The sequence below is a fragment of the Sinohyriopsis cumingii genome, chromosome 18 (genome assembly GCF_028554795.1).
Source record: "Sinohyriopsis cumingii isolate HCF-2022 chromosome 18, ASM2855479v2, whole genome shotgun sequence".
In the NCBI taxonomy this organism is placed as follows: domain Eukaryota; kingdom Metazoa; phylum Mollusca; class Bivalvia; order Unionida; family Unionidae; genus Sinohyriopsis; species Sinohyriopsis cumingii.
Window position 1 is genome coordinate 17,322,489 of NC_142978.1, and position 72,089 is coordinate 17,394,577.

At 37.5% G+C, this 72,089-nt stretch overlaps 2 protein-coding genes across 5 annotated transcripts; one reads left to right on the forward strand and one right to left on the reverse strand.

The window, feature by feature from the left end:
• Nucleotides 1–6,186: 6,186 nt before the first annotated feature.
• Nucleotides 6,187–26,091, reverse strand: LOC149776160 (uncharacterized). 4 transcript variants are annotated; one of them, XR_016416230.1, is made up of 4 exons: nt 25,657–26,091; nt 24,068–24,139; nt 20,025–20,197; nt 6,187–8,176 (listed from the first exon to the last, which is right to left on the reverse strand). XR_016416230.1 is itself a non-coding variant. In XM_089942453.1 (3 exons), exons 1-3 carry the CDS (start codon nt 25,916–25,918, stop codon nt 8,151–8,153), a joined length of 360 nt encoding a protein of 119 aa, XP_089798579.1. In that variant the 5' UTR covers nt 25,919–26,091; the 3' UTR covers nt 6,187–8,150. The 4 variants fall into 4 exon arrangements, 3 of the variants coding, with proteins under 3 accessions (XP_089798579.1, XP_089798578.1, XP_089798577.1); XM_089942453.1 differs by lacking the exon at nt 20,025–20,197; XM_089942452.1 differs by lacking the exon at nt 6,187–8,176 and having other exon boundaries at nt 19,735–20,197; nt 25,657–26,090.
• Nucleotides 26,092–60,897: 34,806 nt separating this feature from the next.
• LOC149776161 (uncharacterized) lies at nt 60,898–68,783 on the forward strand. The gene is made up of 3 exons (XM_089941755.1): nt 60,898–63,937; nt 67,068–67,139; nt 67,554–68,783. Exons 1-3 carry the CDS (start codon nt 63,691–63,693, stop codon nt 68,024–68,026), a joined length of 792 nt encoding a protein of 263 aa, XP_089797881.1. The 5' UTR covers nt 60,898–63,690; the 3' UTR covers nt 68,027–68,783.
• The last annotated feature ends 3,306 nt before the right edge of the window (nt 68,784–72,089 follow it).

Below are 72,089 nucleotides of genomic sequence, written 5' to 3' on the forward strand. Positions count from 1 at the left end.
GGGATAGATTACGATTCTATAATAAGATAAAAAAAACTGTCGGAGTCGTCAATACTTGATAGATTATTTGAACCTTTAGAAATGGAAGCTTTCTCATAACGGCAAATATAGGTAGGTATAAAAATATCCCTATTATTGAAAGATTGTGACCTTTTTGTACAGATATAGAACTGAGTTTCACTTTGCTGTCAAATGTCCCACACATGAATATTTGAGAAAGGTCTATATGCTTTCATATATTCACTGTAATGCAAATCACATCAAGTTTGATAACTTAATCCAAAGAATCAATAACTATATTAATATCCTATATCATTTTTCTGCTTATCTAAAAAAATATTTAAAAGTGAGTGAATCGGTTTGTTAAGCAAATAATCGTTATGTTTCGTGGTTGTACCATAACTTTAATACATGAATTTAATTTTGGCCTATGATGCAAGTTATTATTATTATTATTATTATTATTATTATTATTTGTCCATTATCCCGATATTAAAATAAGTGTCAGACACTCGATGTTCACAGAGTCGATGGAAAGCTAGATGATCTTTATGAAAAATGTCGCACGTGTGAACAGTGACAGTAACACTGTAATAAAAGTAAAAATCAAGCTGCTGTTGGTGGCAAATTTGTGAGAATTCCATTGTATCCTACTAAATTCATCACGACATGTTATTTACAGTTAACAAATACGGTAGCACGATTATGGGTGAGGTAGACACCTAAAAATCTCCCAAAAGCACTGCAGGTAAAGACACACTTGCCAATACAGATTATGGATCACAATACGCTAATCCAAATTTTCAGTCTTACAGAAGGGTCAGCTGTAAAACTAAATCACTAATGGCTAAACTCTTGTACATAATCCAATTAAGACGATCATGGTTATCAACCGTTATCGTATCGTGATGACGTCATTCCTTGAAGAGAAAAACAAAGAGCTGGGCGGAAATAGCTATACCTGTGGTCTTGCTTATGATTATGTATTGACGGAGGACTACACCAGAGTTTTCAGAAGTAATTTACGTTGTTAAGGTAATTATTCAGTACATGTTAAGAACACGGATATATTTTTACAGAAGCACACAAAGACACACAAACATACAACACACACACACTTATCACGACGTTTGGGTTCTTACAAAAGATGGAATGACAGTTAACGGAAGAAATAGAGGAAGTAATTTTCATACTGCTGTCTCTTATACAAAAATATCCACTTCTGACCATGCAAAGCAGACATTATAAAAGAAAACCACAATACATGTAAAATATCAGAAGAAACATGATATGACCCAGAGACTAACACTTCGAGCGTTCATATTATATATATATATATATATATATATATATATATATATATATATATATATATATATATATATATATATATATATATATATATTGCTAAAAAAACATCAGGTTATGAGTCCAAGTGTGCGGATCTAACATCCACCGGTTACTCCATCAAAATGTTCCCCCGCCACTCTCGCGGACGTGGAATTGCTGTCATCACAAAGAACTCCATGACCAAATGTCTTAATCACACCAGAATTTTCAGTTTATACCACACATCGTTTGAACTAGTCCAAACCACGCTTACACTGGAACAAAGGTCAGTCCATTTTTTCTGCCTATATTGCCCTCCTAGCAGAAAAAAACAAGCTGACTGAATCTCTCTTTTTGGAGCAGGTTCCGAATCTCCCGGAGTATGAACATTCAATAGGTGTCAACCTGATTATTCTTAGAGATTTCAACTTTCACTTTGACTGTCCGGGAAACCCAAGCACATCAAAACCCCTAGATTCCATTGATGTTTTCAACCTCAAACAGTCAGTTAACCAAGCCACCCATAAACATCGTCACATTTTAGACTGGATTTTTCATAGACATGATGGTATTGTTCAACTGTCCTCCCTGGTATCCCACGAACTGGCATCAGATCTTCTCTGCATTTTAAGCATTTTGACGTATTAGTCCCTAACCCTCCACCTGTATTTGCTACCAAGAGAAACCTCCGTATGATAAATATAACCAAATTAATGCATGAGATCCAAGCAAACCTAACAACTTCCTTAAGTCTTACAGCAGAACAAGTCGATAACTGCCTGTGTTCATTGCTCTACAAACATGCCCCAGCCACCAAGTGCAGAGTATAAATTCAAAAGTGTTCTCCATGGTATGGCAGTGTTAGTGACCAGATTCGCACTGCTAAAAGAGACCGTCGTAAAGCTAAGAGGCTTTGGCTTTCCACCAGACTCACTGTTCATAAGTAAATATGTGAAGCCGCTAAGAAGAACGTCACATTGTCCGTGCAGCGAAATCAGCCCACTACAGTACGAAGATTATGAGACGTTCCAGCTGCAAAGAGCTCTTCGAGATTACTAACAAGCTGATGTCAAGGAACAAATGTACACCACCTCCAACTACCATATCTTCAGTCGACCTTCCGGATCTGTTAGCTAATTTCCTCCGTGAAAACGTACCGACCATTAGAGATGAGCTTGACAAAATAATTTCAATTGACTCGTTATTACCTAACATTTGGGATACAGAATTTCAGCGGCGACCATTAGCAGAATTTGAACCTGTCTCTATGGATTTAATAAGTACAATCGTGATGAAGAGTGCACCAAAGGCATGTGAACTTGATTCAATTCCAAAATTACTGCTGCCTGAGTGCTTAGATCCATTATTGCTTTCAGAAACTGATGTTATTAATACCTCTCTTTCATTCGGGGAATTCCCATCTTTTTTCAAAACCGCCATTGTAAAGTCTCTGTTGAAGAAACCAACACTCGACCATAACGATTTAAAGAACTACCGCCCATTTTCTAATCTCAGATTCATATAAAAAATCTTAGTAAAAGTTGTTCTATCCAACTTGTATCTCATCTAAATTCAAACAGTCATTTTAGCAATGTACAATCTGCATATCACCCTTGCCACATTACTGAAACTACTCTTCTAAAAGTAGTTAATGAAATTCTCTCTGCACTGGATGGCGGAAAGATTACAGTCCTCACCCTACTTGATTTGTCTGCAGCATTTGACACAATATACCATGAAATATTACTTCACCGTCTCCAGCATGTATTTGGCATTCCTGATACAGCCTTACTGTTGTTCAAGTCCTACTTGGTCAACAGGACACAAATTGTATCCACAAATTGAATACACTCCAGCCCAGTTGATCTATGTTGTGATGTTCCATTGGGGTCTGTTATTGGATCTGTTCTCTTCATTATATACACTCAGCCGCTCTCAAGTGTCATAGATCATCATTCAGTGTCTCACCAATTGTACGCTGACGACACCCAAATATACAAATCTAGCCACCCAACTGAAGTTGATGCTACCATCCAAGGTGTAGAGAGGTGCATTTCTGATGTGAAATCATGGATGACATGTAACTAACTGCAGATGAATGATGATAGAACTGAGACCATTCTGATCACAGCACAAACACTTTCGCATTCACATCATTTACCTCAACCAATAAATATCAGCAACACCAACATTAAATTCACACAATCAGTACGAAACCTAGGTATTATTCTGGACAGTACTCTCACATTGCACCAAAATGTCACGAACATATGCAAGGCTGCATATCTTGAGCTGAGACGCATCAGCTCCATTCGCAAATATCTTTCAGTTGATGCCAGTGTTTTCATTATTACTTTCAAGATGGACGATTGTAACTCAGTTCTATCTGGTTCATCTCAATATTTACTCCAGAAACTTCAAAAAGTTCAAAACACAATTGCTTCGATCCTCCTTAGGGTACCATAATCAGAGCACACGTCCCAGCTGCTCTGTACCCTACACTGTCTATCCATTTGATCTAGAATCAAACACAAAATTTGTTCTCTGTGCTACGTTTCACTGACGGACTCCAGTCCAACATACCTATCCGACTTCAACCTTGTATACACACCAGAAAGATACTTACGCTCATCTTCTGACAATCGTATACTCATTATTTCCACTATGAAAACGTAGTCATATTGACAAGGAGTTTTTGCATGCCAGGGTCCAGCAACATGGACTGAATTGCCCACTGAACCTAGACGCAAAGACACAGTGATCCCATTCAAGAGTGCTCTTAAAACTCACCTATTTCGACTGCAAGAACAAACTTAAAGACCTAATATTGTATCCTACCTTAAATATTTTCAGTATGTTTTTTGTGTTTTCTAACGTCATGTGTTTGTTTTTTGTTACCATATGACGATATATGATTTTGTATGTTATAGGAGTTGTCTAATGTTGTACAGCGCTTAGAACTTCTAAAGATTAGGCGCTAAACAATGCCCTCATTATATATATATATATATATATATATATATATATATATATATATATATATATATATATATAATATAGTTTGTGCAAATGACCAATTGCTCGTATAATATGATGTTAAATGATTGTTTATGTATACATTGTATGCGCGCCATAAGACAGGGGTTACATTTTATGATGTTGCGGTATCGTTCGTCCATCAATTCATTCTTCCATCTACTAATGTTGTTTCCGTACAATAACTCTAGTACTCCACAAGTGGATTAAACGCTGATTTACCTTGCACGCAAGACAAGGGATAAGGCCTTTATTTGATGTGAAAAGGTCAAAGGTCAAAGTCATTGTGACAGAGCGTGAACAATACATTCCCTAAGCCAAGGTAATATGTCTTTCTCACATACCAGGACGATATGTTGGGAATAGCTTCCACAAGGAGTAGTAGCTTCGACTATTGACTTCGAGGTCAAAGGTGAAAGGTCAAGGTTACGACCGACGGAGTAAAATAATTGATTTAGGTATAATAATATTAGCTTAGTACGCCATACCATGGTGAAACTTTGAGGAGAGCCTGTGTATGACGTAAGATGAAAACCTATTGTTGTTGGTATCAAGGGAACAGGTCAATGTCACTACAAGTGAGATGCTGAGAAATTGGTTTAGCATAATGCACATGTGAAGAATAGACACAAACTTAGGTGTCAGAATGTCAAGGATCAATGTCATTGTGACTGCTATAATAAATTTTGTTTTGCATAATATCGTTAATATTTACATCATCCACATAAATGAAACATTGTGAACGGCCTGTATTTCAAGGTCACGATAGGCTTTGCACATTAACACTAAATTGTCATCGCACACATTTAGAAGTTGTTATGAATGACTTGTCATTACTCAATTGTAAAGAAACACCATGTCGATTTATGGGTGAAAATATCAAAAATCAAGGTCACGGTGACTGGACGATATAAAGGTTTTCACACAATAATACAAACTTTGCACTACATAACTGCTCCAGCTTGGTTGACAGTTGCATTTAGAGCATTAATGAACCTTCAGAATTGGAGATCAAAAGATAAAAGAACAATGCCATTTTAACTGAAAGAAGAAATTAGCTTTCTCATAATATGTCATATACATCGACAAAAACGTTGTGAATTACTTGCAATAAGGGAACGAAAACGGTATCGTATTTTGGGATATACAGTCCAAAAGTGAATTAGACTGTGCCATAAATAACTAAACTGTTACTGTAAAATGACGTTAGACGTTAGATTTACACCACCTTTCAAAACTTTTTAGTTTGTTTGTAGATAACCCTTGAAACAACCCTTTGAATTTGGGGGAAAATATCATTGACCATGAACACAATATTCATGCAATATTACCAAGCTGACCAAACGTTGTGGATATCGTGCATTTAGGATAATGATGAGCTTATTTTGAGTTGGGTTTATTTTGCCATCCTGAATGAAAGACGACACGTGATTTCCTCACAGTAACATTCGTTCAGTAGCAAATGCATGGATGAAATGTATCGACAGCTTGCACATTTGGTAAGATGAATCATTGATTTGGGGTTCAAACGTTCATACATCAAATAAACGGCGATCACATACAAGATATAGGTCACACAAAATTAAAGGAAGTTATTCAAAGTATGAAAATGGTATAATTTTAAATTTGATACAAGTACATATTTTAATTCTTCTACCTCTTTAAATTTGTATCATGTGTAACATATGACTTGTGTAAGTCTATTATTACTGAATATGTATTATAATAAAGAACGTTGAGGAAATTCATGTATATCATATTACTTTGAACGGTTGTATGCGCTATAATACAAGAACTGAAGAATGTGTAATCTCTTCCCAATGTTTTTATTTGCATCAATCATTTTCTAGTATACGTTGATGAATTACAATGATATAAAATACTTAACCTTAAAGAATCATATGAAAACTTAAAACATTTAGCATTGTTATTTTGTTTCATGCGTTTGTACCATTTACCGTGAGATTGTTATTTTCGGAGTTAAACCCAAATGGCCTAGGATGGTGAGTCAGAATTTCTGAAAACAGATAAGAACCAAATGATCTAGAGCCAGGTGGGTGAGCTGTTACATAAAAGACGAGTGATTGTTGAAGAAAAGAAAAACACGTTTCCGAGGTAGAGCTGTGGCGTTTCATCATACATATAGTTCTAAAGAGTAGCTTGTACTAAACCATTCGCAAGCCGAAAAACTCGCATTATGTTCATTCTATACAACAAATACTGATAATATCCTACTGGAACTGTTTATTATTGGATTCTTTTACTTTTTTATATCTAGTATATTACCAGCAGCAGCCACATTACTTCGTTTATTCTTGCGGTCTCTCAAGGCTGTTTACATTTACCTCCATTTCGGTTCGTAGCCAATCGAGCTTTCATTCAGGTATATTCTGTTCTTTCCGTGAGTACTATGTTATCAAAAGCGAGATTCAAATGAATTTTGGATCGCTTGTTTTCCGGACGTTTAGCTTCTATCAGTATAAAAGGACGCGTAATATCGTCTGCATACCAGGGATGTAAACCCGATTACAATCGTATTTACACCGAAGTTGTAATTGCAATTTCTCCCCTGTTCTATTGATATAAAGAGTATAGAATGTATGCGTTTCCATTAATTTGATTAATTTAAATTTGATGTCAATCATAATTGGAGCTTAATTTACAATTTTTCCATATTACCATCTACTTGCTCTTATTTGTGAATCCCCAAAGCGACGAGCCTAGAGATTGTTGTGCATCTAGCTGATGTCGAGGACAGGATCCGATTTTATACATTTAATGCCGATGTGTCGCTTCGATTAATTCAACTACACGTTGGACTATAACCCCATTGGAAATCTTCTGCAAGATGAAATACTATGATCTTCAGAAGTTATCCAAGCTATATTGATTTAGAACAACCCTTACGGATTATGATCCACCAAATGTTCCCATGAATACATATATTAAATAACCATATATTTTTATAATCTATATTTTTCATACTAATATCCAAAAAAGAGTAAGACCTAGATACCATCTGAGTTTGTGCACCACATTACGCATGCAAAAGGAAAACACATATAGACGGGTACAACAACATTATTCCCACATTTTCTATGAAAAGGGCGGAGATAGTAAAGTTTAAACCATTCTGAATGATAGTCAAATGAAACTTAACATATTCTGAAGCAAACGCTTGCGCTTGTAGGGAGAATGATGCAACCATTAGCTTTATTAGTCCTACTCATAATTGTTGGGTGAAAGACACCGATGTTGACCGTTTCACTACTACTGAAGGTTATTTTCATTTTCACTGAAAAAATAGTTACGCTTAGCTAATTTATGGAAAAACATTTATACCGCAAGTTCGATTTGTTTAATAAAGTTAAATTCGTCTTCTTTTACATAACTGTTTCTCTCGATCTGACCCAGGAAGCCACTTTAACACAATCAGTTTTAATGGCATATGAACATGTAGTTAATAGTGCATGTCGTCCTTTCATTAATATATGTCAGATGAACGATTACACTGACTGAATACTATGTCTTTATCAGAGTGTTTTTCTTTATTTGCCAATAGGGGACTCGGGTCGCTGGGTCTAAGGTTCTAGACTTTACTCATAACCGCCATTTGACCTTTGTCCTCGTGGGTTTGAGTCTCGGACTTGGCCAATGTCGCCATGTAACAAATACTTGCAGTAGCTTCCTTTAGGTTGATGGTTCTTCCTGGTGTGTTCCTAGGTCTCCCTGGTGTTTGATGGGATCCTCCTGCACCAGCTACACTGGCCGCCACGTGTACCCTATTATGTGCTGAAAAATGGCGTTATACCTACAAAACAAACAAATATTTGTCAAGTATATTTGATACAAAATTAAATATGCGTACATTCTCTAACTAATTATAATATTACTTTGATGTATGCGGCTTTTCTTGAGTTTGAGGAATGTCCATAGTATGTATCTTGCAGATTAATGTTTGAATACGGCATACAAAAATATATACAATTCCTGAAAAGGAAAACAACGATATATATATATATATATATATATATATATATATATATATATATATATATATATATATATATATATATATATATATATATATATATATATATACATATATATATATATATATATATATATATATATATATATATATATATATATATATATTATTTTAAACAAATTTCAAAAGGTTCTTATGCCAGTGTATAATTGAACGAGATTTAGCGAATTAAATAGGGTCTTCTAATTATTTAAATTCTACGTACTTCAAAAGTTTTCTAAATTTAAGTCTTTTTAGAGCATTTGTGTCCAGAATTAGTGTACAATGCTTCATTAGTTTATCATGCTTATATGTTTACTTTAGGTTTTGCAGAACAATTTGTAACCTGTCAAGGATATGGACGTTAAATGAAACTCATCAACAGTCATCAATATGCCATCCTGGTACCTGATATTTGAACAAGACGACTGTACTGGATATATCGATGCTGAAAATAAATGAAACATTTGAAGAAGGATGGAGTCGATTATTAATTTTAAATGATTTTAAAATATTTTCCTTGTGATTACTCCATATTTTGATGCTGGAATATTATTTTATTCCATCTATTAGAAACAATAATAAAATGAATCGCGACGGACAAGTATTACAAATGCCGTTTTCCTAACAAGAAATTATTTGGTGAAAGTAAGCATCTTCTAACCAATGCATTATGAAATATAAACAATCTTTATTAATTTCTACTTGCTAATAGTTATCCAATATGTTCTTATTGTTTCGATTTAACGCCATTTCTTAGCTATGCATGGCGGCCACCATAATTCGTGGACAAGAACCCGGTAACTTCAGGCAAGAACCATCAATCCAAAGGAAACTGCTGGCAGCCTTTTCACATGTCCACTACACTAAACGAAAATATCTTTATCGAACAACACGAAAGAGGAGGTAACCATTATTGATGAAGAAACACAGATTATGTGGTCACGTTTGTTTCGAGGTGGGGCGTAACCTGCGAATGCGTGTTCAGTGTTTGAGACATATTCGATTATTTCATTAGGCACATTATCACTAGAACAATTTAATATTTATTCCATATAGCACCTAGACTCCGAAATACACAATCAAGCCAGCTTGAATCGGTGGCTACATTAGCTGACCTTTAAACTATATAAACTTGTTTATTAACACAAGCTGATAAGAACTAAGAGTGAGCAACAGACACAAATGTTTATTATAACATCCGTCACAGCAATCCATATATTAGTCGACTGTTTTGAAAGCCGGGATCTAACGTTAGGTTCGTGCCAGTTTGGCACTAAAATAAACAGATATAAAGATCGGATTAAAATTCATTACACCGAGGTATTATATCTGAAACGAATATTCTATCCCAATAAAAAAATGCGTTGCTTTTGGACAAGGTATATGCTGTCTTTAAGTATAATGTATGTTTATGCAGTGATCATGCTTAAACTTTTTCTATTTATTTTCTATTCTTGCAAGTTTAAGTATAAATTTCCTTGTCTATTGTGGTATGATTAATCGTTTTAAGTTTAAATTAATTATCATTTAGTTTTGAAAGGATACTTGTCATATAACTTTCGAACTTTAAAGTGGGCATGGAGCCAAGACACTTGTGTTGCTACTTATGTTATCACACCTGCATCCTGAATGAATAGATAATTAGGAAAAGTTTTAAGTTTCACTGTGTAAAGACGAAATGTCAAGAGCTTGTACTTAAAAGTTTGCATTTGAACCTTGTATTAAAATTACTAGAAAGTATGATAAGTTATATTTTCGCCGAAATTACATCTCGATAAATGCATTTTCAATATGTCAACCCATTCGTGTATCTTTATGTCTTTGTCTCTTTGTATCTGTCTCTCTTATGTTTGTCACTCTTTATATACAAGCAAAAAGGTAACTGGCAGCGACTCATGATTTTAAATAAACTTTGCAAATTAGAGTTATCACAACTCACAAGATCTCATATAGGTATGTATCCATCTTGTCTCATGGTCATACAACAAATTTTGACTTCATTGACGTTGCTGTTTTAATTGTAAACCGCTGTAGCTATTTAAGCTAGCCAGATGTAAATGATAACCAGTCAAAACAAAATGATGTCAACAGTTTTTTCTTCAAGGAATGGTGGATTATTTTCTTGACCTTAATGATACCAGTAGGCAAAATACCTCTAATCTATGTGGAATAGAAGTAACCTCTTAAATTGGAACTTGTCTGATCGGACAAAGAGTTGATAGACACAAGAATCTCTATAACGTCTTTCTGAAGATTGCCACAAACTTAGTAAGTACAAACTTCGTTTCTTCTCCGAAGAATGAGGCAATTTAAATGATATATCATGCTACTGTGAAACAAAACTATTACTATCTTGTTATACATATAAACAAAACTATTAGTATCTTGTCATACCGAGACACACAGCTATTAGTATCTTGTCATACCGAGACACACAACTATTAGTATTTTGTCATACCGAGACACACAACTATTAGTATTTTGTCATACCGAGACACACAACTATTAGTATCTTGTCATACCGAGACACACAACTATTAGTATTTTGTCATACCGAGACACACAACTATTAGTATTTTGTCATACCGAGACACACAACTATTAGTATCTTGTCATACCGAGACACACAACTATTAGTATTTTGTCATACCGAGACACACAACTATTAGTATCTTGTCATACCGAGACACACAGCTATTAGTATCTTGTCATACATAGAAACAAAACCGAATACACTTCGCATACATAAGCACTGCTGCTATTATTGCCTTAAATAACAGTCGTCTTTGCTGTTACTTTTAAGCGTAAGGTATATTCAGTGTTTGTGTTTACGTATAAGTCGTTACACAATGTATTTTGACTATATAACGGCAAATAAGCACAACAGAAACCATTCCTTGGAGTTAATTATAATTGAAAGCGCTACCAATGTTGCGTTGTTAGTAATTACAAATGAGAAAACAAATATTTAATAAAATGCTACTAGAGCAACAGTTTCTTTGCTTTTGCTTCAAAAGCATCTTTGACGCGATCCAATAGAAAATATATTTGTAAAGTGTATGTTAATCACCCGTAACACCAGTAATCTCTATGAATGAAAACTATAGTGTGAAGCGATGTGCGCGTGCGCTAGATGTTGTTTAAACTATGGAAAGCTAGGTTAAATTACACAGTGTGTGTTATGGGGCAGTAGATAAAATACATTTCTTTACTTGAATTTAATATAGGATAATGTAGGTATTCCTATCAGTTAAAATGAATTGGATTGCATTGTTTGAATGTTGTCATTTAAAGTCATATGTCCCAAATGCATGGCCTAATGACCGCAAAAGGGGGATCGATTACATATCGCTAGTAAACGGATGGTATCTGGTATAACGGTACCAATTGCGCAAGTCCAGGTGGGAGGAGCTTAAGGTGTATGGAACTTTGTATTCAGAATTAAAGAACAAAACTAGCTGTGATTGGTGCATTATATAAGACTTGTACTTTCTGTTTGGCTTAAAAACAAGTTGAGCCTCTTGGCAACATGTGAGTTTGTGTTAATTTCTATCTAGATCATATTTTGTATTTTTTATGATTTTTGTAAAATATGATACACATGGCTGAAAATGTGCTTGTTGTGACTAGATAACTCTTACCACTGCCTAGTTCCAGTAGAGTTATCTCTCTTAAATGCAATGAAGTACCGGTTATGTCATTGTCAAATTGACAATCTAGCATTGTACTATATGACAGCGTGTGACATGCATGCTCAAGTAGGACAGAAAGTATATTTATTTTACAAAACATTAGCATTGAAGTATATGGAAAAACAATTGGTACCGTGATACCTAAAGGAAAGAATAGCCTCACAGTGTTTCCATAGAAACGCCTACATGTGGGCGGCATTTATGAACTATACTAGTTTGATGTAGGAAAACAAATGTGTGCTGAACACTTTTGGTCAAATATTGAAAGTTCTTTAAGAATAAAATGTATGAAATCTTTAGAAAATAGCACAAGATGGCTTTGGATGGGGACTTTTGATAACTATAGCTATGATAGATATAGACTTGTGTTACCTGATGCCTTTATGTATGTGCTGTTACCTCCTAGATTGGAATGCATGCAACAAAATAAGTTATGTAAACATAATATAGTTGATTTTGGCCAAATATTGGCCATTTTACCTGCAAAAGATGAAAAATCATGTGTACAAAAACAGCTATCTTGTTCTTGTAAGGCATGCCATAAACCAGGATAGAGAACACTCTAAGTACACTTGTAGAGAGATCACTTGTACCATGTGGGATGTTCTGGCATGAGTAATTTTTAGGTAATTTATTAAGGATATGGTATTCCTTCCCATTTTGATTTGAATTGTCCTGCTCTAATTGTCACTTTTTTTTTTTTACACTCTCCTGCTTTGAAATTGTTCATGTAGTTAGTTCAGTTCTCTTGCATTCCCTTTTGTTGAAGTAGCAGTGAATACCAACAAACAAGAACAGTTTCCTTAAGTCAGCATTTCCCATTGGCACTTGTATAAGCCCGATTATAATCTACTATTGACTTTCAATTAATCCTATTTCTTTCTGTCAAGCTGCTCTTGTGGAATTTCCATGTTTGGTCCAACATTACAGAATGATAACCATTTTAGTCACACAGTGCGTATTCATTCCATTCAAATCCACACTGTTCTTGAAACTTTGCATCCCATCGCAAGAATCCAAATTGGCATGAGATGATATCTGCATGGTTATGGAAGGCTGCACTCTACATGCCGGCATTGTAGAAAATATGAACTATGTGATATGAAAGAGCTGCGTCATCTTAGAAATTAAAATTACATGACTCTTGAGGTCTCCACTAAACATAGGAGTCTAAATGTTAGGTTCTCACTTTATCAGTAATGTATTTTGAGATAATTTAATTGCAGTGAAGTTAATACAGGTTGTTGATGAACTCCTCTATATTACATGGATAACACTGGACAACAAATTTTTGCAAAAGTCATGTTACTGAAATAAAATTAGTCAATTCTTATCAATTTTTATGTGCTGAACACGAATATGACAGTCAAATTGCAAAATTGGCTCTAGTTTTTTTGTAATCTGCAAGAAATTAATGTTTACATAACGAAATGCATTCCAATAGTAAAAGGTCAACTGTAATAGCGTACCTATAAAAATCAAGTCATTGACTACATCTTAGATTTCTTCGCCTGTCTCTTGTACAGCTGTTCGGGAGCATCTCTGAGGAGTGTCCAGCAGTAGTCAGCCAGCATTGTAGTGGACCATTTTCCCTGGTATCTTTGTTCCATTGTTGCGATATCTTGATGAAAACGTTCGCCGTGTTCATCACTAACAATACCACAGTTGCTAGGAAAGAAATCCAAATGGGAATGAAGGAAGTGAATCTTTAGAGACATATTGCAGCCAAGTTTCTTATGCTTCATCAACATGTCTTCTACTAGTTCCTTATAGTTTTCTGCCCTAACATTTCCGAGGAAGTTTGTAGAAACTAGGCGAAAAGCATTCCATGCTTGTTTCGCGTCACCTTCCAGCAAGTTGTTGAACCGGTCATCTTTGAAAAGCTCTCGAATCTGAGGACCCACAAAAACTCCCTCTTTAATCTTTGCTTCGCTGAGTCGAGGGAATTTTTCATGCAGGTATCGGAATGCTGGCAAAGTCCGGTCAATGGCTTTCACGAAGTTCTTCATCAAACCTAGTTTGATGTGAAGGGGTGGTAGCAAGATTTTCTGAGCCTCAACCAGAGCTGGGTGTTGGATATTCTTCTCTCCAATGGCTACATTCTGCCTGTGAGTCCATTCCTTCCTCATGTAGTGCATTTCCCTTGCTCGGCTATCCCACTCGCATAAGAAACACATGTATTTTGTATATCCTTGCTGCAGTCCCATTAAAAGGGCAACTACCTTCAAATCACCACAGAGGTGCCAGCTGTACTTGTTATACTCAATGGAATTCAGTAGCTGCCTTAAGTTATCGTATGTCTCTTTCATGTGGACAGCATACGCTACTGGAATAGATGGAAGAATGTTTCCATTGTGCAAAAGCACAGCCTTGAGACTCAGTTTCGAAGAGTCCACAAATAGTCTCCATTCTTGTGGGTCATGAGCGATTTTTAAAGCATTCATGAGGCCCTCAATATCGGAACAGAATATCAGATTACTTTCCTTTCTGAAGAAAGGCTCCAATTGCTGGTGGCGCTTTCGATATGCAGTAATTGTGACATCTTCTTCTAGAAGATTCCATTGTTGGAGTCTTGATCCTAGCAATTCTGCCTTGTTCTTTGATAAGTCCAAATCACGAATCAGGTCATTTAGTTCTTCCTGTGTTATTCTGTGTGGGGTTGATGATGCACCACAGTGAAAATCTGGATCACTGCATGCTGATGGACCAGGAGAAGAACAGGTCGACTCACCTTTGTCTTCGTCAGATGAATCAAGAGAATATTCTGCTGGAGGTTCTGGAATAGGAAGTCCCTCACCATGTGGAACTGGTCTCAATGCAGACGGAATGTTTGGGTAGACTATTCTCGACTTCTTTCGCTTCGTTATTCCGCCGGAAAGAGGAGGAACCAAGCAGAAGTAACAGTCATTTAGGTGGTTGCTTGGCTCTCTCCACACCATTGGGACTGCAAACGGCATTGATGACCTTTTGCAATTCAACCACTGTGAAAGCTGTGTTGTACATGTAGCACAGCATATATGCGGAGCCCAAGGCTTGTCTAGGTCACCAACCTTGCATCCGAAGTAAAGATGATATGCCTTCTTCACTTGAGAATTGATACTTTTCTTCTGGTTGGCAAATGTCACTTCCCCACAAATATAGCAAAAATTGTCCGCGGTATTAACACACTTTCGAGGCATTACTGTTCTTTATTGTACGTAAATGGATAAAATAATAAGTTTTATGTAACAGTAGCTTGAACTGTCTCGCACAACGTCTAAAATATTTTAAATGCTGAACCTATCTGATTGGGCTTTATATAGTACACTGCTTACGTCAGCTTCAGCAGCCGCCTGGCATTAGTATAATAGGCCTACACATGTATAGTACACTGCTGACGTCAACTTACTTCAGCAGCCGCATGGCATTAGTATTGCATTGCATCAGAAAATGATGCAATCAACTGTGGATGATGTGAGCATGATGGTATTATGCAATGTTACATCATTATTCCGGATGTTGCTGCAGTCCTACTGGAGAAATTTACACAGTGAAACATAGAAAATGAGGTATATGAATATCTTCAAAACGAGAGCCAATACAAATTTTTCACGGTTATATTCGTGTTCGGCACACCAAAATACTACAGATTAGGGCCTTTTCAAGTCAGTAATGATTTCACTGTTGACCAGTGTAATGTATTCGAGGTTACCACACCTTATGTATATCATTCAGTTATCTCCCTTACACCAGTCATAACATTTCAAGGAAATAAAATCTCACATTTTCAGTGACTGATTATGAAAATAAAGAGAAGATTTGTGAAGCATTATATTAGCCCTCAATCTTGATGCAAATGTAAGTAGAAGCAATTTGATAATTTCTCACAGTAAAGTTACAAGTTTAAAAACTGATAAGGTATGTTCTGCTTGGATCTGAGATAAGTTTCTCTCTATCTTATGCCAATTATTATTAAATTCTTATGTAGAAGAAATATACTTTATATGTATCTATATTATCTAAATTATTCACCCTTTTATATTAGATGGAAATGAACACAACTTCACTTGAAATTTGGGTCCTGTAAGGGATGTTATAGCACAGTTGCCTTTGGGCTGTCCTTGGACCTGTTGGGCCCTGCCCCATATATTTGTCCAAGGTAAGGTCATCAAACTTCTCATTTTTCGCATTGCTGATTTTGCCTCCTTTAACTCCTTTATCATAAGCTACCTCTCCATTTTAGATAAACACTTTCCTCCTGTTTTTAACTCCATTTGATGTGCTATACTTAGTGTTTATATTTGGCATTTTTCTGTATTTTATTCCCTTAATTTCACCCCCCAATCCAACATAACCACTTAGAAGCTGTGATTTACTATATTTGGTGACTGACTGGCTTATTGAAACATTTTATTCACATTACAAAGGAGGAAAGCTTACTATTTGTGTTACAAAGAGGATGGGTAGGTCGACCTTTGTGTGAGGACTGGTGGTTAGTGACCTCTTGTATCTGCAGATAGTGTAAAGTGGTCAAAGCTTATACTTTATAATAAGATTGAGTCATGTCCACCTGTCTCTGATGTTAAGTTCTGCACCTACCAAACAAATATAAATTCCTTTCTTTTAGGTGAATTGTACATTTTGAAGTAGGACAGGTGCATACTATATGGTACATTGACCTTTGACCTAGTTATTACATAATATGATATAATGTGATTTATCCCATATCACCTATGTGAAGTTCAATAAGTGCTGATATGAATAAGATACAACTCATAGTTGAAAGAATTCATTTCATTTCAAAAGATGATTTTGATGGTGAAGCAAAAGTATGAAAACAATAGTTCAAACAGCTCAATGACATTGTTATACACATTCATATAAGACATAGGTTAGTACCTCATCAAATTGTTTTTCACAAGTGAGACTAAGTATATTTGTTACTTATACAGTCCTGAACTATTTCACAGATTATTGGAAAAATTAAGGTTTGCTATAGGTATAACGGTACCAATTGCGCAAGTCCAGGTGGGTGGAGCTTAAGGTGTATGGAACTTTGTATTCAGAATTAGAGAACAAAACTAGCTGTGATTGGTGCATTATGTAAGACTTGTACTTTCTGTTTGGCTTAAAAAAAGTTGAGCCTCTTGGCAACATGTGAGTTTGTGTTAATTTCTATCTAGATCATATTTTGTATTTTTTAAAAATATGGTACACATGGCTGAAAATGTGCTTGTTGTGACTTGATAACTCTTACCCCTGTCTAGTTCCAGTAGAGTTATCTCTCTTAAATGCAATGGAGTACCTGGTTATGTCATTGTCAAATTGACAATCTAGCATTGTTCTATATGACAGCGTGTGACATGTATGCCCAAGTAGGACAGAAAGTATATTTATTTCACAAAACATTAGCATTGATGTATATGGAAAAACAATTGGTACAGTGATACCATCTAGGTCTTATATATATATATATATATATATATATAGTTAGTTAATTAGTAAACAATTAGCAAACGTATACAACGGTAACATCGCAAAAGAAAAGCGCCATTCAATGTATTGAATATTAAATATAATATTGTAATAAATATGGATGATGCGCATTTGGTTATAGCGCTCCGTTTTAAGGATTTCTTAGATTTATGTGATTATTTGAAATCGGCGCAACGGAAATATCCTTAACCGAAATAATTAGCCAATTACTAGGAGCAAACGTCACGGAGTGAAGTGTTAGTGAGTTTCCGTGATGCCATGGTTCACTAGTAGTGAAGTCATGCCAAAACCGAATGAATGTCACTGAGTAAGATAGTACATATTAAAATCTAGTGGTGTACATTGGTGGTGTGACTGCAGTGGCAGTATTTATGGTAGGAAAAATGGCAAAGTACACAAAGGAATAAATAAGAAGGGACTTGGCAGATACCGTTTATGTCGCCATGTGGGCAAATATGGTGCAGTTATATTGGCGAAATGTGCCTGGAAAACATACATTGACTGGCCTAAGGTGACGGAGTTAAAATAGTTCCCAGTGTTAGGGGATACTAGTAAAATTTCTGAGGTGTGAATGGTTGGCGGTAGGGAAATATAATGAAGATAAGCCATGCAGATGTGCGGTTGATACATATTTGACAGTTTCTTTTGTATGTGGTCTTGCATTAGTTAGAATAAAATGTTGGTATAGAATGGACACGTCGGGTTTCTAATTTACAATTGAAGATGTATGGAAGTCTTTGGAAAGTTGGAGTAAACTTATGAATTCTAGCGAGAAACGCTCCAGGGTTCGACAACAGCTCGGTCAAGTAAGGATCCTTAGCTTGTAACAATATAAATAGTTTCTATTTTATACAGTTACTGTTTCTGGAGAACATGCTATTGTACGTTATCTACACAATCACGCACAAATGTAAAGATTTAACTACATTGCAAATAAGAGTAGTATTTTGTCATCAGCTTCCTGTGTACGTTACCAGGAGAGAGAGAGAGAGAGAGAGAGAGAGAGAGAGAGAAAGAGAGAGAGAGGCTGAAACTGGAGTTCATTAGCTGTTATGTATACTTAATTTGTATACTTGCTTGACCACCATTGATTATGACTGAGGAGCGAGTTATTTTGTGTACCTGACGTTTGACATAAGTTATAAATAACAAGTGTTTACTGATATATGACTTCAATGTCTAGCATTATTTACAAAGCTGAGAATCTAATGGAAAATAACTCGTGACCCCACATCCTAGACAGTTTATTGTCTCTTACGTATATATATACATACATACATATATATATATATATATATATATATATATATATATATATATATATATATATATATATATATATAGATAAATAGGTAGATAGATGGTAAACAAGATAATTAATTCCTTCTCTAAGTTCATATTAAGGAATCATTTTCAGTTGTGTTCAGACGCAATTCGAGATGAATCATTTATTTAGGAATTACAATGTACTGATTTACATTTTGGACAAATCAAACCCTATGGGAATGTTCTGAAAATTCATTCAAAAACATTCTGAATTACATTATTGAAATACATCAAGACGTTTGGTACATCCGCTCATTCAAGACTATTCGTACATGCTCATATTCAATATTTGAAATAATTCAGAATATTGTATACATTAGAACGTGTGATAGAACGTTTGGGATTTTTTTGGGATTTGATTCACGATACTGAGAGGCCTTCTCAAATTTGAGTTTCGTGATTTATGTTCATTAGCTGATTAGGGAAAAGTTATTTGCAGCATTTGCGCGTCTAAGGTTAATATTGCAAGATGTACATATTTGCTCAATCGGTCTTCCATTAATATATCTTCCTGAAATGTTGAACTTACGAGCAGAATCTGTCGGTCGATCGATTGATCGAGAGAGAGAGAGAGAGAGAGACAGAGATAGAGAGAGATAGATAGATAGAGAGAGAGAGAGAGAGAGAGAGAGAGCGAGCGAGAGAGAGATAGAGAGAGAGAGATAGAGAGATAGAGAGAGAGAGAGAGGCGTCCTCTTTGTGTAAGTACACTTTGATTAAATGCAAAATGATTGCTTGTTGTGTTCAATATGGGTGTAGCTCTGTCGTGCTTGTTTTGATCTTTGAAAAGTCCTCAAAATTAGCATTGCGATATCTTACCTCTTTCTAGCAGAAAGTACATGCAAATATTTACTCTTTATTATTTGATAGAATGTAAACAGATACATATAGAAAATACAAATGAATTTTGATAAAGAAAATTTTGCCTAAAGAACAATTACCTAAAACTTTTGAAAAATCTACTGAATTGTGCATGTGTTGCGTGCAGCCATATTGCGGAGGTAAAATATATTTATGATATGCATAGCTACGTCACTGGTTGGTGTTATGATCACTACAGCGATTTGCATTGCACCTTAAATATTGTTGGACAGAAATATTTTCATAAAGTATAACACTTGAAAAATACAAACCTCTAGCAATATTTTGCTTTCAATTGAGCACCCCTTTTCCCCACAACAGACAATTTCAAACTGTATTAAAAATAGAAAGGATCACATAGTACACGCTGGAATCGTCAGGAAAAACACTTTCTCCAAGGCCGAAACTGTTTCGCATTTATTGATAGCTTCAGCATCTGGAATGTCTGAAAATAAATGATCAGTTTTTTTCTGTTTTGGAAGTACTGTAATTTTACCTCTAGCCATTGTGAAAAATTCGAATTTTGGACTTCAGGGAATGTCTCGAATCTAATGTCATCGATACTTCGATCTATTTTCAAGAGGCTGATTTCGGTGGAAAGAGAAAGATTCCGCTCCGGGATGGAAATTATATTAAACTTTAAACTTGACGTTTAGCTCTGCCCATTGTCAGCTTGCATTTTACAGAATTATGTGTTGAACATTAATAACAATGATGCACACCCAAAATCTAAGGCTGAGTAAAGGTTAAATTGAAAATAATATAAAGTACTTAACATATTCTTTGAGATATTCAGTTTCATACATAGAAAAGTGCTGTTCTTTTCTTCCTCTGGTCGAATTATATAAACATACTTTGAACAGTTTCTTCGAGTATTAATAATGAGAAACAAGTGTGCTCAGTGATAGCCAAATTCATTAAACAGTGTATAACACATTACTTTGAGTGTCATATCATTATTCCTGATCTAGTGTGCACTTGTTTCATAATCTCTATTTTCATTTTTTATCACATGTGTGAATGACACCTGATGTGATAATCATTTGAATCGAACATTTTCTTTCCAAACATTTTGCCCATTTTATTTTATGCTGGAATATTTTAAACAATACCATCTATTACCTCCAATATTTATAGTCTGCTTAACTAAGGCGTCCTAAAGTCGAGTTTGGACTCATATGACATAATAAAAGATTAATCGCTTTAAAGAAACATAATTTTGATAGCTGCGATAACTTGTAAATGACCCATTATATGATCTGATGGTTAAAACAATTTAGTCTTTGTACTCAAACCTATAAGGACGTTAACAAATATGTTAATCAGAAACTTGACTGAAACGAAAATGAGAAAACAAATTCCACCATGTGCATGTCCACTACAGGAAATGTGTTCTAAACAAATCGTATCTTGTAATATTGTATTTCATGTACAGATTAACAAGTGGCAGTCACTAACTGGGTCGCCATCCGAGAATGTCTGCTCCTCTAGAACGTTTATACCTATGGCAAAGTACCATCCTATCGCAGTGAGGGTTGGATGGTTGATGTGTGCAGGAAAAGCATTTGGTGCAGTATCACGGATAAAACCGAGTTTGATTCCTACTAAAGGACATTTAAAAGGTCTCTAACATGAACGATAATATTGTCCATATATCTATCTATCTATTTATCTATTTATTTATTTATTTATTTATCTATCTATCTATCTTTTGAAGATATATCATAGTTGTAGTCTATGCTAGGTTCAGTCATTGATAAAGAAAAAGATTTCGGTACTTTCACATAGTGTCAAGATTGTGGTTTTTTTAAAAGCGTAGTCACACAATGACATATGTTCTAGTTTAAATCGCATAATTAGTTTTTGAAAGATATGTTTTCATGTAATATTATGTATACATAATACTTCCTTCATAGACCTTTGCAATGACGGATAACAAATGTATGGTATTGTGAGAGTCCTATGTAATTAAACGTAACAATAGTCATGATTGTGGCGACTTTAATTAAACGTACTGGTCATGACGGCCATTAGGAGATTCCATTCCATCAATGTGTACAAGAAAAATATAGTGGCATAATGAACATGTTTTAAAACGGAGCACAAAGATGATACAACATGTTTCATTTTGAACAAAGAACGCAGGCCATAACTCGATTTTCAACGTATGGCGGACACGGTAGAGATCCACATTTGGCCTGAACTATGTACATCAGATGCCCTTGTGCATTAACAATGCTTCCGGGTCTTGACTCTGGCTTTTCATCCACGCAAACGTAGTTTGTCGCTCCAGCGTGAGTATAATGCCCAGTCACCAGATACCCTGTGTATTCCATGCTCCACCCCGGGTAGCAATTCGTTCTAGCAGGGATCATGAGTATGTTTGCTCGTGTAGTTCTACACACAGAACATGGCACGTCGAGATCATTTGAGACAGTAAAAAAAGGATTAGTTCCACTGTATACTTTATACTCTGCACCGTAGATAAGTCCACTAAAATCGGTATTTCCAACATTCGCCCCCCATGTAGGATTCTCTGGCAAGCAAAGAAAGTCAGCAGCACCTCCAGCGTGAGAAAAGAATGAACCACCAGCAAATCCTAGGGTAAAGTAGTAAATTATTGGCAGTGCATATTAAATAACTCAAAACTAATAATCATCAAGGAATGTGTTTCAAACTTCTTCAACCGAAGCAACTTCAATTTTTGAGCATCTAAACGGTTTTTGAAACACGAAAAGCGATACAATAAAACGGTATTTGTTGGGTGCGTGGAGTAAAAGTTCAGAAACGGTAGACAGAAATAATCGTAAAATAATCAAACAACAAGGAGCATTCCAACAGGCTTTCAGTTGCAGTGAGATTGTTGGAAGCGGTACAGAGGTTAGACAACTTAATATAAACAAAGTTGCATTAGAAAATGGTAAGATATTTTACGATAACGCAACATATTGATCGAAAAATAAAATTTAGCAAATGGTATGCAAATATTACATTACGCGAAAGGATCTGTCATTAGTCGTGATAAAAGCTTTACGAGTACTGTCTCGTCAGTAACAATACCTTCTTTGATTCTTGATGACTCAAAGGTATGTTGGGCTTATGCTGATATAATTGGTTTATATTTAGTATATTGTCACAAAGAGACAGTAATGTCGTTGATCAATAGATACTAGAGTTGTAACAAAAACCTCACTTACAATAAAAGCAACCTGTCATCTATATATTTAACAGTGCATATCGTAATGGATCTTCCTCACTTATTGAAGCATTGAACAACGAATGACACCGCTATCACAATGATGTAGATCGATAAAGTTTTTCATCAATGACTTTTACGTCTGTTGATCGATGTCTTAAAAATGGTCCTTAAAGGTAACCCCTAACTTGACAATAATTTCGAATTTAATTGCTAATTAATTTAAATATGTTTGTTGATCATCATGAAAATCATGCAATTGGCTTGCTTACAGATGCGAATTAGGTTGTCCAGTCCGCATAACTATGTGTAGCATCTATTTGTTGCATCTACACTTATCACCTGTTCAATCAGATCGTCTACATGTAAACATAGATCTGATACCAAATAGGGTTCTGCTCAAATCTAAATAGTTATGTAAGCAAATATAGACTGTTCTATAAATATGATGGTTGGCTGGAGATATATTATAATACTTCCCTATGAATCAGTTCGAAGTGGCACGGACATCCGTTGTGCCTCAGTGGTTAACGTGTTCGAATTCTACCCTCACTTCTGCCAGGTCAACTATTGTGCTGTGTCGATGTGAATGGCATTTTACTCACATTAAATGTACTAAATAACTTAATTATGTAGCGATGCCGTAAAGCGACAAATCAAACTAAGCTGCAATTGTACATAGGGCCTGGGACGATTAAATTTCCTACAGTGTGTACGAATTCATGCAAATGTCAACGATTGGAGCAAGGTATAACTTACCATGGAACAAACCATCGCGTGTCTTACATGATAGTGCCTCACGTGAACGTATCTCCCTCACGCGATTGTGTTTCCCAACGCACATTATACCTTAACAAGGGCAATAAATTTTTTATATAGCGATATACTACCTGAGAAAGTGAAATTTTCGATTCACATTTTTTTTGCAACATTCGTTTAGTGTAAAATAAACAGAACAGTTATAACCATGCTATTTTGTGTCCGTCTTATCTGTTAGGAATCAGAGAGAGAGAGAAAGAGAGAGAGAGAGAGAAAGAAGAGAGAGAGAAAGAAGAGAGAGAGAGTTTGTTAGACAATTGTTTAACGGTTATCGACATAAACATATACAATTTGTCTCACCTTTGTATACGAGGTCTGTACCGTTTTCTGGACATGTGTTCCTTCCCCATCTCACGTATGTCGATCCAAGTCCTTGAGAAAAGAGTAGTAACATATTTCCTTTAAATAAGTAAATCTAATGGCCTATAAGCACAATCATTATTCTAAAATAAATGAATTCACCTGCTCAAATTTATTAGCCAGAATTTTCTATCATAATCAAGCGCACTTTGGTTGGAAATCACCTAATTCATATTACGACATATCTATGTTGATGCCACGTGACCTTTGGAAAATTGTCGGAGTGATCATCATATCTGAGGGAATCATTTATATTGTGTCATGGGCTAACTAATTTTGGGGAAAGGTATTTTTGTTAACAGATGAAACGGAAGGATATAATTTACTTTACCCAAAATAAAAGTATAGCGTTACAACTGCGTTGAGGTAGGGGTCGTATTGCAATACAGTCTAATTTACAATTATATTACTACCATTCATTTCTAATTGTTCCCTTATTGTGAAAAACAATAATTATGTTTCATGATTGTAAAGATAACATGAGAGTTAAATTAGTAGATTAAAGCTAAAGCAGGAGTACGACAATATAATATGAGTACCGTTTGAAATATCAGTTATATAAGATGTTTTCAAAGTCATGAAATTTGTGTAGCTGATGACTTCTTTATTGTAAGCCATTTAGTGTAATATTTGTTTGTGCATTGGTGTTACCAATAGATTTGAAAGCCAATGCCATGAACAGAACGTATTTTACACCAAAGAACACAACGCGTTTATTGTATTGGTGGGATTTTTCTATAACTTTACATTTGCTTATTTAACTAATTACATTTATTACATATCATTATCGTAGATAAATGTTATAATTCCCGACTAACAAAAAGAATTATCTCTCAGAGATTAACAAAGTTAAAATACGGAGAAAAGAAACTCAAAGATGGCAAAGTTCCTGACAACGTTTTTGTGCACTTCTTTTAATTGGCATCATGCAATTAATAAACATCTAAAAGCCTCGATAATGTACACAACACCTTTTATCAGGTTGAAAAGTATTAAAAAGCCTAAAGCTAATTTGCAGGAAGTGATTGGAGAATGAAGATTTTAAACAGAGTCGGAGGAACACACTTAAACATAATATAATGGAACATAAGGAAACATGCCATCCCATATTGAACAATGACATCCGATATTTTCTCTCTCAATGCTTTTGGTAAACGATGATACATATACAGACAGAACAATTTCTATTTTCAACAAACTTTAAGACAGTTGAGTAACATCAGGTAATTCCAATTTATCGACAGTGCTGAGAAGATATGTTGATGTACCGCAAAGAACATTTCCCAGAAATGTCCAATGTAATATGCTAAATCATTCGTTTCATAAAGTGAATCACAGAATGGAAGGACATATGGTTATTTAATAAAAAAGAAGCCAGTTAACATGTTAATTACAGATGTCGAAATTAACAGTTGGTTAGCTTGATAGAATATTGTAATGGCTTGGGGCAAAGTAATAAAGTACACATTCTGAAGCAATTGAGATTTGTACAAAGAACCGCACAGAAAACCATAATAAAAGACACTTACCATTTGATTTATTGTCTATCAGTCGCTGAATTTCGAGATTTTTCTCCTTCAGATCTGTTTCAAGAGCTTTTACCTTTTCTTGAAGTTGCATAAGTATAGAATCCCTTTCGCTCTGAGAAAATTCAGTTTTTAGAAGTCTCTCTAACAATTTGTACTCGTAATCGAATCTTGGACAGTCACTTGTACCAGACGCTTGGGTCATTTGTGACTGGCTGCCAACACCAAGGAGCGTGAACAATAAACATTGAATGAAACACATCATCTAAGTTATAGCATTAAAGCATACAAAACTATATTGCTATTAATGCAACAGATCTTCTCAAATATATGTAAAGACGATGGCCGATACAGTAGCTGAATGTCTTGAGGTAATGAGGAACGTAATGATAGTCGACCTGAAAAGCAGCCTCTACGATTTTATCAAGCCATGGAACGAGCCTTTAATTGGTTAAAATTACATCATGTGACATAGGAATCTACCAGTTATTTCAAAAGGAAATGTTCACGTTTAAATAGTGTGTAGCTATTTATAGTAGTTACACAATAGGAAGACCTGGGCCAATAAATTAAAGTTATCCATGTTAAACTGGTTAGCCAGTTAATATCTACCTTAAGCTGGTGTTATGTGTATTTAATTTGTATTGTTTGCTGGATCGTCTCAATGGTTATGCTATATATACATGTGATTTGTAATTGATCTTAGCCAAATGTCAATCTAGTCGTCTTCTTGATCAGTGACATTTACTTTGTAAACAACATAATACACATCTAATATTTCTGTACGACGATAGATTAAATATTCAGATCAGTATATATGGAGAAAAACATATTTTCGTCTATCTGAATGTATATAATAGTTATTCACTTGGTAATTTCTAAGCATATTGACAACTTTGAATGTTTTGGAGAGGAGACTGCTTTTTATCCGGGCTGGATTATCGTGTTTAAGCTTTTTATATCAATATTGTTTGCATGAAAAATTTACTCAATCCTGCCTTACAATTAGAAGCAGAATCAGCCTTATTGTAGTTTTTTCGTTATTAATTGATTTGGTACTTGGTGCCCGGCCAGGAACTTTGTCAAGACTATGATAACCTCAGTTCAAGAATTGCATCCAGAGTGACCTTAGGACCTACGTTGATGAGCAAAACCATTTATGTCGAATGGTTCTATATCACATATTGGTGAGGATGGCCAGTCAGTCACTATTAATATTGTAAGGGATACAGGAACTTCTCAAAGGTCTTTTATTATCAGGTATTTTGCATTTTCTGTGAGGTCATTTAATGAAAGTGTTCTTATTCAAAGAAATAGATAGTACGGCCTTGTTAAAGTTCCTCTCTATTGTGTTAATTGGTCATCAGACTTAGTCTCATAACTTGTGACGTTCGGAACTGTGACGTCTATACTCATCAAGTGCTTTCACTTATTACTAGGAAATGACTTAGCTGGAAATAAGGGTTGGGTTACTCCACTCGTAACTAACAACATTGTTTGGATCAGAAAGTCGAACTAATTGAAAACGCAAACCATGATTTATTTGCTTATGGTACAAGGTTATTAGCGAACTGAAACCACACAATGATATGTTTGCTATTTCGTAAACACGGGGTTCTTACGAGAAAATGGAGACCACCTGAAATACTCGCTAGTGATCAGTGGTTATTGATCTATCAAATTGTTGTTTCTAGGTCGTACTGACAAGTTCTTAGTTTAGCCCATTAAGCATTTTTACTTGGTTATTTAGGCGTCATTAGTATTTGTCACATGATCTTGAATCATTTTATTGGCCAAAAATGTAAAGTGATGATTCTGATTTACTGTAAATTGTTTCACACTTTGTCGAATGTTTGGAAAACTAAATAGAAGATAAATAAGGCTCATCTGCAAACAGTTTCTGGATTTGACAAACCATTTAGCAACAAAATGCTAGACTGTGATAGTTCTTTACTTAAGACTAAATAAAAATGAATGTAAGATATGAAATAAATGCAGAGGAAAGGTGTGTCAAGCCTGGTAATGAAGTTCTGACTCTCTTATCCATAAATGAAAGTCCTCTTCTAGCTAAGTATTATGGTCCACATGTAGTTAAAAAGAAATTAAGTTACGTTATATCATTAACAAGCCTGGGAGGCGAAGGCAAAAACAACTCTTGAATATACATATGTTAAAGGAATATGTTGACAAAGATAGCACTGTTTATCATTCAGTCAATTTATTTGTACCTGTCCCATGCTGTGAGGATTTAAAGGTTGGAAATCAAGAGGACTGTAGAAACATTGGAATAACTAATTTTCGGAAATATTGTATAATCATGACCAGAAACATTCACATCAGTAGCTGCAAAAAAGGAGTGTTCTAAAACAGCTATTATTTGAATATGAAAAAGCATCTGTTTAGGATTACTCCTCTCAAAGAGGAATGCTTGATTAAATAAATTCTGTATTTGCTGGAGAATTGATTTTAAAGAACCAAGTAACAGTGATTGTAGTTCACTTTGTATTATTGTGCCGAAACCAGATTATTCTTTTCGCATATACACCAATTATATAAATGTGAACAGTGTCACCAAAACATATTTATTTCAATTGCCAAGAATCGATGACGGTATTCATAAAATGGGAAATGTATAATATGTCAACAATGTAAAGTGATACCATTTTGGAATGAAAGGTTGACTTTGTAGTTTCCAAAGTTCATTGAACATGATTACAAATTGCTCTAGATAATTGCTACAATTTAATCGATGACGTCATCATCGACAACGACACCTGAAAAGCTCACTTGGAAACAATTCGGACATTTTTTTTTATAGATTTTGTAACATTTTTAGAACACATCATGTTAAGTCAAACATACAGACGTTAAGGTTAATTCCTTGCCTATCAGTGAAAAGCAGCTGATTCAATTTTCGGTATGGCTCGATATTGTGTATTTGCTCCAATGTTTCCATAATTACCGAATCACTGACCAATTTGTTGATTAAGAAGATAAGTTCCATTAGTCTAAAAATGTTCGGTGTCTCTTGAGAAATTAATGTCCATACTTTAGACTGCACCAGTTCTTCCAGCTGCAGGTTTTATTCTATCATTTATAATGTCTGCTGATGTAAGCGATATTTTGATTTTTGGAGTATTGAGTTAAGAAGACAAAACCTATGTAGCCCGTCCAGTAAGCAAGATTTCGAAAAACTTAAACAGCTACCAGAGACATTATTCCACAATATAGAAGGAATATTTGGCTTTGATATTTTCTTTGAAACGCACCTTCTGCAATTATTCTAATCAATGATCACAGTCGTTTTACTTTCAAGATGATAAACAAAACTCAGATATTACTAAGGGGTCTCATGTTGTATAAATACAAGATTCTCATCAGGCGAATCAAAGAAAAATATAATCTAATTGCAGATGCACTTTTACGTATGTAAAAGTAGCATATTGCTTAATGTACATTTCGCGACATATTTTTTATGTAATCGTGATCTTATGTGTATTTGGATAATGTGTAAAATATAGCTTTGTTATATTTCTTTTTCTTGATGAATGGAGGTGTTATATATATTTATTTCGTTAATTTTTGATGGTTTTTTCTCTTATGTCTTATTATTGGAAGAATCCGGAGACTGTTAACGCATTTCCAAATTCCAGGATATTAGCAGGTTCGAGACTACATTCACGTGAACAATTTTAATATTAAAGGTTATTTGGAATTCAATTGGAATCCATAAATTTGGACTTTTAATGGAACGTTTCAGATAATTTGAGCTTTAAATCACAATGCTATAAGTTCTGTTTAAATTTTTACATCATAATCTAAGGAAATAAATTATTAGTAAAATGCTTCAAACCTTTCGGTTTTGACTCTTTTCATTTACTTAGTTTCAGACCATGGAGTAACACCGGTTAAATAGGTTTTCCAAGGAAACAAAAACAAAACCGCAGTTATGTTTCATAACTTTCAAGGTTACTCACCGATTTTTTTGTTTCATAATTATTATAAGGAGACCGTCTTTTCGCACATTTTGAAGTTGAAGTTAATAAAAGCTAAATTGATGCTGAAGTAATTTGAAGTTGAAGTTACCAAAATGTTCTGGTCTTAGGTATCTGCAGTCCTGTTTAATCGTTAGTTCCTAGGTCACACGGAGTCATTTGGTTTGACGCTAATGTCAAGTATCATGGGACGTGCCCGCTAATTATTTGACCCATGTTTCCGTTTGGTCAAGTTTTTAAACTATTTCATGAAACGCCATTTAATACTCTTTAGAACAAGTTCTTCATTTGTGCGTAAACGTCTAATTTTGACCCTAAAAATCGAATCCCTGTCATTGTCCTACCGAAAATATAGGACATAATATCAGAGTCCACCAGCAACTCGTGTTATTTGAAATTCGCTAAATAGGTATTCGCAAGTACATAATTATATAATACTAGAGACATGAACATCAGCCTCTGTGGTAAATACATATTTAGACACAAAGGCGTTGGTAGATACGGTAGTATTCATGGCTAGTGTGCTATAGTGGCTAATTTCAGAGTAATGTGGATGAAATATACAGAAAAGGATATACATTTTGTCTGAAATACGTCACGTTTTTGTGTTTAGTCAAATGATATATAATATCAACGAAGTTATGATAGTCCTCACTGCAGGGATGTCATTTCAACTTTTGTGGGGGGGGGACAAAACTTGAATGGATGCGTGCAAAGCTAGACGGGCTTCCTTATTTTCGTATATAGGCTACATAAATTTTACAGCACATGCAAAATCGAAGGTGGGGGTGGGGGAGGGGCAAATGCCCACCGCCCCCTGCCCCCAAATTACGTCCCTGCCTCACTGACCCAGAAGTTGTACACGAAAATTAACATTACTTTTTAGTGAATCTAGCAGTGTAGTCCTAACAAGTGATAACGTACCAATTATTCTGAGTTCATAAAACTAAAGTATCTTTTATTATACCAGTTATGTCATATGGGTTTGAACTTTGAAACTGTTTACGCGACATGCCCTGTCAAATTATATGTCATTTGTCACGTCTGAAACGAACCGTTCTAATTTATATTAATGAAACTAACGCTCTCAAAGTTATGATTTTAGTCCATGTAGTAATATGTGCAAATCTATTATGGAACATGTACATCTAGTCGAAGATCTGACTACTAGCAAAATATTATTTAATGGATGTCATTTAATGGAATGCAGTAATATACAAACACAATTCATATTTAAAAAGTTAAATTCGCACTTCAAATTTATCACAGTGATGACACATTTGAGAGAATGAAATGTTTTACTTCAAAAGTTCATCCGGCATTTTGTGTGAATATCTGTAATGACGTCACATTTCAAAGGTAATTAAAATATTCTTCTATCGGATTAACAAAACGAAAGACAGGTCAGAGATAAAACACAGGTACACATGTACTGACACTAAAAAAGTAGTAAAGTGATAACTTTTAGTTGCATATTTTAATGTTATCGTCTTTTGGGTGTATATTGTGAAAATGAATGGTTAATGAATCCCAGTTAATTTAGAGTCAGAAATCGATTATAGATAAATTATTGGTTTAAAAATTCGAGTGCATAGTGTTGCCAATACATGTAACATTAATCATCAATTTCGTATCACAAGTCCGAATTCGAATGTGTTTGAAATTGTCGTTGAGAGGAAATTTGCATTCTATACAATTGAGAGCTGATTATTTCGATACTCAACATGGCTAATGATATCTAAAGTAAATATTATTATCCAATCATTTTATTAGCATTCATTTATTGCAATTCTTTGAGAATTATCTATGGAATATTTTAGCTTCTAATGTAGAATAGGTAATAATAATTTACTTTACACAAATTTAATATAAAATTGTTGCATAAGTTGACCTCTTTGATTGGAATTATTGGGTATATTTAATTATTATATTTTTTTGTTTACCATGAGTATTCGTTATGCATACTTGTATTTTGGATTTGACGTTGTTCAAAATCAAGTTTACTGTGTACGTGACTATTATCATTCATTCTGTAAAGAAAATAATGTATGGGTATTATTTATCTGAGAGTGTGGGGTAAATATTACGATCTTTATCTTTGTCTGAATCAAAGACATTGGTATTACCCATGGATAAGCCAGTTGCACATGATGTTTGCTACACTCTTTATTATAATTTTAGCAACAGGTTATATCTGGTAGACGAGTTAGAATTTTCTAGATATGAGATTTGGACCTCATCCTGGTTCTACTTGCATGTCTAGCATTTTACATAAACTTAACGTATATGAAGCATAAGCTTTTACATATGCAATTATTGCAATGCTAATTGTATATATATATATTTACTACAATGTTACTACAATGTTACAAATGATATATTTATATCTAACTGCATCTGCAGAGCTGTGAGATTAGCAGTCCATTATACACCGTTTTGATAATATAAATTAAATTACATTGGTCACCAACATAGCAGTTAGTGAGTGATCAGACAATAAAACCAAATAAACAAAAGCAAACATAGTACACCCAGCAACGAGAAGCGTATCACCTATGCACATGTATGCAATTTTCAGCAGCCTAAGTTTTATTTAACCCTGCTTTAACGGGGAAAAACCCTAAACTATAGGATAAAAAGAACTAAAAACGAATTCAGCCACTATTGGTAATTAATAACACGACATTAACACGTCCCTTCCAAAATTAAAATCAACAGTGCCACATATATCGTACATTTGAACCACCTGATGGATTGAATTATCCAAAGCGTATAATGTTGATGTGATTTCTTATAGGATTCAAAATTTCACCAAATATATTCATATTAAATTTACTTATATAGTTTGATTTCTACCAAAATGAGACACCAAGTAAACTGAGCTGGAAATATTAAAGCATTCATTAATAAAATTAAACATCAGATGACAAGACCAATGACAAATTAGTAACTGACAACAAAAGTTAACACCGTGCTTTAACTGAGGAAACATTAAGTAGTGACAAAGTACATTACATAGATAAAATTATAATACAAATGTCATAGACAGCAGAGAATATGTTGCATTTCAAATTATAAACGTATAATTTAGATAATGAGATAAATTATATGCATAACATATAGTATGCCTCAAATGCCTGACATTACTGCATACATGAACATGCAAACATTTATAATTTGCTTCAGGCAAAGCTTTCTGTGGCGTACGTATTTAATACCTAAAGTAAATGAATCTTATAATTAATTAAACCATAAGTTTCACAGTATTTCATTACGGTCCAACATATGCATGACCTAATTACACACTTGCTATAGACAAAGAAGAGAGAGCGGGGTATATTTGAATTTCAATATGAATCAGTCTTCAATGAACCGAATCATATATTAACGAAATACTTCAAGGAAAATTACACATTAATTTCCATTGACCATGACAATATTTAGACTTGAAATATATACGACTCAATTCACTATTGCTTTTATTAGAACGCTATTTAAAAATGTGAATCGCCATGAAGTATAATTTCAGTACGGATTAATTCAAGAGTAAGCAAATAATGCGGTAACCACCATGGGGCAACATCTTCAAATAAGCATTTATGATCTTCGGGGCGCCTTCACCAGACGTAATGGGACGACTTCTCCAACCACCATGGGGGGACTTATCCTAACACACCTGGGATGAGTTCTAAGAATGGCGAGTTCTCCGTGGGGCGAGTAGGCGATGTATTGGTGTGTATGTATTTATATGGTTGCCTTAATCAAGAAAGTAAGGTTGACTATATGAATTTTGCTTGTTAGGGCCTATGGTATATACATTTGTTTAGATTAGATGACCTTATCAGCTAAGAGTCATTTTATCCCTTAAAGACTTTGTTCATTTAGGAAAACAACTGGAATACAAGGGAGAATGTCCTTTAGCAAATTAACGGGCTCCAATATGCAATCGCTGTGATCGATATGCAGAGACTCAGAAGTGGAAAAGAGACTATTGGGTTCTATAACTCAGTACTCTTTTTAATGGTTAAGGGATAGATTTATACTCACCACTACTTAGAGACGATGTATGAAATTATGATGTTCTTAGGGAAGCACTTCTGACTCTGACTGAACATGTATATGTTCCGTTGTAGCAAACTAGAGAGAGAGGAGAAACCTTGGGCCAGTTAGTCGTCAAAATAGCAACTTATTTCAACGAAGGATTCGATGCGGGGATGTGTAGAACACGTTTGAACAGCTGGAAGATGTCGTGCTCAGAGATCAATTGCTAAGTACAATTTGGTCTGGAATTGGACAGTTTCTAGAAGGGAATGTATTTGCAAACGTTCACGACTTTCCTATGCAAGCAGATTGCTTTGCCGATGCTCATGGTGGAGTCCAGAACGTATTAATTAAAAATAAACAGTCTAGGGGACAGAGACATAGAGAGTCCTTGAAATCGATTCAGTCAAGTAGGTCTGATAAGGAGACATAACGAATCCGTTAATCCTTTACAGGTCGAACATGGTCCAATCACTTGGTACATGTTAGTAGTGAATGGGGTCACTAGAGCCTCAATGGGAATTAGCATTACAGAGACCCCTGGGTCACTATAGCCTCAATGGAAATTTAACATGGAGAAAAATCGTGGGTCAATATAGCCTCAAGGGAATTTAACATGGGAATTAGTCTTGGGTCACTATAGCCTCAAGGGGAATTGAACATGAAGAAAAAGTCTTGGGTCACTATAGCCTCAATGGAATTGAACATGGGATTTTTTTTTTAAAAAAAAAATTTAAAAAAGGGGTAGGCAATTGAAAAGTCATTCTCTTTTCGAGAAATATGGGGGCCCTGAAAAGGGCCTTTGGGTTTATGTTATTGTATCCATTAACATAAAGGGCACCGCATTGGTCTTCTTCTTGTCCTTAGGCTGCGTCTTACTGTTGGCCCGTAAATCAGCACTCTTTTGAGGCATCCTTGTCTTTCTACGTAGATGCTACGTATCCACAGACTGGCGTTTGTCCTGTGTACAACGGTCCACTTGGATCGGACATACATGAGCATGTCCATCCTAAACATCATGGAAGACACAAGGGTGGATGATTCGACTGTGGTCCACATCTTGAAGCAACGAGAACAGGTGAATCAATGCAGTGAACTGCGCTTATTTATAGGTAGAGGAAGGATTGAAACGGATTGAGTTCATTCACCCATCCGAACACGCGTTACAAAATTCAGTCAGTCCGCATCCAATCCGAAGAGAGTAGTCTGTGACGTCACGTGGTCTATATAGATTCGCTAGCGCTTGTGTACAGTCAATCTATGCGACAGTGATTCAACATGACGGAAACTCAGAAAACGATCCATTGGGGTGCACCAGCAGGGGAGACTGCCAAAGGGAACCCGGATTTACTTTCAGAAGAGGTGAACTGGGATTTTGTGGATTTCCTTACCTCGCAAGAATTTGTTCCGGAACCTTCGTTACCTTCTTCATTACCGCAAGTGGAGAATTTTAGACAGAGACAGAAAGAAGAATTGGAGAAATTTATACAACGACAAAAAAGGAAGCGGAACAAGCTTTTCTCTTACAGCAGCAGCAAGAAGAAGAGGTAAGAAAAAAACAACAGCAACAACAGCAAGAAGAAGTAGCAGCAAAGAAACAAGAGGGTGAAAATCAAACGGTCACGGTACTGTTGGACATTTTAACGGAGTTAAGAAGTCTGAAACAAATGTATCAGACTTCTTTATTACGACCGAAGAGAATACGACCTTCCCGAGCTAAACACGTTAACCCTGTGACTAAGCCTACCGTACCACCCTTAGTGATTTCAACCCAATCATCATCATCATCAACATTACGCAGTCCAGAAGTAGGCCTTGGCCGTGGCAAAGGCTTAAGGCAGTTAAAGTTGATTGCTTAAACTCACCCCTACACCAAAATAAAAAGGCCCTTTTCAGGGCCACCCACATTTCATGGACACCCACAATTCTCCAAAAGAAATATAATTTCAATTGCCAATAACTCAAAACAAATAATGAACAGCCCATTTTGCCCCTATAGTACGTGTCTGTATATGAGTGCGTGAGTGTACGTTCTTATTTTAAAATCATAACTCAAAGACACTTACCTTATATCATTAATTTATTCTTTTATCCATTGTTACAATCCAATTCACAATTCACAACGCAACACTTTAATTAAAAGTTCATTGACTTCTTCTATCTCCTTATTTAGTCTCTCTGTTTTTTGAATTTCTTCACCGTCGCACTCTTTTCCTCTTCTTCCTCCTCACTTTCTTCCCTTCTTCTTTTCTTCTCCTGTTTCTTTTTCTTCACCTGTCTGCTTTCTTCCTCTGAAAAACCCCTCTCTTCTTCCGAAGAATCCCTCTCTTCTTCTGAAGAATTCCTTTTATCTTCTGACTCCTCTTGTTTCTTTTTTGGGCAATCTGGAGACCAATGTCCTTTTTCTTTACAATAATAACAGGTATCTTGACTTTTGTCTTTTTTAGTCCCTGTTTTTGTTCTTTTTTGACGGTATGGACACTCTGAAGACCAATGCCCTTTCTTCTGACAGATATAGGAAGTATCTTGACTTTTATCTCGAAAGGAAGGAGAGTAGTCCGTCGGCTGGTCTGAAGAGAATTTTCTAATGACCCCTCGCAAAGCTCTGACGAAACGTTCCATCTGGGTAGTCTCTTCCATCGTTGTGCTCAGTTTGAGAGTGAAATGAATAGTGAAAGGACAAGACACACACCCTTTTATATACGCTGGTCTGCCATGACTATAAATTAGTCTATGGTGTTTAAACTTGAGTCATTTGACGTTTTGAACTCAAGATGAAACGATCCCATTCATTCGAGAAGAAAGAAGAAGAAAGTAAGAGGCAGAAACGTGATCTATCGCCTCGTACCAGGGCTGAAATCTTGGCACAAATTCATGCCAGTGATTTTGAAGAGGAAAGAAAAAAATGTCACATTTGTCACCACATCGTGGACTTGGAACACCAATGCTACGTGCAAAAATACCAACCCCCACCAGAGAAAGAGGACGGTCACAAGAAGAAAGGCAATTTCATCTTTTTCGATTTCGAATGCATGCAAGGACTGGCATTCACATTCCTAATTTCTGCGTGGCTCATCGAGCGTGCGAGAAGTGCATTCAAGAACCTATTTTCAGTCATTGCCCTCACTGCAGCAAGATTCCTGAAGGGCGTGAAAAAATCTTTCGGGGACCGAACACACTAGCCGATTTTGCACAATGGGTCTTAGACTCTGTCGACAAGACGTGGAGCCAAGAGGACATCGAACGTTACGGAGATTGTCATCGTCATGCCACGGTGATGGCTCACAATTTCTCCGGATACGATGGACAGTTTCTTCTCAGATACTTTACGGAACAAGGCACCGAACGTCCTAAAGTGACTTTGAACGGAGCCAAAATCATTTTCATGCAAGTGGGACAAGTGCAGTTTAAAGATTCGATGAGCTATTTGGCCATGCCTTTGAGTCGAATGCCTAAAACGTTTGGAATGACAGAAATGGCTAAAGGGTACTTTCCACACTTTTTCAATACGGAAGCCAATCAACACACCGTTCTACCCCATTTGCCCGATGCTCACTATTACCACCCCGACAACATGCGTACCGAACAACGAGAAGCTTTCTACGCTTGGTACCAGGCTCACGCCTCGGACCCTTTCGACTTTCAAGAAGAAATGCTAAAGTATTGTCGTTCCGACGTGGACATTTTACGGCGTTGCTGTGGAAAATTTCGAGAACTGTTCATGGAACACGGAGGGGTCGATCCTTTGAAAGAAGCTTGCACCATTGCCAAAGCGTGTTCCTTAGTGTATCGAGAACGATTCATGCCTGAAAACACCGTGGCTGTCATCAGCCCTCAAACGACCCACTTTGTCAAACGTCAATACTCGGTCAAAGCCCTACGTTGGTTACATTACTTGTGCGACAAGGAAGACAAGTGGATTCAGCATGCCCGCAACGGAGGGGGTGAAAAGACCATCGGAACGTATTCGGTCGATGGCTGGGACTTAGAAAACCCTAAGATCGTGTACGAGTTTAACGGTTGCTTATTTCACGGATGTCCCGTCTGTTACGCTGACCGTAGCACTAAAAATCAGTTTTTACAACGAACCATGGAAGACTTGTACCAGGACACTTGTCAGCGTCGCCTAAAGTTGGAACAGGAAGGATACCAAGTGGTGGAAATATGAGAACACGAGTACGATCACCGTATGAAAACCGATCCCGAGTTTAAACGCCTCGAGGAAAGTTACCACTTCATGGACCCGCTGAACCCGAGGGATAGTTTGTACGGAGGAAGGACCAATGCCACCTGTTTGCTGTACCAAGCCGACGAAGAGAAAGGAGAAGAAATCAAATACTTGGACGTGTGTTCGCTGTATCCCTACGTGTGCAAATATTGTCGTTTTCCTGTAGGGCACCCGCAATTGTCAACGGAACACATCGACCTGAAAAACATTCGACAATACGAAGGCTTGATCAAGTGCAAATTTTTGCATCCCACGAACCTATACCATCCCGTCTTACCTCACCATTGTCAAGGCAAACTGATGTTTCCCTTGTGCCGTACTTGTGCCGAAACGTGCAACCAAGATCAGCCTTGTCAGCACAGCCAGGAAGAACGTGCCTTGACGGGAACCTGGGTCAGCGTAGAATTGTTCAAAGCTCTGGACATGGGATACCGACTGGTAGAAGTGTACGAAATTTGCCACTTTCCCAAGACACAACAATACCACAAGGGTGATCCCAGTCAGAAAGGTATTTTCGCCGACTACGTGGATGCCTTTTTGAAACTGAAACAAGAAGCCAGCGGCTATCCTTCCTGGTGTCACACTCCCGAAGACCAAATACAATTCAAAGAGAAATACTATGAACAAGAAGGCATCTCTTTAGACCACATCGAGAAAAACGAAGGCAGGCGATCGTTTGCCAAAGTGATGTTAAATTGCTTGTGGGGTAAAATGGCACTACGACCGTGTTTACCCGAGACGGAATATTTGACAGAACCTTCCCGCTACTTCCAGATGATTCATGACAAAACCAAATACATGAAACACGTGGACGTCGTTCGAGAGAATTTGATCTTGGTCAATTACGAAGAAGATCTGGACTTTGTACAAGACGACCCTTTTGGAAATGTCATCTTTGCGGCTTACGTGACAGCTCATGCTCGCTTAAAATTGTACGAAGCTTTAGAACTGTTAGGGGAACGCGTCCTGTACTTTGACACGGACAGTTGCATTTACATCCATCACCCGAGTCAACAGCACCCTGACATCGAAGGAGACCATTTAGGAGCCTGGACAGACGAGCATCCCGACGACAAGATTCTAAGTTTCGTCAGTGGCGGTCCCAAAAATTACAGCTACGAATACCGGGACAAACAAGGAGAAGTGCACACGACGTGCAAAGTGAAAGGACTGACTCTGAATTATCGTACCAGTCGAGTGGTCAACTTTGGGGTATTGAAAGAAGCCTTGCAATCCGGAGAGGATGGAAACTTTAAAGTGACCACCAATCAACGGAACAAGATTGTACGTTTACCCACTCATCACATCGTCAGTCGGCCCTTGGAAAAAGTCTATCAAATCGTGTACCAGAAGCGAGTGCGACTTCCCAATTATTTCACCTTACCGTATGGACACGTCGGTATTGGTCTGTATATAAAAAAGGAACCCTAGGCAAGATCGATAGTTCATTGTGACTACCAAGACCGAGGGAACAAGATGAATACTTTCAGAGAAACACAAAACAAGTTGTTTAGAAAGGCACAATTCAAGTGTGAGGCTTCTGAAGTGGAATGCGATTGTGAGCCTTGCGATGGGTACGATGCTGTACGTTGTGACCTTAGCGATGCCGTAAAGTATCATGGGAACTTTGTTCTTACGACCCATATCATGGAAAGTGATGCTGTGCGTGTCAAACCTGAGGGATGCGAAAGTGATGTCACTCGTCCTCTTGGACATTTTACTGGGTTTCGTTTTAAAGGGGAATGTTCACCTTCACGTCTACCCCCCTACGGATGTCATCCAGCCCTGAGCAAACTCCTGTTCATGTCACTCAACCCTCATCGAAACGAACCTGTGAAAGACGAATATTCGTTTCCTGTGCGTTTGTCGGAATACTGCGACTTTGAAAATCGTCTTCAATCGTTCAAAGGAAAATGGCCTAAGTATCTGGGAGGACCGACCCCCGAAGAATTAGCCAGAGCCGGATTTTTCTACTTGGGCGAATGAGATAAAGTCAAGTGCTTCAGTTGCGGTGTGTCACTTCACCACTGGGAACCGCAAGATTCGGCCTACGTAGAACATGCTCGATGGTCACCGAATTGTCATTACTTACCCTTAGTGGGACCGAGACATTGAAGTAACTTCTTACCATAATCTGTTCATGGATACTTTACAAGAGAACATTCGTGCTTTGCCTGTGGAGTTGAGAGAACGCATTTACCGAGAGCTGGTCAAAATACAAGTGAAACGTAAAGAACAATTGCATCCGTTACGTCACCAGATCTTTAAGCACTGGTACCTGAATGGTATAAGAGAACTGATTCGTCAGAAATTGTTTCAGTGGTCAGACCTTGTTCAATACTTCCAGGCCCCCGATGATTCACGTGCTGATCATTTTGGTTACTTCGAGATTCACCTAGTACAACACATTGAGGAAGACAAGATAAAGGATTACAGACATATTTTACGTGGAATCTACTTAGCGGAAGAGGAAACTTCTAAACGAAGTCTGACGTTTCGGTTACAGTATGCAACATTTAAATTCCCTACTGGAGAACGAACATGTCTGGCTAGAAAGTACGTGTATTGTTTCCGAAACAAAGAGACTATAAAAACAGGCTGCCATGCCACGACTTTTATCGCATGTAATCCAACAGATTCCGTGGAAGGAACTCAATGACCATATTCAAACTGTGGATCATTACCATCGATTATTACAAGAACTGTATCCATTCAATTTGGGTCGACAAGTGGTGTGTGTCTTAGTGACTTGTTTTCTGGGATTTCGTTTACCAGCTGATTCTTTGTGGACCCTTTACGATCAGTACTTACCACCTCAATGGCCTTAAATGGTCACGAAAAACTCCTTTTGCTCAAAGCCTTGCGTTTTCATCTGGATACTTCTCGACCTCAACAGGAAAAAAAGATTCGTCAACTTTTAGCTACCCAAGACGTGTATGACGATGTGTGTGTAGCTTGTGACTTACATCCCCATTGGACAGATGTCCGTGCCTGGAAAGAATGTGATTTTGAGGCTTGGACCCAAGAAGTGGCCCAGTATGCACGAGAGTTGTTCAAGGAAAAAAGTTACTTTTCAACCCGTGTTAGTGACGGTGCCAGAAGAACCCGACACCCAAGACGGGACTGTCGTGGACAGGCCTGAAAGACCCTTTCGGGAGGACACTTGTGTGACCTTACCCCCTACTATAGAACTGGTTAGAACATTACCCAAAACATGTTGTACAGACACTTGTTTTTATTCCACGTTAATGGTTATCATGTGCCTTTTATCCTTGTACTTAAGCCTTTGGCTTTTATGTATTTTTGTCTTTCGTATTCATGTTTGAAAAAACATTCAATAAACGTGTTCTGAAAAAGTATATAAACTCTTGTCTTGTTTGTTTTCGTGTCACAAGTGACATTTCTCACACAATGGCTACCTCTGCTATCTCTGCTCCCTCTTCCTCTACTGTCAAAGTCATCGACGAACACTTAGATCGTGCCAGTTGGGAGGCTTTGTATCTTCGCCATCCCTTTAACATGCTCATTGCTGGACCTAGCGGTTCAGGCAAAACCGAATTCGTCAAACGTTTGATCGAACATAAACATCATTTGATCGATCGACCACCTCAACGGATCGTGTGGTGTTACAAAGAGTGGCAATCGGCGTACAACCTCTTGCGAGAAAGTCAAGGCGATTCCATCGTGTTTGTGGAAGGCATTCCTAAAGAAGACGACGGCATCGTCTCTGACTCCCGTCTAACCCATTTGGTCATTTTCGACGACATGTTAGGAGAAGACGAAGAAGAAATTAAACTGTGGTTCACGCGCAAAGGGCATCACCGTAATGCCAGTGTCGTTTTCATCACCCAAAATTTGTTTCAACAAAGTAAAGCCCATCGCGCCATCAGTCTCAATGCGCATTGCGTGGCCTTGTTTAAAAGCCCTCGAGATAAATCGCAAGTGCAAGTCTTAGCCAAACAGTTAGGAACGCCTTGGCTGACTCAGGCGTACGACGATGCCACTCAAACGCCACACGCCTATTTACTCGTCGATTTGAAACCTACCACCCCCGAGGATTTGCGATTTCGTACCCACTTGTTTCACCACTGGTGCCAAGACGGAGGGCCTGTCCTGTACACGTCTCCGTCCTCGACTTAATTTCACTCCACATAAAAAAATCTATAAAAACCTCAGACCTTTTTTCGTCTGTCTCACACAGTGTGAACATGACGTCCCTTCAGTCGCATCTTCCCGTCAAATTGATTCGTGCCTTGTATGGCATCAGTCGAGAAAAAAATCCACAAACACGAGCTCGTGTCTTAGAAGCTAGTCTCAAAGAAGTCTTACGATGGTTCACGGTGACGGCACGTCAAATACTCCAAGGAATCATTCAGATTCCTCATCAAACCAAACGCTTTTTCGATCGAAACAAAGTCGCTTTGGTCCAACTGGCCGAACCCGCATCGACACTCAAACCAAAAAACAAATCATTTTGAAACCTGGAGGGAGCGGTACTCTAGAAGGTGTCATCATTCGCTTACTCTTAAGATGGGATCCTAATGCCCCCAAAGTTATACCCAAGAAAAAAGTCCAACGAAGCCGCAAGAAGAAAAAGACCAGGTCCCCAAGAAGAAGAACTTCTCCAGTGGCGGGACCCTCCTCTGATCAGACACCACCACCCCGGAAAAAGAAAAGAAGCCCCCAGAAAAAGAAACAGAGAAAAAGTCCCCAGAAAAAGAAAAGCCCACAGAAGAAAACTAGTCGCAAGAGAGGCACTTCGGCCAGGACGCAACCTTACACTCGCAAACCACGATCTGCCACGTCAGTGACTGCGTCTCCGGCATCCTCACGTTCATCCACTTGATGTCACCAAGAACTGAAGAGTACTTGGAGACGTTGATTACACCAAGAACATCTCCGGTGATGACCCCAAAAAGAACTTCCCCAGTGGCAGGACCCTCCAATTTAGTGGCAGTGGCTGCTGCTCACAAAGTACCTTCTCCCAAAATCAAAGTCCAAGAAAGATCGGGCATGTTACAAAGTTTACTGGATTTGTCCAAGCAAGAACTGGCTGGATTTAGTCCGTTGCGTACCCCTGCACGACGTGTCATGCCTGTCCTCAAACTAATACGACGTAAAGACAATCAGTGGCGACGCGTTCCAGTATAAAAAAGGCCTGTGACCAAGTCGGGGGTATCAGTGTTTTTTTGGTACTCCTGAAGACTCAAAGATGTCACCCTCCAGAAAACCCCAAGGAAAGAAAAGGAAAGGACTACCACCACGTTTAGTCAAACATGGGGACATGTTATGTATCCTGTCCAAAGCTTCTCCACCTCTACGAAAAAAACTCATTCAATCGGCCTCCAAAGAGGTCATCAATACCGTGTGTGAATGTTGTTTGAACGTCTTGAAAGGCACGATCCCTTTGTCCAAACACCAGAAACAATGCTTAAGCAAACATCGTCACGTTCTTCGCCAAATGATTCAAAAGAAAATTCCCATTCGTCAAAAGAAGATGTTGGTCCAACGTGGAGGCATTTTGCCTCTCTTGTTAGGCCCCATACTGAAAGGAGTCTTGGGAACCATGTTGGGAGGACTGGTGGGAGCAAGATAAAAAGGCCCTCTGAAGTCCCAAGATCTCAGAATCAACCCCTGACAACCCATGGAAGGACGAAAACTAGCTTTAGTGCCTTACAAACGATGGACGGAATACCATCGGTGGCAAGAACAACGCACCCCGCATTTATCTCCCAATCCCCATTTGAGCGAGATGTCCCAGTTACAACACGAATTGCAATCCTTGATGGATCGCCAAGATTTGTCCGAAACAGAAAAATCGCAAAAGTACGGTCAACTCTTGCAAAGACTGCAACTCTTTCACCAGAAAGCTTTAGACGAAACAGCTCTTCCCACTCTGAAAGATTTTAAGACCTTGATGAAAAGTCCAGCACCATCACCAGTACCAGTACCAGTACCACCAGTACCAGTGGTCAAGACAGAAAAAGGAAAAGAAGAAGAAGAAGGGTTTCAAACTCCACCAGAAAAAAGTACGCAAGTTAACAACACCACCTACCTCCAGAATTGGATGGATTAAAAAGATGATGGCCACCCCTTCTTCATCACAAGAGAAAAAGAAAGTGAAGACAGAAGTGAAGACAGAAGTGAAACAAGAACCGATATCCCCCGCTCAGACATTCTCCTCCTCTTCGACACCTATTGCCGGTCGCACACGCAAAGCATTGCAATCCAAGAAAGTACCCCAAGAGAAAATGAGTAGCCTCTTCCAAGAGTGGGTGCCTTATTAACACACCAACCAACCAACACAAAAAATAAAAAATGGAAAAAGTCTTAGCCAGCATTTACTACAATCCCTCGCATCCTGCAGGTTACGCAGGAGTTCAAAAATTGTATCGTGCTGCCAAAACTCGACTGAAAAGTCTCCGTTTACCTCAAGTGCAACGATGGTTACAAGAACAAGCTACCTACACTTTACACAAACCCATTCGACGCAAGTTTGCCAGAAGTCACACCCGAGTGGAAGGCATCGATCATCAATGGCAAGCCGATTTAGCCGATGTCTCTCATTTGGCCAGCTACAATCGTGGCTACAAATATTTGTTTTGTGTCATCGACGTCTTTTCCAAATTTGCCTGGGTCGTACCCTTGACTTCCAAATCGAGCAGCGAGTTAGTGCGAGCCCTGCAACGAGTGTTGAAACAAAGCGGTCGTCACCCTCTTCGATGGCAAACGGACAAAGGCACCAAATTTTTGAACCAAGCTTTCCAAAAGGAATTAAAGAAACGTGACATTCATTTTTTTACCACCGAGAATCCCGAAACCAAAGCCAGCATCGTGGAACGTTTTCAACGCACTTTGAAAGAACGCATGTGGAAATATTTTACGCATCACCACACTCTGAAGTACATCGACATCTTACCGCACCTGGTGCAAGCGTACAACCAATCTTACCATCGAAGCATCGGACGTGCCCCGCAAGACGTGACTCCCGACAACGAAGTGCTGGTGTTTGAGCGCCTGTTCGGTACGTCCCCGACGAGGGCTGTCCGCAAGAAAAGTGGAGTGTTAGCCGTAGGAGATTGGGTGCGCATTGGCAAAACCAAACGCACTTTCGACAAAGGTTACTTACCTAACTGGACGACCGAATTGTTTCGCGTCACTGGACGAGTGCATGGCCGTCATCCTACCGTCTATAAATTGGAAGACATGAACGGAGAAGTGCTCAAAGGAACGTTTTATTTGCCCGATTTACAACGTGTCACCAAAAAAGAAGACGACGTGTACGACATCGAAAGCATTCTCGAACGCAGAACCCGTGAAGTGGGCAAACGACGTGTCAAAGAAGTCAAAGTACGTTGGAAAGGATATCCACCCAGTTTTGATTCTTGGATCGACGCTTCGCAAGTCATCGACTATAAAAAGAAGTGACCATCATGCCCTTTCACACAGACGCAGCTACGTCGACCACTCCTCCTTCACCTAGTTCTTCTGTGCAAGATTTACAAAAACAACCCTTGTGGGTGTGGTGTGGAGAACGTGTGCCTAAAACGCAAATCGTCTTTTCCTGCCAAATCTTCGTGGTGTATTGTGTCATCGGGGCAGCCATCGCCAATTTGAGTTTGCAACAAGGAGACAAACAATTGTGGACCATTTTATTGAGCAGTTGCATCGGTTACCTGCTTCCCAATCCCTCCCTGAAATTCACCTCGAACGGGAACCACGGGATCCTTGTGTCCAGTGCCAGTGCCAGTCACCACTCCAATAACCAGAACCCCATTTTGGGCGGAGACACGCCTCTGACGTCCAGTAATAACCCTTCGGACAGCCACAGAACTCTGGAATTATGAGTCACCAAAACCAATTTTACTTAACCTTACCCAGTGACAGTTCCATGGAGGTGTTTCCCCACAACACGTTGTGCTGTTACACGGCCAAATTACCTCAAGCCATCCCTTTAGATCACGAAGCCCATTGGGAAGTGGCTTTAGTGGAAATGATTCACCCTACACAAATCAAAAACATCACTGAAACGCAAAACACTTTTGAGGTCGAAATCCTGAACCAACAATTACAAGACACAATAAATGAAATCAGCGGGTTTTCAGGGATCACAAAACCATCCACCAGCAATCCAGCCTTCAAAATCTACACCTTGAAAATTCCGGCAGGGTTTTATTGTAGTGGCCAACATTTGGTGGACACTATTGCGGACAGGTTCGAGTTAGCCTTTGGCAAAGCCCTGAACAAACTAAATAAACGTGTCACCCTGGAATACCATAAAGTGGCTCGTCGCTTACTGATTAAATTTCCGGATACCGAAACGTTGTCCATCAGTTTTAGTCGTGACTTGTTTGATATTTTAGGTGGAGACACAAAAATGGCTCCAAATTTTAATCCGAAGATCAACAGCAATAGGGAATTTTACAAGTTTTTTCGATTCCCTGTAGAACTGAACCAAGGACTGAATTTGATGTTCGTGTACTCCGATGTGGTGGAGTACAACGTGGTGGGACACACCTCCGTGCCGTCACTGCGTGTCATTCCTTTCAAAGTGGATAGTACCACGACCAGTGACCAGGAAGGTGGAAACACTTATCACGTTCACCGCGAATTTGTCCATCCTCATTATTTGCCGGGCAGCAAATCGTATTTGGACACGGTCAACATTGCTATAAAAGGAGATTTGGGACAAAATATTCCATTCACCAAAGGAAAAGTCACGGTGAAACTCCATTTTCGAAAACGGTTCTCTCACGACTCGTAAGTAAGTCATGTATCCAGTGTACCGAGGGGTTGCTCGACAGCGAGGACACGGTTTAGGAGACATGTTAAAATCGACCTTTCGTTCGGTGGCCCCAGTGTTGAAACCGATGGTGACACGCGGATTGCACGCCTTGAAAGATGCGGCACTGACGCAAGGCAAAGAATTTCTCCAAAATGTCATCATCGACAAACAAAACCCTAAAGAAGCTTTTATGAGGGCAGGCAAAAATGTCTTGCTGCAAACTGGCAAAGACCTTTTGGGCCGCCGAGACACACCTATAAATGCCCTGCACGCTACCGAGTCAGGCATTCAGCAAGGACAAGACAGAAAAAGACGACGAAGAAAACACCCTTTCACCAGACTTCAAGCGAGAAAGATCAAGAAAAGAAGAACCGTCCGAGACTTAGACGTTTTCGATTATTGAGAAAGAGACAAAAAAATGATGCACCGAGAATCTTGCGCTTGTTCCAAAACGGAACTGGATCTGTTTGCCATGCCACCCACCATGATGACCATGCAAGAATCCCAGTGGGTAGAATTTCACCCCGTCTCCTCATTGACCGATTCTGCTCCCATCGAGTTTGAAATCAAAGGACAGCCCGAAGATTACATCGATCTGAATAGCAGTTACTTGTACCTGAAAGTCAAAGTTCTAGATAAGAATGGAGGTGATATAGACGATGAAGCAGTAGCTCCCGTCAACAATTTCATGCATTCCTTGTTCAGTGGAGTGGACTTGTACTTGAATAACAAACTAGTCAGTAGCAGCATGGATACTTACCCTTATCGTGCCTACCTCGAAAATCTCTTGACGTACGGAATAGATGCCAAGAACACTCATCTCAATGCCTGTGTGGTATGGGAAGCTGACGAAGCAGGCCAGTTTGAATTATTGGAAACTGATACAACTGATAAAAAGAAAGAATACAATGAGGGATTTGTAGAACGAAGAAACAGAATCAAAGGACTCAACAAAAGTTTAGAACTGATGGATCGCTTGCATTTGGACATGTGGTTGCAAGAGAAATATTTGCTGAACGGGGTGGATGTCCGCCTGAGACTGAATCGTAGCAGAAGCGCTTTCCATTTAATGGCTGATAGTGACGGTTACAAAACCAAAATCCAAGAAGCCAGACTCTACGTACGCCGTGTGGAAGTGTTACCTAAAGTAGGTAACGACATCAGTCAGACGTTGAGTAGAACGACCGCTAAGTATCCCATACGACGTGTGGAAGTGAAAACCTTCACCATTCCCAAGGGACAGCGATCCATGATCGAAGATCATCTGTTCCAAGGATAGTTACCCAAACGTTTGACCGTTGGTATCGTCGAGAATACAGCCTTCAACGGAGCTGCCGAAAAAAATCCTTTTTACTTTCAACACTTTGGCGTGTCCAAGATCGAAGTCAGTCGCGATGGCAAGACCTTGTGTACCCGACCTTTCGAACCTGACTTTACCAAGAAGAATTACTTGAAATCGTACTTGTCCCTGTACGAAGCCACGGGACAGTTAGGAACCAACACCAGTCACGGCATTACGTACGACGATTATACAGGAGGCTATGCTTTGTGGGCTTTCGATTTCACTCCAGACCAAGGCAGCGACGAGGGACATTTCCACCCTATAAAATCCGGCCAGATTCGTGTGGAAATTCAGTTTGCAAACCGAGTCCCTGATGAAACGGTGAACGTCATCCTGTATGCAGAATTTGACAATACGATAGAAATCAACAGTTTGAGAGAAGTCATTCTAGATTACTAGAAGCCATGGAAGACTGTTATCCCTCTTTACCTAGTGGAGAAACTTTAGACATGGAATGTGAGGAGACTGTGAAAGAAGAAGAAGTGGTCATGATGAAGTCAAGATGGCCAGAACAAGAAGCCCATTTAGTCTGCTGTTTTGCCAAACACTTGGTGGAAAAAATGACAGAATTGATCAAGAAAAATTGCTATGGATGTCAAAACGATCATCCCAGTCAAATTCAACACGATAAATGCCTGATGTTGAGTCAAGAAGAAAAATTGGACGAGTATCTGGACGAAGCTTGGAGTCTCATCTCGGACAAAGACGTGTTGCATCAGTGGTATAAAGACTTGCGTGAACATTCTTCTCCACCATTAACCACTCAAGAGATCCATCGTATCGAAGCTCTCCTGAATCAGAGTGAGGAGACGAAACGGAGAAAAGGATATTTGTCAGACATTTTCAAGCAAAAGGTCAGGATCGATTTGACAACGTATTATTACCTGTGAAGAAGAAAAAACACACACAAATCAATGGATACTTGGGAACTTTATTACCTTTTGAACCACAGTTCATATACGTCTTCTTGGAATCCTGTCGTCTGTGCTAAAGATGAACTCCCTCATCGCAAACCTCAAGACCATCAAGCTTACGTGATCAACACGGACGACAGTCATCTCCCAGGAACCCACTGGGTAGCAGTTTACTTTCCTCAAGAAGGATGTGTGGAATATTTCGATTCGTATGGATTGCCCCCTTTGGAAGACGATATCATTGACTTTATGAGAAGAAATGCTCAGACCACCCGATTCAATAATGTGAAATTACAAGGCACAGATTCCTTGGTGTGTGGACAGTACTGTGTGTATTTTCTGCATCATCGCAGCCTGGGCTATTCCTTAGAACATTTAGTGACTCATTTTGATCCTCGTTCTTCTTCTAGAAACGATGTGAAAGTAGATCGATGGTTTTGTGACCATTATGCTTATCTTTTGTCTCAAGCTAGGAAACGTAGTGTCCATCAATGGCCTAATGATTTCCAACAGTGGAAATCACAATTTCATTCACAACGTTGTCAGCCCTGTTTAAAGTAGACTGTATTTGAAGAAAAAATGTTTGATGTTATCATGTTGGATTATTGTTTAAAATATGTTAGAGTTGTTGTTGGTTAGTGTTAAGTGATTTTTGAATAAAAAATGTTGTGTTTTGAAAAAAATGCCTTTGTGGTTTGTTTAGCTATAAGAATGTTGGATTCATGCTCTTTCATTTCTTACTATCCCTCTCATGACACTCACTGAACGTTGCGACTCGAAAACCGTGTGGGGGATGTTTTCCTTCACGTCCGCGCTTTGACTTTAAGAACCCGGGGTTGTTTCCAGTCTAACCATCCATTGTCGACTCATCCTCCTACGAAGATGTGCTCCAAACTAGCTAAGCTCAACGAAGCCTACGTGAATTTGCATAGGGTCAGACACAGTCTGATACCGAAGCCAGAAGAGATAGAAAATGTAAGAATGCTAAAAGTTACTGAAGACCTGATAGAAGAGCTCTTCAGAGAAGAGGTGAACAGGGAGAAAGAAGAATGGACAGAGAAGTACAGACTTCAGAGACAGCAGCAACAGCAACAACAACAACAACAACAACAGCAACAGCAGCAACCTGAAGCTGACAGAGGCTTTGTCGATTGTCGTATCGACACCAAAGAGTTCTTCTTCTCTTTCCGAAGAAGCAGACCTATCGCCAGAAAGTCTATCCTCAGAGGACATCGCATTCTTAGAAACTAAAAAAAAATTGCCATAGCAAACAAAAAAAAAACAAAAAAAAAAAAAAAAAAAACCAGCCCTTTTCAGGGCTACCCCAATACTCTAGAAAAGAAATAACGATCCATTTGCCAATGTGTGTAGGCAGAGTAGTGTGAATATAAACACTAACTCTTTTTCAAAAAATGTGAGGGTATGTGTTTGTGTATAAGATTGTGTGTTTGTAAATGCTCACGTACGTAGGTGTGGATAGTAGATTAAGATCATGTTTTTTTGGGCTGTTTGAGGTGTGGGAGAGTAGATTTGGGGGTTGGATTGCTTTGCTTTGCGTATGTGGATAGTCGATTGAAGTGATTTATGAAAAAAAATTTTAGAATAGTAATGGGTAGCATAAAAAAGTGAGTGAGTGTTTCTTTTAGGTCCGCGCGTTGTTTTTTTTTTTTTTTGGTCATGATCTAGGTAAGATCAATTTTATGTTTTTTAGGGGGATGTTTTCCATCACGTCTGCGCTTTCAGTATCAATTGAAACTCGCTCGTCAGTCTAGCTACCCTTGTTGATTGATCAACACCAGAATGAACACCAGAATTGTGAAACTGCTAGAACTCCAGATGCACCTGGAATATGCCAGGCGCATACTAAATGAACTGTCCGCGGAGGCCATTGTAGAAGAAGCAAGAATGAAAGAGGAGGAGGAGGAAAGAAGAAGAAAAGAAGAGGAGGAGAGAAGAAACAAAGAAGAGGAGAGAGGAAATTTCAGAATCCCAGAGACCGAAAATTGGGATTCTGAAGCCACATATCCCGCCTCTGCACTCCCAAGAAGAAAGGTGAAAGGAGACTGGGGAAGAAGATGCGTGTGTGGCGCCAGTCCAGGAAGGTGCCATCATTAAATAGGTGTATCTGGAGTTCAAAAAAAAAACCCAACTGCCCTTTTCAGGGCTACCCAATACTCTAGAAAAGAAATAACGATCGATTTGCCAATGTGTGTAGGTAGAGTAGTGTGAATATAAACACTAACTCTTTTTTTAAAAATGTGAGTGTATGTGTTTGTGTGTTTGTGTTTGTAAGGGCTAGCGTAAGTTTGTGTGAATAGTAGATTATGGGTTCCTTTATTGTTTCTTAGCGTATGTGGATAGTATAGTTAGGGTTTTATTATATGAAATGAGAAAGTAGGGAGATGTTTTCCTTCACGTCCGCGCGATGTTCGGTCATGATCTAGGTAAGATCAATTTTATGCTTTTAGGGGGATGTTTTCCATCACGTCCGCGCTTTCACTATAAGAACTCACCACGTTCGTCGTTGGAACCATTCTACGGAATAACAGATACAAGATGGAAGTGTCGGCGTTGTTCAATGACTTATGAAATGTTTACTTTTGGATGACGGATGGAGAGTACACTATTGAAAGGATAGAAAGAGAATGGAGGTTGAGAAAAAGTCTTGACTATGTTAATGAACTACAATTAGCGAGGAAGATGATAGAGGAGATGATAGAGGAAGAAGTTAAGAGATTGAGAGGATTGATTCAACCAGAGTATGTAAGAGTGGGGACTATAAAAGAGTCTATGGACAAAGTAAAAGCAGTGAGATGCTATTTAGAAGAGCTAGAGAAATGGTCAGAGTGGAAGTTCGTGAAAAGGGGCATTGAACAACTAAAGAAAGCGGAAGAAAAGATGAAAAAGGTAATAGAGGAAGAAGTGCAGAAAATTAAGGACAGGTGGGCAAAAGATAGAAAAGAACAAGAGAATAGAAAGAAAAAAGAAGAATATGAGAGACTGAACAATAACTGGATAAAAATCCAACAGAAGTTCCGAGCCATGGGTCACCCAGAACTGGATACCGGAAAATGAAAAGAAGAAGAAAAAAGGAATTTGGGGAAAGATTAGGGGCTGGATGAGAAAATGGAGGAAATAGAAGAAGCAGAAGAAAGCCAAAGGCCCTTTTCAGGGCCAGCCATATTTCTCGAAAAGAGAATGACTTTTCAATTGCCTACCCCTTTTTTAAATTTTTTTTAAAAATTAAAAAATCCCATGTTCAATTCCCTTGAGGCTATAGTGACCCAAGACTTTTTCTCCATGTTAAATTTCCATTGAGGCTATAGTGACCCAGGGGTCTCTGTAATGCTAATTCCCATTGAGGCTCTAGTGACCCCATTCACTACTCATGTTTTTCCCCCGAAATGATGTTACCAACAGAGAGGTACCGTTAACGGTCAAGTGGTCGCAGTATTGCGTCACACTGGTTGTATATGTGTGATTATTAAATGCAGTCCCGTGAAGGATAACCAAATGTTCGGGTTGGAGTCTCCATTTATGCAACTCGATCTGACGATCGACTGCATCCCCTTTGAAAGGATCCATATACCGTTGATGTCCCCTGTATGAAAAACCCTCTTTCCTATCTGATTAAAGATAATGTAGAAGGTTCCCGTCTTCCGACTTCGGCAGATTTTAGAATACCTTTAGCTCAGGCAGTCGAAACGCTTGCGCAACCCCGACGAGAAACGGGTAAGAAATATTGGTGTTTGGTTGTCCCCAGTAATACAGATATCATGTACCTAAGAGTGGCGTATGAGTCTAGCAAGGGAGGCTGCATACTTGGGCAATGGGACCACTACCAGTAGAGTACTAGCTAAATTATACAAGCCTGGTGTTAATAGCGATGTCACAAGGATTTGTCGGTCTTGTGACCTGTGCCAGAAAATTGTATCTAAGGGAAGGGTCAAACTAGTTCTCCGCTGAGAGATACCCTTAATATACGTGCAATTTAAAGGAGTAAAGGTACATATTGTATGTGCAGTATGACCGACAGATATGAAAATCAAATATACTCTTACTCTTTTGGACTATGAAATCAAGTACCCAGAGGCTGCAGCATTGTCAAACTTTAAAGCGGAACATTGGCAAAAGCATTGGTTGATGTGTTGAACAGGGTAGGGATGCCAGAGGAAATCTTTACGGATGGAGAGCCAGATTCACCTCTGACCTCATGGGCGAGATCAGTAGTAAACTGTTTTCCGTCAACCAGCTGAATATCACACACATCCATCCAGTGTAGAATGGATTGGAAGATAAACTGAATGGCAACTTGAAACATGTTACCACGAATGTGCTCGGAACATCTGCAAGACTGGGACGGTTCTGTTCTCGAATCGAGATCAACCGCAAGAAAGTTTGTTATTTTCGTATTTTTTATTGTTGAAGAGGTGGAAACTTCGAAGTAGTATACGGATCCTATGCAAACTTTGGACAAGCAATGTAAGAAACGATGAAAAACTACTTACCTGTACGTGCTGGACATGTGCAAAAAAATTGGTGGCACATGAAGAACGTGCGAAATAGGGACGTAAGTATGCTAAATATTACAAAGAAAAAATTCCAGTGCCACTTGTTGTCGCTTGATGAGCAAAATACTGAAATGTTATATAACAGTTTACAGCATTTTGGGCAACATTTTTGGGTACACTAACACTTTTAGCCAACGCGTGTCCGTTTTGACGTAACTTTTCGATAGACTCCGCAAAGCGAACCTCACATTGAGACCGATTAAATTCAGTATTCGAGATATCGGTCATATCAGGACAGAAGAAAATTCACCCCAAGTACGTAAAAGCAATTAGAAATTCACTTAAGCTAGTGCACAAGAGACGGTGTGGTCGTTACTAGGTTTGGTCAGTTATTATAGGTAGTTTATAACAATTTTTGCATCCATTATCTGGTCAAACAAAGAAGTTGCAACCAAATAAATTGTTGTGGGGACAATCACAAGAAAGCTTTTTGATTGCCCAATGATTAGCTGATCGGGTACCCCATGTAAGCAAATCGTTTATTTTAAGACCTGGTGACTCCAACTCTGGGATAGAAGCAGTTTTCCTGCAGGAGCAAGACTAGATAAAGCTGCGCTTGGCTTATGCGAGCAGGATATCCCTGCATAAGGAGCAAAACTACTCGGTAATAAAAAAAAACATTGTGTCGCCGTAGATTTTGGGGACTGGACAATTTCATTCATATCTTTTTGGGTGCGATTCGTTCTCGAGACTGTCCACCAACGCCTGATGTACCTAAAGAATGCTAAGGTCACACACACTCCAATAATGCTTTCGGCGCTGATACCAGAACCTTGTCATTTGTCAATCGAGGCGGTTCAAAACGTACATGTAGACTTGTTTTGAGTAGTATATGGTTTGCATATCTGATATTACCCATCCTGGTAATCAGGAATTGTAAGGAATATTTTCTTTCTTTCTTGACGTGACGACTCAGTAATACGTATAGTTTATTTTAGGGGGAGATATGGTCACGGAATAAGGAAATACAAAAACCTGGTAAAGCCTTTGAACAGTTATGTGTAATTGCTTATTTTGACCCGTATTGTGTTAATTAGAATAGTTTTATTTTTTACCTCGAAAAACAGTGATTAGGTGCATCGTTTTGTAGGTCTCTCGCAGCGATATACCGATTTTTCATGATGTGCACAGGTGCTTTACCCTTGGATATTGTAAGTGTTTGTTCTTAATAGTTATATGAAGCATATTTTGCTAGATGCTGCACAGTGATCGCGCAATCTTATCAGGAGGTGTATAGTTTAGACAAATTACTACAGCCCTAGGGGAACGTAGTATTTTACTTTAAGAAGTTTTATTTTTTTATTATCTCCATACTTTAAATGCTTCGTACGGATTTACCATTTTATCTTCTATTTTTTATATTTACAATTAATCATACCGTGCTTATGTATGGAAAATGGTCGGTTGTAAGTAGATTACTGTTTAGGTTTTTACAATGATATATACAATTGATAGTAGTACGTATTTAATGGATTTTTTCAATATTAGTTAGTATTTTATTATATGCTGGCTTTGATTGATGAGATGTATATATTTCATCGTTAATAACATGTATTCAGTATAATACGGTAGTCGGTTTGGTCTATATATTACCGTTAGGGCTGGCATTGTGGCAGTCTGATAGGAATAGCAGCGTAGCAGTCTGCTTGGGCTGGCAACGTATCAGCACAGGGTTTGGAATAGCATAGAGCTTACAGCGTGGCAATATATAAATAGCAGGTGGCAGCATAGCTTTTATTATAGCTGGTAGAGTGGCCGCGTAGATGTTAATATAGCAGCATAGCTGGCAGCGTGGCAGTGTAGATGACAGTATGATACCATGGCTGGCACGATGACAGTGTAGTTGTTGGCAGAACAATATAGTTTCTTCATCGAAAAAGGGACGGAGAATCGAGAATTCATTCAACGATATGAGTTTTGAACTGCACAATGTTACATTGAATAAAATAACATTTCAGAGTAATGTTATATCATATCATTCAGTGAATGATTTTTATATGCTCACGATAGAGTTTAGTTTAGTCCTTTGAATTTTGTCATAGTATGCAAAGCAAATCTTTATTGATTATAATTGTCTGTTTGTTATTGTATGGTTTTATCAATTTCATTGTTAAATTAATATTCGTGGTGATAAGTTTGAGACTCACATATTTCGGATCATGAAATTTCAATATTCATTCGCATACATTGTGTCAGGTGTTTTCACTTGATACGATTCCATCAGTTTTCTCTCCTATTACAGTCATTATTACTTCTTGATTCTTTTGTTGTCTTGAATTATAGAAATCTGCATGTATTTGATCGAACTTTGATGCTAAGGTATTTTGTATTCTTCAAAAGTGTTTCCCCAAAATATCGCTACCCTAAATATATATTTCAGTGTCTTCCCTCTGCTTACTTATTCGTATTTAATTTTTTTAAAATCATCTAAATTATCTTACATTGCTTTTACAGCTTACAAGACGTGGCCGAGTGGTCTAAAGCGCTCTCCGTTACGGATCACTGCTATCTCACCATGTCTGCGTGGGTTCGAGTCTCGGATTCAGCCAAGATGGGTATGTGAGAAAGCTTGCCTCTAGCTTCTCGTGGGTCGGTGGTTCTTTACGGGCGATTTCCCGGGTTCTTCCTCCACAATTAATACTGGCCGCCATGTATAGCCTATCGCGAGGTGAAAAATGGCGTCAAACCCTACAGCGCCACCAACAACATCAACCTACAAGACAAGATGATATGTCATGGTTTAAACACATATTGTGCATGTTAAATTTTATATGTGTTCAACTGCAGGGTCACTATGTCCAGAACATGTTAGTGTATTGCTATGTTTTTCTCTCTTTGATTTTTTTGTGCCATCCTAACTGTTATTCTCCACAGTCTGACGTAGTTGGGAATCAACACATCTTTGCACATTCTGATTATTATACGTAAACGTTTCTTTGACCGTGTCTAATTTATATTGTGCTACGTTTATTCTTAAAACTACTATGTTGTCCTGTCTCTTTTTGTCACTTCTTAAAGATACCGCAATGTTTGACATATCTCTTGTAAACTGTGTCATCAGATGTGCGAGTACGCTGGATATCTGGTGAAGCCGTAGGAAAGGAGAATACCTACGGTGCACGTCATCACGCCATGCATGAGCAATTATATTTATTTGACACAATCGAACGTTACATGCACACTGTTGAAATATCGCACTTATATATGCCGAAATAGAACGTTTTTATGGTAATAATGAAATTTCTTGTAATAATAACTAAGAGGGGGAACAAATGGTCACCACGAACAGGTACTTGTAAAGGGCAAAATTGTAATATAGTTAGCATAGAAATGTTATTTTTGGCTTTCTTGTTTATTATGGCTGCGAATGAAGTAAGTTGTTTTAGATGTCTACTTATTGTACCAGATACAGTTTAACACTGTATAGTTATTGGGCAATTCAATCAAAACAACTTAGAGTTGTGGTTCGCTATTTAGGTATGAATTGTGTTTGAAACATTCAATATTTTTATTTTCACTTTCATCATTTGCAGTCTTTTTTTAAAAATCTTTATTTCTGTACATTTCAAGGTCATATAGTCATGAAGAATTGAAACAGTGTTTGTTTCATTATTTTCATTTATATTATTTACGACATCGCTTTGGACTTCATCAGAAATACTTAGGAAACAAAACGTGTTCTCTGTCTGTGGTATTTGACACTATTGACCTTGATGATTTACTTCACGGTCTCCAGCATCTATTTTGGTATCGTCCTACTTAGTCAACATTTCCTCGAAAAGGGCAAACATTCCCGCCCAGTTGATCTTTGTGTTGGTGTTCCACAAGGCTTTGATCTCTGTCCCGTTCTCTTCATTATATTCTTTATCTTCTTTTCCCACATAAACTCTCTTTACCTCAAGCAATAGGTATCAACAGTATCAACCCTAAATTTACACAGTCAGTACAAAACCATGGTGTCAGTCTTGACTGTACACTCTGATTACATAAACATATGCAAGGCTATACATCTGTAGCTAAGACGCATCAACTCCATTTGCTATGTTCTTTGAGTTCATTCCAGTAAAACACTTGTGCTTTCGTTAGTACTCTTGATTATTGTAAATCACTTATATTTGTTGGTCTAAGCATCTAGTAAAGAAAGTTCAAAACGTTTAAAACACGGCTACTATGATACCTTCCTCCTCTCTGTGCCCTTTACTAGCTATCCGTTCAATCTAGAATGAAGCAGAAAATACGTTCACTATGCTATAATTCGTTGACTGGATCCAGTCCAATATACCTACCTGACCTCACTCACGTGTACACTTCATCTGGAAACTTACTCTCCTCTTCCGATGTTCGCATTCTCACAGCCCCACTGTTAGAATCTAAAAATCTCTTTTACGAATTATTGTTTTTTGTCGCATACGCTTTAATATATCTACACGCTAATATCAACGTGCTCTCTGGTAGATATAAGGCGTCATACAGATACGAGGATGTATACATACAGTTGATGTATTCTGTGAGGTCTATGGCATTTAATGTTTGTATCTAGAGTTATCGATCCTGGCACCTACTTGGTCGACTGTATCTAGAGTTATTAGAACTTAGTGCGCATTTGGTTGACTATTGGGAATCCATATTGAGAAGATATTTCTCAAACCGATACATTAGCCAGTTAATAGGTATAAACGTCATAATTAACCGTACCTGCGAATCTTTATGCCAACATAAAATAATTTACTTTCTGCTCGGAGTTGAGGTAAACTAGCGGCTTTCAGACCATGGCATGTAACAGAATAATAGGTTTATCAGCATACTTGTATATTACTCTTTTCTGCAAAGACACCTAAGTATCACAATTTCATATTTATTTAGTGAATCGCACTTCAATTAGAGTGTAAATTATCCTTTATAACACCCATCTATCCATATATACACGAGTAAGTGCTCGATGGTATCGTTTATAACTCAACTCTGTAGTTCTCATACAATTTATGATAAATGTTTACTTCCATTTTAGAAACCGATTGTTTAAAACGTGAAACTGTGCGACGGAATAAATAAATAATATATTCTCTTCTCAGAAAATGACACGTTTTCAATTAAAAGTCATTGTTTCTTCATTTTTGGTTATTAATATAACTAATTAGGTAGGTCTAAGAATATTTATGAAAAAGATAAGTAGTCAGGTTTTCGCCAAAACGGTGATTGTATTTGGTGGAAAGTAGATACCTTCCCCTAATTTACGGTCACGTCATATAGGGAGCCAATACTTATGTACACATTTATCTGTAAGGACTTAAATAATTAGAACTGTGAGTCACTGTTAGTGCAATTGATATTAAATTGGCGCTTTACAGTTTAATATTTTCCCTAGAGTTGGATTTTAAAGGAAAATAATTTTCCATGCTTTCCTCGCTGATTATGCTGGCTACATAATAAAATGCACCTTGTATATTGTAGCACTGCTAACATAAATTTGAAGTCCCTTTGCTTGAATGTATGATTGATGGGTGTACTATACGTTATAGAGATACAATTTGGAATTACTTCAGATGCGCATCTATTAGGAAACTACTTGCTTTTCTTCTTTAGTTTTACTTCTTGGACTTAAAGGGTAAATTTGTAAAAACGAAAGAGCGGATAGCATTGTCTTACATTTAATATATATGGTAATTCATTTATTGCACTTTTAGACTCTGGTATCATCTAGTGTGGCAAAATCCTAATTTCCTGTTTTAATAACTGCGAAATAGTGTACATTAGAGAAATTCAGGCCGATCTTTCAAATACGTGGGACCAGTCATTTTGTTTAGCTGTGTGCTTAGGTCATGTACAATTTACACCATGTCAAAAGATATTTTAACCGCAGAACTTAAAAGTAACATATTATGTATGATAACATTCTCTGCTGTGTGCATGCTGCAAATGCAAAAAATTTATCTTTACATCTGTCACTTATTAGGAAGACCGCTCCGGTGGCATGGTGGTTAGATCGTTTGTCTCGGATGCGGAAGTTCGTGGGTTCGATCCCCGGTCGAGCCATACCAAAGACGTATAAAAATGGCACTAACAGCTGCCTCGCTAGGCGCTCATCATTAAGAGGTTAGTGTCAGGACTGCGCGGCCCGGTGTCAGGATAATGTGACTGGGTAGGTCATCATGCTATATGTCTGCGGCATGATGCCCCAGTCTTGAACATCACTATAAATTTCCACAGTGCAGACATCGTATCGATATGACTGAAAAATTGTTAAAGCTACGTTAAAAATACAAATCCCACAAACAACACACATTTACTCAGAAATCAATAAAATATCTGTCGAGTGCCACGAAAACGACCACACGGGTATTAATATTGTATGGTTTAATTTCGGTTGTATAAATGAAGCATTTAAGTTGTAATCATTAAAACTGTCCTTTTAAATAATTGTCATGTTTTCCAACACAGTTCAGTACTCATTAGTAGCAATGTCACTCACAAGGCCAGCCCCTCCCCCATGATAAAAAGCAAGCTATTTTAAAAATGCACATTCCATTTTCTCACCATACCAACCAATGCTATACTGAAAGACATAACATGAAACCTGTCAATATTATTCAAAAGGGACGGTACAAATGAGAGTTAAAGGGGTCAAAGGAAAACATATTTGCATATTCTTCGAACACTAGAATATGGAAGGAAGCGAATTAGCTTTGTTATCATTTATTTTAAAATTTTATAATAAATAATTGAAAAGAAACTTTTCACTATATACTTTTTCACTTAATGCAAAAGTTAAAAAGTTTAGTTGACTTCACTCCAGTGATATAACACTTGTAATTGCCACATAATTAAGGTCACTGTGTAAGCAAGTGCAAAATAAACATAATCAGACATCTTCGTCGTCCACAATTTCATATTCATATTTCCAGGTATTTATCGTATTTATCCATAGCTTCTAAAGGTCTAGGATCACTTCTATCACGCTCTTGATTTCAAGAGTATTTCAGAATTCTACTTAAACGATGACGTTCACTGTGTAAGGCAGAGCTTCTGCAAACACGAAGCTGACCGGATTTTAAAGGGTGGACATGTACCTTGCCGCTGCCTCTGTCTGGAGTGAAATCAAATATTCACGAAGCATACCATTATTCAGTGACTGTTGTTGGTACATATTTGTCCAATGATTTCTTAAAGGGAAATGTAAGATCTCAAGTAATTTTTCTCCTTAAAATTATTTTTCGTATGGTCTGGTACACAAGGTCTGACCATCTCGACTGACTTCTATCTTGGACACTCTGTAGTGTTTAAACTCGAAACGATTTTGATCGATGGTTCCGTTGAAGCATCATTGCTGACGATGCCAATCAGTAAATGTTTCGGTAACTTCAATGGAAAAGATGCTCTTCAATATTTGATCGGAATACAGCGGCAATGTTCAAGGTTTTCACTTCCATTTGTCGTATCGGATTCTTGCTTGTCGTTCTGTTCACAGTGTTGTTGATGGTGTTTCCAACGTTTGGTAACACTTCCACAAGATGTACGTAGAGTCGGATTCGTTGATGATGGTTCTGTACAGCTTATCATTAACCATCAAATGGAAAGCTGTACATCCTCTATTCAGTCTCAAGCGAACACCCACTCCGTTCAATAGATCCTTGTTATACAACCACAAATCCAACTGCAAACAATCGAAGGTCGTTAAATCACAAATTGTGAAGATTGTCAGCTTCTGCTATGTTTCTATAAGTTAACTTGTCCACGCCCGACGTGTCAGGTTTCCATACCACGGAACCATCCAGATGTGTGTTCTTGGTTTCTATTACACAGGTAAAGTGGTTTTCTAGGTACGTTCAGTAAGATTATCTATCCATGCTACTGCTGACCATTTTGTTATTAGAGTACAAATCCACTACACTGAACTAGGAATGTATGCAATTGTTGACTTGAGTAATTAGGGCATTGGCACCTGGAGCGGCGTTGTCCTGTTTTGAAAACTTTGAATTTTAAGTACCAGATGCTGCTATTCAGATAGATGAAATCTTTGGTATGTCCTTTGTCAAATTTAATAGCAGTTGATATATCAAATACGCCTATTTCTTAGTCTTTCGCGCAAAGTGTTTATGAGCTCTAAAGCGGTTTCAACGTCTCATTCCGCCTTGCCCTTGTGTGGCGTGGAAGAGGAGGCAATATCTTGGCCAACATTATGCAGCACATTTATAGAGGTCTTTTGGCCAGCCAGAAAATTTATTCTTCAGTTTGAAGCAACATATTTCTCTTGTGGTTGACATTTATAATTTTTACAAGTAATGCTCTTTTTGTATGTAAGAATATAATGTGTGTCTATGAACACTATCTTACTATCCCGTTTTCATTGGATGATATTGATGTGGGTGTTTGGATTGTAATTGCATGTGTTTGGATGGTAATCAAAATGTAGATGTTGGATTGCATATGTGATGTGTTTGGATAGTAGTCGGAAAACGGGCTAGGATAGTATACGCAGTGTTTTTATGGTAAACGTATGAGTTTTGATTTAGATTGTTGGCAAAACATTTTAACATGACTTTGACACTTGACCCAGTTAACAAAGTCGTTTGACTCTATACTACTATCCCATGGACCATTTCATCATCGGGTTTCCTATATGACCCACAAGTGCCATACCTCACCCCACCCCGTATAGTAATGCTAGAATGGACATATATCCATATAGCCCAATACAATATGGGGTAAGGATTATGGAAATCGAGAAAGCAGAACAAACGTGAATGAAACCATTTCTCTTCATGCACGGGTTCCCAGTAAAATCATGGTACAAGGGAAGTATATACCATCAGAAATGCAGTATTTGCGGAAAGACAGGACACATAAAAAAATGCACAACGACTTTAATGAAAGAAGAACAAACTTTTGTTACAAAAATGACAATCTTCCCCATCCAAAAAGAAACAAAAGAAGAAGAACAACAACTAAAACAATCAACGAACACAATAAGGAAAAAGTACAAGAACAGCAACAACAAGAGACTCAGAAAGCTAAAGGGGGATCATTATAACCACATGGGAAATAACAACACCATATACAACAACAGCAACAAGAAAGTCAAGGCATAGAGGAAAAATAACAACAAAAATTTTAACAAATCAAAGAAGGTCAAGAACTACAAGAAGCACAAGAGAGAGAGAGAGAGGTAACATGAAGACGAATAAAAACTAAACTAAAGAGATTTGAGAATGAAGGTAGTGGAGAGAAGAAAAAGGATCAGAAGAAAGAAGAACTAGAGAATATGGAAAGTTACTGCAAACGAAATTGTTAAGAAGACACAGAAGAGACAGTCTATGATATCCGACAGATGAAGTATATTTCTTAATGTTGTTAAAATTGGAGAAAAATAATTAAAAAACCACCGACTCCCCCCCATTATTAAAAATGAAAAACCCCTACCAATGTCACAGTAATAAAGTATGAGATCTTCTGGTAACAATTAAAATGTTATAACAAAAAAGATTTTGCAACGTTTTATAATCATAAACAAAAGGGAGGGAAGCATCTTAACTGGTCTGAAATGATCAAATAGGAATAGCCCCTCCCATCCCCAAAAATTAACTTTGCTTCTTTGCATTGATATAATGACATGCGGAACACAATTTTGCATGGAAATTTGTCTGACCGAGTTTTAGAGTTTGGTTGCAGAGCTTCAAGGCTAGCTTTTAAATGCAAAGCCGTGAATAAAAAATATTATAGGAATAACAGTCGGAATTTCAAAACTGTTAGCGTCGCGCAGTAATTATGCATCAATAACATCTTTATATCTCTCCGTTTTTGAAACTTGATCCTTGAATTATCAACACACATTCGTTGTTGCCGTTGCTTTCTGGCATTTTACCCCCATATACTTTTATTTTTTGCCGCCTGTGATGCGTTATTATTTTGTATCAGTAAATTTTGATGGAAAAGGTTTTACCTAATGCTGTGAGAATTAGTAGCCCGGCCCAATTTTGCATAATTTAGATAATACAGTACATTTAAACCAAAAACAATTGCTATATTAAACGCGAGATCAAATCAATTTATTTCTTAATATAGCTGGCTCTTTTTATATCTGTTCATTGATGTTTTTTCATTCATAGCTCTTTACGAAAAGTGATTAATATTAACCTTTTACAGCTAATAGAAAATAGTTTGATTATGTATATTATTCTGTGCTCATTGTTTGTCTATCTTGTTGTTGGCGAGCGGCTACAAACAACCTCATCGTCTGACTCGAACTACTGTCCTAGGTTCGACTATGAGTATAAATTATTAGAAAGGCTCCTGAGAGCAGAGTTTGCTCAGAGGGAAATGGAGGCTTCCATTTTGCAGATTCAAGATAAATTTAAAATTATCGAACGAGCTGCACAAGAAATTCAAGGGCAGAGGAGTGATGGATCAAATGGTTAGTATCGAACTTGCTACGATATACGGTTGTTTGTATTGCATGTCAGGCAATATTGTTTTCAGGCAACGTCGAGCGAGAGCATTATAACTCTCAAAATGGTTGTCGCAAAATTCTGCATTTCTTCGGATATTTTTAACAAAATTGTTTGACATAATTTAGACAGCAACGTATCACGAACGTGAGTGTGTCAAGATAGTTCTCTCCCAGCTATCTTAATAGGGTAAACATGCTAAATCCATCGCTTAATCGCCTTAAACGTAACTTGATGAATGTATTATATTCGATCCATCTATGTATTTATGAATCTGTCTATGCATAAATAGGTACTTATCCATGTTTCAAAGTATGCATATATGTGTGTAATCTATATTTGCATTTATATTTCTAGCTATCTATGAATTTATGCTTATGTGTGTATATATATGCATCTTCATAAATATCTATCTATCTATCTATCTATCATAGTTATCTATATATCTATCTGTCTGTATGTATGCCTGTCCGTCTATCTATCTATCTGTATATCTTTTTATCTATCTATCTGTTTGCCTGTTTGTCTGTCTGTCTGTCAATCTATTTATCTATCTATCTACCTAACTATCTATCTATCTATCTCATTTAAATGAAACAAGTCTTGCCGAGTGGTAGATCATTGATACAGCGTACATACTATACATATATTTCATTTAAATCACAGCAGGCAGCTGTGTATTGACCGAATGAATTAACTCCTCACATCCCGATCTGTCCACTACAAAAAAATGTAGTTCTATGCCTTTTGTGGCTATTCACAATCACCTTTGCATATTGATAAGTTGTTTTCTTTTTTCTTTTATTTTTTCCTTCATATTTATTAAATCAATATAATACATACTTATGAGTTAAAGATGAAAGATTGTTTTAATGCTGAAAGTAGAGTACTGTAAACACATGGTTAGCTACGCCATTGACATGTACGCTTAGGCATTCACGCTCCGGCCCATGAAACTAATGTGGAATAAAAACTAAGCGAAATGACGAACCAACATGAGGTAATTAAAATATTTTAATATATTTACAGGTGATCTAAGTTATAGTTCTGCTTTACTAACAGACTATCGACCATAAACTCTCTCTCTCTCTCTCTCTCTCTCTCTCTCTCTCTCTCTCTCTCTCATTCTTTGGTCTGATTGACTTCTACCATCAGTCCAGAGACATCGAGGGATGATACAAACGAAAATCCTCTACGTTCGTCATTTCATAGATTTTAGTCCGTATCGTGCTACGATGGAGAGAGAGAGAGAGAGAGGACATTTTCATATTTAATTAATGATATTCGACTTTTAGAACATTATACTATGTTTATAAACGATCAAGAACAACAAAATATTAAAAAAATCACAGTACGTGTACAACGTAACGGAGAAATTTACCGTATAATGTCGACTGGATTTGAAACTTAGTATCACTGAAATAAAAACGAAGAGAAATCCCAATGAATTTGGACACATATCGTTACGACGAACCATATGCTAGTAGGTTACTTGGTGTAATTTTATTTCAAGATTTTAATCCAGCCCAAATTCCTTTTATCTCTCACTCCACATTTCTGCGTAGTTTGTACGTTAGGCATGAGAGAGTAAGGGATAACATAATGCATAAAGAAATGCGATGAAAATGTGAATCTTATTAAATTCATTTAGAAGACGGGGCCTAATAATAATTGTTATCGATATTTTCATACGTCACTAATTCATCATTGATCTCGAATCCACCGCTCACGGTGGCGAGAATGTTTTATATATGCGTATCACAATTTGATATACCAATAGTCTTGGAATATCAAATAGCTTGATACCAACACTTTAAAAGCAATGCTATTTTTAATGTATGAAGTAAATATATATATATATATATATATATATATATATATCCATCTATGTAGATATGCCTGAATATCTGTATATATGCATGTATTTATATATATATTACTATGTATCTATATGTATTTATCTATGTATCTATTAGCTGTCGTTACTAATAACAGCTAAGAGATCAGATACCATAAAATGGTGTTGAAACACAGAATACAGGAACGGCTAGGAAGTTAAAGAGACTATGAATTAAAGCTATTGACTCTTAATGTTGACAGATGAACCAAACTTTGACTTAATTTATGAAGAGCCCTGGATGAGAAAACAACACTTATTGGAATGTCTTACAGGGTGGTAGGGAAGAAAGGGAAGCTAGCTTTGTTTATAAGGGTTTTAATTTTGTTATGTCCCTTTCATATTCTATCCTGTATGGTCAGCGGACGAGGGAACGTTGGTCCATTCAAACTAAGATGGGGAATTTTCAGGGGTATGGGAGTTTTCACTTTGTTTAAACAGCTATCTTAGGGTGCTCGGGAAAATATGGAGTTTAAAAAAAAATGTAATATCCGTTCTTTAACATATCATTCTATGTGAATGGGATGGCGGTTCTGTTTTCAATAGGAGGGTAGAGAGATTGTATATGGACTAGAGATTTTCTACTTATTTGTAATGGTTAAAAAAGGAATAAAAACGGTAATTTTATTTACATTTATGTCCTAAATAGAAGCAACACGCTACAAACAAATAGATATATAAAATCCACGCCACATACAATGATCTATCTAGGTAAGACTTGTCCTCAAGGATTTATAAGAACCTACGGCGTCATCTTTCACTGGGATATATGTTGCCAATATTGGATTATATATAAACTTGTATAAGTTGTCTCATGATGTGTTTTAAATGAAAAAGAAAACTTATAAGTAAAGTTATATAATTTTCATAAAATATGTCGAATACTCTTTACTCATGTTTGATCTTCTTACGAAACATTTAGATCATGAACGGATAATGATCTAAATAAACCGTATCATTTGCATGGGATGATACGTTTAACACACCGATCTAAATAAACCGTATCATTTGCATGGGATGATACATTTAACACACCGATACAGTTTTATTGTCGTGCTGCATTATTTTCCATTGCTTGTAATAATAGATGACTGCTTATAATAATATATGTATGTACATGAACACAATCTTCTACTAAATATAAAATTAATTATACTGGAGGCATTTGTTATGGCTTTGTCATTATTTCATACCAATAGGATTTGGATCAACCTACATTAGATGGGGAAGGACAACATGTCCAGGGAATGGCACAGAACTGGTCTACAAAGGTGAGGACGATTCATTTTATGATTACCAGAAATCTTTGAAAAATGTCTTACAAATAAATCAATCCAAGGACGAGAGCAGTTTCTTATCATACATGACAATAATTTTGCAAAATAAATAGTTGCAACACATTCTGGTTTATTTTAAGCTTACACACTCGAATGCTTTTCAATGTCTATTATTTTTGAGGCTCAAAAGTATGTCTTAGATTATTTAAATGCGTCTGGAGAATTAAAGGGGAAGCGGTATGGCACAAAAAGCACATAAAACACACAATTATAGAAGCACACTTTACACTTTACCTTCGGGTTTGACTAATATTTGCATAAAATCTATACTCGATTAGAAACACGTTGATTCGCAGATCATAGACCTAGTTATAATAGAATACATAAATATTGTCTTTTTTGTACTAGGATACGCTGGTGGCTCTGGTCACGTACACACAGGAGGATCTGCTAACTTTCTTTGCTTGCCAGAGGATCCTACCTGGGGTAAACTTTTCGAAGGTACAGATGTATCAGGGTTTATATACGGTGCTGAGTACGAACTGTACGCTGGATCTAATCCCTTTTCTGTGTCAATGGAAGATGATGCACCATGTTGCGTGTGTAAACGTCCCCGCATGGCCAGCCTTATGATTCCGGGTAGAACGAACTGTTACCCGGGATGGACGATGGAATACACTGGTTATCTGATGTCAGGGTATTACGGTCACCCTGGGGCGACGAACTACGTGTGTGTCGATGCGAATGCGGAGGCGATAATTCGTGGCACTACAGACAATAACGGCCATCTTATGCACATAGTTAGAGCAAAATGTGGGTCTTTGCCTTGTCCTCCGTATGCTGAAGGAAGAATTGTGGCATGTGTTGTGTGCTCCAAATAGAAGTAGAGACCCTCCGCGTATGTCTTAAAGTTACCCTATCAAATTACAAACATGGAAGTACATACCGGGCAGTGAAAAGATTATGGCAACTAGGATGAAATTCCGGGGGCCCACAATGCTCAGGGGGCGACCGTAGCTACAGTTGATATGAGCCTACTTGGGAATTTTTCCTCCGGTCCATAAATCCTGTCCGCTGCCCCGGTCACATATGTGAAAGAGGTACATATCTCATACCATGAATATGGTATTTTATATTAAAAGGAGCGTGCTATTATAAGATATGCAGTGTTTTCTTTCTTTATAATAGATGATGATTTTTTAAAAAAAAACGCTTGACTTATCTCCTTCTTAACTCCTTCATTGAACATATTGAAAAACAATATGCAATTAGTATACGAGGAACATACCTATAAATACACTTCCATAAAATATAAGTGATTATTTATGATACGATACAGTTTCGTACCAAGTGAAAGCCATTTTTTCAATAAGAAAATAAATAGAATTCATCTTGTTAGGTATCTATCTCTTTTCACTCACTCCGAATGTGCTGGGGTAAACTATGTGCAGATTGCTTTCTGCATAGTCTCCTCATAGGATTCACGTTCTTTTAGAAATGTCAAAATATCGATGCATGTTTGTCTATACAGCTGAACGGGACACAAATCTGGTTTCTATACTAAATTAGCAGTCTAACAGTGCTTAAATCATTTTGTTTTATAAAACGTCACAGTTTACCATTTGTGTTTCCTTTCTTTCCTTACTAACTATTTTGTTTCTCTTCCCCATCCTTCATTATGATGCAGATTCTTTAACACTTGTTTTAAATAGTATCCAAATATATTAGACATGTCACATAACTATAATGTTTATGGTGTGGCACTGTACAGACATGTATTCATAAATACACACCCACACACGTACATGAAGCTAATAACGAACGTTAGTCTTCCACCTTTTGCATAAGTATGTATCAAAATTATCGGGTTTGATAATTTCTTCCAGTTAATTGGTGAATGATTGACTTACCACTAGAGAGTAGAAAAGCAAGTCTATTTTGCGGCTCTCGTGTCATTTTGCTGTCGGTTCACCTCTACATAGCAAAGGCGGCAGGGTCAGCACATATAAAGGTACATATGCATGTGCATCCCAACTGAATATCATCTGTTCGTTCTTTGTAGATCGTAGGCAGTCGTTTGGAGTGAGATTCAAAGATCCAGCCCAGTGGGATGAGACTTAATTCGTAATGTTAACTATTTGTGCATTTATACTGAGTTTGGTGTTTAGCGAATTTATCACACTGTAGGCCTATAAGTACAGTTTTATCTGGTATCATAAATCTTCATGAGAACTTCACCTACATCTAAAAGTGCTGGCAGCTGTGACGTATATCTTACGATTTAATGACTATGGTGAAAATGTTTTAAGTTTATTTCTCAAGTTTTATTTATGCAAGGATAATCAAAGAAGATGACTGAATGCATGTTTCTGAGTACTCCATGCTTGCCATAAGTAACGTCACGGTGATCTACATTGTATATTTCAGTATGTATATACTGTTATACCTAGATTCATGAGACATGAATGCATTTTGATGAGCATTATACTCTTATTACAAAGTAGGTCACACTGACGTACATTTTAGTATACACTGACTCTGGTTACAGTGTGAATGTTAATATTATTACTCAAGTTCAGTAACTGCTAGAACCATCAAGGTCTATAGGTACGCATTTAAATTAATATCGAAATCTTTCCACCAAAGAATTTCACACCATCTACAATTCACACTTTACTCTCTTTTATTAAGTGTTTGCTTTAGTTCATCGTCAAAAACTTTCTTAGCATTCCTACTATTACACCATTATTCATGAAATTTGTGAGCGTGTGTATCTTGACAAATACTACGCCCTCATTACAACATTGGATCACTGTGACTCATATTTCATTTTTCAATACCCTGAGTAGTAGTTGTATGTAACAACTGAGGCTAATATGGTCTCAATAAAGCGGCCATAGACTTACACAAGAGTGCCCATATGGCCTTAGATAATAGCATACAGGCGAAGGCACCGATGGGTTTAACATACAAACACCACTATGGTCGTATGTCATGTTATATACGTGACAATATGTTTATATATATATATATATATATATATATATATATATATATATATATATATATATATATATATGTATATATATATATTGCTAAAAACATCAGGTTATGAGTCCAAGTGTGCGGATCTAACATCCACCGGTTACTAAATCAAGATGTTCCCCAGCCACTCTCGCGGACGTGGAATTGCTGTCATCACTTGGAACTCCATGATCAAATGTCTTAATCACACCAGAATGTTCAATTTACACCACACATCGTTTGAACTAGTCCAAACCACGCTCACTTTGGAACAAAGGTCAGTCCATTTTTTGTGCCTATATCGCCCTTCTAGCAGAAAAAAAGCAAACAACAAGTTGACTGAATTTCTCTTTTTGGAGCAGGTTCCGGATCTCCGGGAGTATGAAAATTCGATAGGTGTCAACCTGATTATTCTTAGAGATTTCAACTTTAACTTTGACTGTCCGGGAAACCCAAGCACATCAAAACCCCTAGATTCCATTGATGTTTTCAATTTATAACAAAATGTTAACCAACCCACCCATAAACATAGTCACATTTTAGACTGGATTCTTCATAGACATGATGGTAATATTCTACTGTCCTCCCTGGTATCCCATGAACTCGTATCAGATATCCTCTACATTATAAGCATCTTGACGTATTAGTCCCTAACCCTCCACCTGTATTTGCTACCAACAGAAACCTTCGTATGATAAATATAACCAAATTAATGCATGAGATCCAAGCAAACCTAACAACTTCCTTACCTCTTACAGCAGAACAACTCGATAACTGCCTGCGTTCATTGCTCTACAAACATGCCCCAGACACCAAGTGCAGAGTATAAATTCAAAAGTGTTCTCCATGGTATGACAGTGTTAGTGACCAGATTCGCATTGCTAAAAGAGACCGTCGTAAAGCTGAGAGGCTTTGGCTTTCCACCAGACTCACTGTTCATAAGTAAATACATGAAGCCGCTAAGAAGAACGTCACGTAGTCCGTGCAGCGAAATTAGCCCACTACAGTACGAAGATTATGAAACCTTCCAGCTGCAAAGAGCTCTTCGAGATTACTAACAAGCTGATGTCAAGGAACAAATGTACACCACCTCCAACTACCATCTCTTCAGTCGACCTTGCGGATCTGTTAGAAAATTTATTTCTTGACAACGTACCGACCATTAGAGATCAGCAAGACAACACAATTTCAATTGACTCGTTATTACAAAACATTTGGGATACAGAATTTCAGCGGCAACCATTAACAGCATTTGAACCTGTCTCTATGGATTTAGTAGGTACAATCGTTACGAAGAGTGCACCAAAGGCAGGTGAACTTGATCCAATTCCAAAATCACTGCTGCCTGAGTGCTTATATCCAGTATTGCCTTCACTAGCTGACGTTATTAATACATCTCTTTTATCCGGGGAATTCCCATCTTTTTCAAAACCGCCATTGTAAAGTCTCTGTTGAAGAAACCAACACTAGGCCATAACGATTTAAAGAACTACGGCCCATTTTCTAATCTCAGATTCATATAAAAAATCTTAGTAAAAATTGTTCTATCCAACTTGTATCTCATCTGAATTCAAACAGTCTTTCTAGCAATGTACAATCTGCATATCACCCTTGCCAAATTACTGAAACTTATCTTCTAAAAGTAGTTAATGAAATTCTCTCTGCATTGGATAGCGGAAAGATTACAGTCCTCACCCTACTTGATTTGTCTGCAGCATTTGACACAATATACCATGAAATATTACTTCACCGTCTCCAGCATGTATTTGGCATTCCTGATACAGCCTTACTGTTGTTCAAGTCCTACTTGGTCAACAGGACACAAATTGTATCCGCAAATTGAATACACTCCAGCCCAGTTGATCTATGTTGTGATGTTCCATTGGGGTCTGCTATTGGATCTGTTCTCTTCATTATATA

Excerpts from the sequence above, each read along its gene's own strand:
- LOC149776161 (XM_089941755.1), top strand. The coding sequence starts at position 63,691 with ATGTATATTATTCTGTGCTCATTGTTTGTCTATCTTGTTGTTGGCGAG. Across the intron at positions 63,938-67,067 it reads GAGGAGTGATGGATCAAATG|GATTTGGATCAACCTACATT; the intron begins GTTAGTATCGAA and ends TCATACCAATAG. Across the intron at positions 67,140-67,553 it reads CACAGAACTGGTCTACAAAG|GATACGCTGGTGGCTCTGGT; the intron begins GTGAGGACGATT and ends TTTTTGTACTAG.
- LOC149776160 (XM_089942451.1), bottom strand. The coding sequence starts at position 25,918 with ATGATGTGTTTCATTCAATGTTTATTGTTCACGCTCCTTGGTGTTGGC. Across the intron at positions 24,140-25,656 it reads GATAGACAATAAATCAAATG|GACTTGGATCGACATACGTG; the intron begins GTAAGTGTCTTT and ends TCTTTTCTCAAG. Across the intron at positions 22,352-24,067 it reads TACAGACCTCGTATACAAAG|GATTTGCTGGTGGTTCATTC; the intron begins GTGAGACAAATT and ends ACTTTACCCTAG.